Raw genomic sequence first — 72,089 nt, forward strand, 5'->3', positions numbered from 1 at the left:
GCTTTTAGTATGGCTGTAGACTTGTTAATTCTATGAATCCTATTATATGAACCTGCAACAGAATAATGCTTATAATGAATACTGGTGTGAATTATGCTGTTGCTTCAGAAGCTCTCCCAAATGCCATGACCTATTGCCTCTATCTATGTCGTACATTGTTGTGAGAACATTCCTGCTACCACCATTACTACATACAAGCTCATCCACGGCTGCCACTATCAGTCACCCTCGCTCATAGATCAACTTTGATTAACTTACATCAAATCAGATAAATCAACTACCCCCACTATGCTGAATTAAATCTGTTCCGATAAGAGAAATCAATCAGCTAATCAGAGCACCTATTAGTCTAACAAAGACTCTCTGTCTGATCAAAGTCAGACAGATGGAGACACAGAGCCACGCTATCATGACAATGAGGAGTTCCCTGTTCATTAACAAAATTGCTTTGGCCAATGGCATGAATTCAGTATCTTAACTTGATCACATTTATTCTGTTTGTGCTGAGCTTAGCATGAAGCCTGATCGGCCTATCAGGACAACTTAAGTAGGTGAGAGTTTTTAAGGGGAGACACTACAGGGGGTGAATAGGGTAAAAAATGTAACTAATAGATCTCACCATGAAACTTCCCCAGTTGATTACCTACATTAAGACAATTATTTTTTGTATTACAAGTTTTCTGATAATGTGTCTTTAAATATGCAAATGAGTCATTATCTTATCAAATATGTGCTAATTTGCATAAATTTCCAGAACAGAAATCTGAACATTGGATAAAGCCAGGTTCAAAATCCTTTTTTATTTTGTTGACATATTAGAGTCAAACATTTTTACTGAGGGAATTTTGGATAGCTCTTTTTATCACTCCATAAATCAGAAAATATAACTGCCATAAAAAAATCAGCAAGTTTTTAGGAATAAAATGGTCTATAAATCAGGCTACGAATGATATATGAACAAACCCCTCAGTCTTAAAGAAGACATGTTATGGAAGCAAACATTGACCAGTGCATAAAAAATTATTTTTTTGCCTGGAGTGTCTCCCCTTAAGTAAAATTACGCCTCTTGTAAGAGCAAAACTAGTCTGAAATTAGGCCTGCACGATATGAGGAAAATCGGCGATGTGCGATTGCTCAATATTGCAATGACGATATGACTTGCAATAAATAAATAAATATTGCAGTATGCATATTAGCTATATTTGTCAGCCTGGTTGTCTTTAGAATTGGATATTTTAAAAATAACTAGGCTAAATGTTGTTTTTAGAGCAGCAACAGTAATGTTTACAACAGCAAAGTCACTAGATTAACTCTATAATATCTCACTGGAAACAGCATGATAATGAATACTAACGTTATAGTCTTTAGCACCGGGGTTTTAATACCAAGTTTTTGGTAACCATCCCTAAATTATATACATTTCTTAATCATTGTGTTTCAGGCAGCCTTTTGCAATGTGTTTATCACGCATGTTCATATCGCGATGACGATGAAAATACGATTTATCAGTCAGCACTATCTGAAATACAGAAAAAGGTCTTCTATCCACTTTCTGAGCCCCGGCAGAGTCGTCCAGTTTCTCTGAGTTAATTGCAGATATGGTGGAAAACCCTTCCCTTCACGAAGTAAGTAAAGAATCAAAGCATAAAAGCAAAATACTTTCTCCTAAAAAGCACTGAGCACTTTGTGAGGACAGCTAAATCACCTCTGCCCATATCAGACACAAAGGAAAATAAATGTAGCTCAGAGGAATGTGCCGTTTAATGATAACACATTTCTTCCAGCTTAGACAAATAAAGCAGCTTTATCTCTCACTTATCTCGGCGATTCACTGCTAAAATGCAGAACTTCATACTAAAAACCCAACAAAGTCAGAGATTAGAACAAGAATATATTTTTTCCATCTTTTATTTTTCGCAAATGTGGCATGAACACTTGCAAAAAGAACATCTTAAAGTTGGTCCAGTAGAAAAAAGACAAAAAACACTTGAATGATTTAATACTTTGTTTTTTAGCTTTCAATTCTGTCAAGTAAATTTGGAGTCTATATTTTAAGTCTAAGTGAGGGAGCGGATTGCTAGTAGGCGTTTCCAAAATCTTTTTCCGTCAATCGTATATAAATATCCAGAAATCAATCTCGTTTCCTAAAGCAAAGCTAAGAAAAAGTAAAATGGCATCAACATCTACATAAGAAAGGGATTAGCTGACTATAAAATGTACAGTTTTTTTAAATTTAACTTAATATTCACATTCATATATATAAAACTTACAAAACCTGGATCTTTCAAACCCACTAAAAATAGCTTTTTTGTGTTACTGCTGAAAGATCATTTTAAATTACCATATATTTAATGGATTATTTATGTATTATCAGCATCATTAATGTCATCATTTCTGCCATTTTTGTTCTTTTTTTTCCAGACTTTTTTGATTCATTTCAAAAAAACACAAGTCAATAAATTAACATGCTACCTCAGTCCCTGAAAGCCAATACTCAACTGTGTTACTGAGTGAGAGTAAAACAGGTGTGTGTGTCTGTGTGTTTGTGTGTGCGTGTATCCGTGTCTGTAAGTGTGAGTTTGTGTGTGAAGAGAAATATAGGACACATAACCTGTTAGAAAACCTGCCTCAAACTCAAAGTAGGGTGGGGAAGGTCGGGGTTATTTCGGAGTCCATACAAAAAATAATTCATTGTAAATATATAATATATATTTATACATTTTTGAATATATTTACAAATATACCCAGCACTATACATTATACTGTGTATTTTCTCTCTCCAGAATAATTGGGAAGGTTTATCAAGAGAACTGAAAAAAGAAATGCATCAATATTACAAAATAAACAGGAGAGCAGCTTCTATATGTGCTCCTCCTTCTATTCCTCTGTTGTGTTAGTTGAAGCTCTGTCTCTCAGTCCGTTTCCTATTCGTCATCCTCTTCTAGTCCCTTGTTTTTGAAGTTCATATCGGTCCATACATTCCTCCAGGAGCAAATAATAGTCTTGGAATGCCAGCCACTGGAATGGGATCACCAAACGAGTAACGTCGTCGATTGTAAAAAAAGAAAACCTCTCCGTACCAACATGAGAACCAAACTGAAAAGTCTGTTTATATGAAGGGGAGAGGAGGAAGAGGAGGGTCCCCAGGGAACTCATTCAGTCAGTAAAAAACAGCTTATGTCCTCTCCTTTAAGACCTCATGTGAATATTGTGTGTGTGTATGGCAGTATGAGTGTGTGACAGCAGCGCTGCCACCAGCCCAGTCCCATCTGGGTCCATTAGTCCACCGGGAGCCAGAGGGGTGATGGGGGGGCAGGAGGATTTCAGAGAGGGTGTCTGTGCTACGTTTGTTTTGGGACGTCGAGGGGTAAGACTGGGGCGGGTCAAGCTGGGGGCTCATGTTTTGACGTTTCCATTGATGTGCTGGTACTTGGGGAGGCAGGGCTCGTCCGGTAAGGGATCGTGGGAAAACACGGAGTCGTCACCGGAGGAGCAGGAGCTGCGAGTGTCGGGGAAGCTGGGGGAATACTGCTCTGTCGGGGCGCAAAGGTCCAGATACTCCTGTAGACACAGAAAAGAGAGGGCCGGGTGAGATAATTTACACTCAGACACAAGCTCATATGTTACAAAGACCTGGAGCAAACGAGAACATAAATATAGTGCTGAAACCTAGTCAACAAGACCAGGGACTTTCCAGAGGAGGCTGAGAGAGAGTATCACCTTCATCATGATATTTATCTAAACCATGCCAAATCACCCTGGAAGGGTTTATGGAACAGAACAGAAAACATAATCTTAAACTGGATACTGTATGAAAATATTTGCAGGAACAATAGTAGTAAATTGAATGTTGGACTGCAGGCTGATCCAGCGGAGCTTGGAGATACTAGGGTTGGCTTGGCTGTGGTCTTGGTCCACTACAAAATGGTTTAATGTGGTTGGGAAGAGAGGATACGTTTCGACCAGAGCACTGGGGCACTCCAGCTTTTACAGCATCCCTTCACATCAGTTCAGTCCAAACAAATCTGACATCTGAAACACCCAACATAAACACTATAAGATGGCTAGAAAAAAATCAAGAAGCTGGCAGAGCACAATGCTCACGCCCTCCCCCCGAACAAATGAAGATGACGGAGAATAAAACCCCAAGAAATCCTGTTATTAATTTCTGACTCGGCCCAGTGTTTTGAAGCTGTTTTGGTCTTTTCATGTCTTTTCTTTTTTCCTCCTGCTTGTCTTTCATGGCTGTTATTGGGACTAGTTGTGAGGAGAAAGAGTTCTTGGGGTTTTCTAGAAAATGAGCGCTGGCTTCCATTTTCCCAGCTCAACACGAGAAGGCTCACATTACTAAAGACCTCCACATCTGCCAGCGGTTTGGGGCAGAGGGAGAGGAGGAGGGGGGAAAAAAGGCAAGAAAAGGGCGCTTTATTACATTTCAAAAGTTCAAACTCAAAGTTGGGCTTTTTTGGCATAAATTCATGACGTTCCAGCTCCAAGAGCAGACGAGTCTTGACAGCTTTCCATCGGCGGCCTCTTTTCAGGTCTGCACTCGGATATCACATGAGACAGGAAGGGGAATGGAAAGAAACGCAGGCCATTGTAGGGAGCGAGGCATGAATGTGATGATTGGGCAACTTCACTGGGCCGTAGCGGCCATGTTGGGCCTGGATCAAATCATCCGGCCATTTTTTCGGTCACCATTTAGTCCTTGTGTCAGCAACGTGGCTGCTAATGCTCCTAAAGCTTTCAGCAGCGTTCTGCTGAACCCTGCGTGTACTGGCAGGAGCGTCATTTAGTTTGGACTGAGAAACATGTAACTGTGTGTAGGAATTTATCATATTATTCTATTTTATTGTTATGAAATACCACACTCCTATCTGCCAGGAAACTTTAGGGTTTTTGTAGCATGATTTCTGACCACCCTGAATCCAGGAACTTTCTGTGAAGAGGAAGAGAAGAGAGCTGCTCTCACCTCGTTGGTGTTGAGGGTGAGGATGCGATCCAGATCCTCTACTAGCTGCTTGAAGGTGGGTCTGTGGGATGAGATGGCATGCCAGCAGTCTTTCATCATCATGTACCTGAGAGGGAAAAAATAAAAAGTGTTTACTCAAACAGAAGAGTGGATTAAGGGAAGGAGAACAGAGTAATTCAGGGAAGTGTTGTATGCTTTATTTAGCCTGTCAAAACTCAAGCTGTGCCACTCCTCATCTACCTCGTATTCAACTTTCAACATTTGTTGAATGATTTATGCCTCTGGACTCAAGCCTCCATGTCAAAGAATAAATCAAAACAGCAGGTTTTCTCTGGCACTATATTCATTTATGCCATCAGAAATAGAGATAATTCCGATGGCCTGCTGCTGATCACAAACATGCCTCACTATACTATAATGTGTGTATGTCATGCACTGCCATTGTATCTGTCTCCACTTTGTTCTCCATCAGCCCTCTCAGTGTGGCACAGAGCTGCGCCATTGTCCGCCGACTGCAGAGGACTAATTGTGAATGAGGACACTGATAGCAGCCAGTCCCAGCTGTGCAGAGGCCCGACAGAGTGGCCACAGAGCCCCGGAGTCATGGATCTGATGGAGACTGGGGTGGCATTAGAGTCTTGGGTGTAAGAGCTAGTGTGTATCTGGGTGACAGTGGGGTTAGGGTGGATGTAAATTTGGGAGAAAACTATGATTCTTACAGCTCGTTGGTGCAGTTGCCAGGCTTGTCCATGCGATGTCCCTCTTTGAGCAACTTGAAGAGCTCTTCAACAGGGATGCCGGGGTAGGGGGAGCCCCCGAGGGTGAAGATCTCCCACATCAGCACCCCAAATGACCAGCTGGTGAGACAGAAAAACACAGAAATACATTTAAAATACTATTAGGCCCCTTTAACCTACAGATCGTTTACATAGATTCGCTTGGCCAAAGTTTGGAAATAACTTGAACAGTGCGACCGCCGTGGTGTCAATGCCCTCTTTCTGCCGTCCGGTGGCTTGTGGCGCGAACCCGCTCCCAGTGCCACTCTGGCGCTGATCTCAATGCTGGCTTTTGTGCCCGGCTGGCCAGTCAAACAGGCTGGCATTGTCCAGTCACACCACACCAAAACAAACAGTGGACCACCCACAGCAGGGAAAAAAAAGAGGAGGGAGAGGCCCCGGAGATGGCTAGTGACTATTAACTACTTCCTCATTCTGGTCGTTAAATATCAGCGATTCCACGCCGCTGATTTCCATCACTGTCACGCTGCATGCTTATATTAGAGAGTGTGGATCCGCAGCGTTTCAGATGAATCACTCTTGCACTGACAGCATGCATGATTCATGTCAACACATAGGCTGTCTCACAACACATAGACGCGCTTATAAACGCTAATCTGCACGTGAGCAACCACAGGCCATGTTAGTGGTCCAACCAGGCCGAGAAGGCATGGACAGGCAGGTTGAGACGTTTATCAGTTCCTCCATCTGTTTACACAACCAGCCCTGGGTTTGTTCTCTCCTCTATCACTGCGTTGTATCTCTCCACTTGTTGACACACTCGTCTCTCCTTTCTGTGCTTCTTTGTAACCGTCTCTCAGCGCTTGTCAACATGTTGCTCCGTGCAGTCAACCAACCTTGACTCACCAAATAAACACACTAACCAACATGCCCCGGGTCACTTTAACTGACCCGGCGTTCGGCCTTACTAGAGGCCACTTGTGTATTCTGGCCAACTAGACGCATTAAAGTGAATCTGTATTAGCATGGTTCGTATTCTGGAGTCGTATTCAAATCTCATTACATTCATATCTCAAGTAGTTAGGTTGTACGTTCTCAATATCGACTGAAAGCAACGTGAATACAAATGTCAGAAAATCAGTCGATACATGATGTACATACATCAGTGGAACTGACCGTAATATTAAGATTCAAGGCTCTGAAACGTGATATAGAAGCTAAAGGAATGCATATATTTTATTTGGGGAGGTGGTGCCTTCGTGATATCGTCTCTCTGGGCTTGAACCGCAACTCTTCTTTACCCTAAGCCGGCTAGAGCCGAATCCCCCGGGCCCATTTGTCAAAACCGCAAGTTTCATTGCAATTCATGTATTCATTTAATCTGATGTCATGTATGGATCGCCTACGCTTCTGGTGATGTTTGAACCCACCAGCCTCCACCTCCCCAACGCCCCTCTCCTCATCTTCCCTCTCCCTACATGCGCCATGTGAAAAAGCCAATTACTAAAAGTGAGTGATGAAACGTAATTAGCAGCGAGCTGATAGAAAGGACTACAGTAGGCACTTCATGCCTGCACCCCCCCCGCTCGGCCCCTGTACTCCCCCAGCTTATTGATTGGTGCTGCGCCATGAAACATGAAGGGCATGATGTGTATGTACACATATTATTTATGTGCACACACAAACATGGACAGTAGAGAGATCCTCTATCCAAGTGCTTAACTGGATGAGCGCTATGTTTAGCGTGCTACTGGTGTATGACTCATAGACACACACAAAAATCTCCTTTCCCAGGGGTCAGCATGCGAGGCATTTATCTAATTGCCACATACGCTTTCTGCCGCCAGTGTCTGGAGCAGAAACTTCAAACAACGCTGTCAGGACGCATAAGACTCAAACACCAAAAAGAGAGGGACGCTCTTCCTTTGTTCTGTTTTTAGAATGAGTACTCTTGAACTTAAAAAAAGAAAAGAGAGAGAGCGAGAGACAGAGACGGGTCAGCAATTCACATACCAGATGAATGAAAATAAGAACGGCGGGGCGAAAAGAGGAGGAGGAGGAGGGGGAGATTATTTTGATGATGGAACGGCTCCAAAACGATGAGCCACATGTTCAAAGTGTTGCTGAATGAGGAGAGGAGAGTGAAGAGGGGATGGCAGGGGGTTAAAGGAGGAGGATGAGGCCCGCACTGCTGCAGCATTGTTGCGTTTGGACATGTGCGGAGGCCCAAAAGGAGGGGAGACTTCCGAGCCGGAGCCGGAGGAGCGAGGGGTGAGTCGGTGGGGGAGGAGGCGCTGGTGGGCTCCGGGCTCCTTCCAGGGCCCTTTGAAGCCGGTCAGATTAGTAACACGGCATTGGCTACAAGTCTAGCGTGAAATCCTCACTTTTGCCACAGACCGGCCAGCGCTGGCCCCCCAATAGGCAGCCACCCCCCACCTAACACTCACCAGTGCTGCACCAAAACACCTCACCCACTCCCAGAAAAACAACCCTCTGAATCTGACTGCAGGCTACAGCAAATCTTAAAAACAGCCGTGATGGTGTGTTTTACTGTTTGAAAAGGTTTATTTGCATCACTGATGTGTGTTAAACTATATTATATCACATAATTGTGTTTGTGGGACACATAAACAGTTTGTTATATACTTACACGTCACTCTGGTGTGTGTAGACCCGGTCAAACAGCGCCTCTGGGGCCATCCATTTCACCGGGAGGCGACCCTGAGGACACAAACAAGCGTGAGGTGAAAATAAATCTACACATAACCCATCTCTGTGTTTCTTAATTTCTGGCCTGATGAGCAGCTTTGAATCCATTCACTGCTGGGAGATCTCATTACTCCTCCTGGAAAGGCCGATACGTGAAAGCAGCCTGGGGAATATAAGGCACTAGAGCGACTGTCTGGGAGGAGGATTTCCCAGAGGAACGTTTACATTGTTACAGCAATAGAGCTGATAAACAGGGTCACAGATAAAGGAGAGAGTTTATCTCCATGTGCCATTAAAACACTGGCTGGGAAGCTAAGCATAGCTGACAAGGCGGCCTCGGTCAATATCTGTGTGGTGGGCTAACGGCAAGAATAATCTCATCAGACACTCTGAATTACTAATGGAGACCTTAATAAGTCCTTATAAAACAGATGTCAGCCGCTAAATACTAAGCTTACTACTACAAATATGTGCAGGAAAAATGGTAGGAAACAATAATATATATTAGGGCTGTCAAAGTTAATAATAATCATAATAATAATATAGTGATAATAACGCGTTAACACAAATTCATTTTAACGCCACTCATTTCTTTAACGCATTAATGCAACTTGTGGTTTTTAGGTTGTAGCGGACTCAGTAGCGGACTCAGCTGTTGTTGCCTGTTGGGCTTGAGTTTGCCATGTTATGATTTGAGCATATTTTTTATGCTAAATGCAGTACCTGTGAGGGTTTCTGGACAATATTTGTCATTGTTTTGCATTATTAATTGATTTCCAATAATAAATATATACATACATTTGCATAAAGCAGCATATTTGCCCACTCCCATGATGATAAGAGTATTAAATACTTGACAAATTTCCCTTTAAGGTACATTTTGAATAGATAAAAATGTGATTAATTTGCAATTAATCGCAATTAAATATTTTAATCTATTGGCAGCCTAATACATATATACAATATATATATATTGTAAAAAAAAGTGTAGGTATTGTATCACTTATTGTGCACCTACAATACATTTACAATGATGGCTCTGTCTACAGCAGTTTAACACAAGTAATCATCATTGTTGCTGCTGTCATTGTCGTAATCACCATTACCATCAACATCATCGCATATTGTTGTTGTTGTTGTCAGCTAGTTCTCTCTGCATGCAATGAAAAGCCATCCATGCATACTAAATGAGGATGTGCCGGCAATGCTGCTCTGCGGTGGGAAAGAAAGACACCACTGGGCCACTATGGAAATGTCAATTATGTTGAAGCCGCTCCCCTCTCCCTCTCACTCTGTCTCTCTTTCTGGCTAATTGTATAAATGTCTATGGAACTAAAGGAACAAGAGACTGAGGGATAAACAAGGCAGAGTCTCCAGAAGCACTACATTCACAGGCTTCCTGGGAACCTGCAGCTTCTGCCAAGACACCAGCCGAGGGGAAGAGTGGGATAGAAAGATGAGGGAAGGGAGGGAATTAGAGAGACGAGTGGACTGATCTCACACTGCGGCTCTTAAAAACATTCCACTCCCTCAGTGTGGATGTGTGGCACGCAGGTTGAGGACTCACGTTGGTCGTCTTTTTATAGTAGTCGATGTTATGGACGTCCCTGGCCAGGCCGAAGTCAGCGATCTTCATGACGTTGCTCTCTGTGACCAGGACGTTCCTGGCGGCCAGGTCTCTGTGTATACACTGGGATGGAGAGAGTGAGAAATGAGAGGGGAGTGGAAAAAGTGGGGAGGAAAAGAAGAATAAGACAGTTACCTCATTCCATAAATACATCAACTCTGAAACAGGTGTATACTTAATTTGAAATGGTACTAAGATGTTTGTAATCCTCCGGCACAGAGGTAGCGCTTGACTGAATAACATGACGCCACAGTGACTGCACCAACACGAACATGTCTGGATAAGTAGGGATTCCTCGCATACTTTAGCACATATATGGTCGAAGTTGTTTCTGTGCATCAGCACGCATGTGCAAGCGTGTGTGTGTTTGTGTGTGTGTGCGTGAGAGACAGTCCGCTCTGTCACATTCCAACAGTGAGAGGGAGCGTGAGGCTGCGTTTGGCCAACATGGCCGTATCCCCATTGTGAAAACCTCGCAGTTTGTCTACACAGAGGGGCTTTTGTGATGGAATGGGAGACAATGCAGGGATTGGGCAGGGGGTCAGAGATGTGTTTTTAGGAGACAATATTCCCACAGTGACGCACATGCAAGCCCCCTACGTAAAACCTCGCTGGATACATCAAATGCTATGTGTACTGAGATGTGTCTAGGAAGCCAGCAGGGGACTGATGTGAGAACGGGACATTTAGTGTGTTTGTGTGTGTGTCCTTACCTTCTGTGATGCCAGGTACTCCATGCCCCGTGCCACTTGATAAGTGCAAGAGACCAGATCTTTGAAAGTAAGCTGTTCATCGGAGACACGGGCGATGTCGTAGGAGTATTCCATGCCGGGCGGCCGGCGAGCTCGGAGGTACTCCCTAAGGTTGCCTTTAGAGGCGTACTCCACTATCACATAGAGGGGGCCTGCAGCGGAGAAAAGACCAACATTATTGAACATGAATGATTCCCTTTGAGAGAAAGTGACACTGAACCAAATTCAGAGAGAATTTTTAATACAATACGGTACATATTTGTCTCATTTGAATGTTAAGAAATTCAAAAACATGAGAAAGTCTGTATGGAAAACACCTTCCAAATGGCCAAAAGGTCCAGTGCTGCATCCCAATATTTATGTACATTTCAGAAACTCAAATTTAATTTGTGCCGCAACTAACGATTATTTTCATTGTTGATTAATCTGTCGATTATTTTCTCGATTAATCGATTAGTTGTTTGGTTTATAAAATGGCAGAAAATGGAGAAAATGTCGACGATGACGTCCTTAAATGTCCTGTTTTGTCCACAACTCAAAGATATTCAGTTTACTGTCATAGAGGAGTAAAGAAACCAGAAAATATTCACAATATTCATTTAAAAAATTACTCAAACCAATTAATATATTATCAAAATAGTTGGCGATAAATTTACGAGTTGACAACTAATCTATTAACCGTTGCAGCTCTAAACTTCATCCACCATTTTCTGCAGGGACTGAAAAGATGTGCTTAGGTGTGAAAAGGCCGGGGGCGTAGTTGCAAGTGGACTGCACATTATTTCTTTACGCGTTTCACACAATCTTGGCTCCACTGATCTTCATGAATAGCTTTGATAAAAAGAAAACTTTCTTAGAGTGCTGCTCAACTTTCTCCACTCCTCACATTCAATTAAAATCCAACCTCTCCTTATGACGTACAAATGTCTTCCAGCTACCTCCAGCTCGTCCTTCACTCCCTGTCTGATGTGGTCTGATGACACATTTCTATGAATTTGTTTGAAGTGTGCGGCAACCTTTAGTACAAAGTTAACCTGGCGGACGACTGAATGCTAATACTAACGGTTTGATATGTTGTAACCCGCCCTACTCACCTTCTTGTGTACAGGCCCCCAAAAGATTAATGATGTTCTTATGTTTGCCAATCATCTTCATCATTTCCATCTCCGACACCAGGTCAGACAGGTCTTTCTCAGTGGCGTCATCTAAAAACAGAAGAAGTTGGATTAAAGTTTGTCAGCAAAACAAACACACCCTAGTCCTGTCATCCCTTTAATCCCTTTGCTCAGTATCGGCAGTGTGAGACAACACCTTGTTTTGTAGGTAATTCTGATTAAGTGCGGCTGACAGACAATGTGGGCTAAAGTTACTGCAGTGAGGGAAGCTCCTCACGCAGACTACAGAGGCATCCTTTCAGTGCCAGGCGGAGGGAGGAGGAGGAATTAAAGACGTTCAATCTGGATTCATTATCTGCTGCACAGGCTCCTTTTTCATGGGCCTGATTGAACCAGCACAGGTATCCAGACGGTCCGAATGGCATTGCCTGCATTCCTCTGCACCATTACCTTCCTTATAAAGAGCAGATTCCCATTGTCAAGGTTGGCCCAATAGCCTGCTGCTGTACCTGATCTTAACCGCCCCCCCACTCCCACCCTTAACCCCAAACCCACCCAGTGCCCCCTCCTGCTGCTTTCATTAATCACAGCCGTGCTGCTAGTGTGACTTGCCTCTTTGTGTGGGTGCTGACTGAGCTCCAGCCAGCTGCTGCTCTGGGGTCAGGTATGTGACCGCCCCTAACCCATACCTACATAACCCGCCTCCCACTAGCCGTCACTCAGCAACCGCCAATAACGAATAATAATGACAGCCCCAGGCTCCGCCTTGTACCTTTGCTGAACCCTCACTGGAGCGTAAATCAAATATAAAATGTACTCAGGTTGCCCACCAGACATAATGAAGCAGTGTACGTGTTATCCCAGTGGTCTGATTTGAAGCACAAGTCAGACGTTTACCGTTACAACCTCGCTGTGATTGTGCAGCGGCAGGAGACCCACTTACCTTTCAGCATCTTGACAGCGACAGTTACGGCCTCCTTGGGTTTGTCCTTATCGATGCCCAGGGCCTCTGCCATTACAACCTGGCCAAAGCATCCTTCCCCGAGGGGCTTGCCCAGCGTCAACCTGCTGACAACAAACAGGGCAACAAGAAAAACAGACAGGGAGCTGTTTAGCTGCGGAAACCCAAACTGAAGCTCATCGACTTGACCTGACTGTGGCATCGATTCACTCCCAGTGCAGAAATACACAGGTTAGATAGAGCAAGAGAGGTAATGAAACCAGGCACCAGGCCAGTTTCTCAACCTCACCCTGTGCTTTTCTTCACTAGATCGCGCTCTCTGTTTCAATCAGATTGTGTCTGTGTGAGTGCTTTATTGGCGTGGTGACTGCAGCCCGTGCCAGGGCAGTAGGTAGGAAGGCAGACATGGCAACGATAATCACCTGATAAAGCCAGGGAGAGGCACTCTTTTCTAAACTGTTTACCCTGCCTTGGCATGTTCCAACATACACTCTTTACAAGTCATTACACAGGGCTTAGCTTGGCCCTGACACATTAGCTTGTGACTGATGGAGTGCTGGCTTCATGTTGCCATACAGGTGGGCCTGACTACAATACCAGATGGAAATTTAAGTACTATTTTATTGTAAGCCATGTCACAATCGCTGGTGTGTTTTAAACTTTATGTCCAAACTATATAAGACTGATTCATATAGTGAGGAAATTAAACTCACACCAAGGTTATAATTGGTCAATCACGGCATTCTACAGTCTGTTATTTCTTTATAACAGACCGTTGCTATGTATAACAGACCGTTGCTATGGGCTCAGTTCTGATGTCGGACTCTGGCGGAACTTTTATGTGTCAAATTATTGATTTCTTACGTAAGTAGCCGTGTAATAAGCGGGATAATGTACAGCTAGCGAGTCATTGTTGTGAAATAAACCCCTTCAGGGCGATGCCGCACCCCGACGCGAAGCGGGGTTTATTTCACAACAATGACTGGCTTGTTGTACATTATTTCTCACTTAGTTTAGTTTCAGTTTTTCAGATAGGTTTAGCTTTTATATATACTAGATGCCACTAGACTGCCACTAGATGTCGCATTCTCCCTCCCCCGTTCAATTACATTTACTTCACAACAAGTTGTTGCCAGACACTTAACATCAAGCTCAGCCATTTATCTGTTTTTTCCACGCTAACTGCCAACCCAGAGATACAACGTGATACCAAAGTTGTTTTACTATTGTCTCAGAAGCCTTGTTAGAAGTGGGAACCACACGTCCGATATGTTCCACAGAGATAAACAAAACATTAATTTTGGATCTGCCAAAATTTTTAAAATGATAAATTCACAATCATATTTTTTTTTTCAGGAAAAGCCATACTTTTATTCGGCACCTTTCTAAAAGCTCTGTGGATGTACTATTTTAAAAAAAAATATTCCTCTATATAAAAATGTTATTAATAAGCATATCATTTTTATTTAGTGTCAGTTTACTAAAATATTTTTCACTGCTTATTTTCGTTTTAGTTTAAGTTTTCGTTTACTATAATAACCATGACTCACATACTCACGCTCTTTCACAACTATCCATCAGAGCCTCAGCACCTATCTGACCCCTGAACTAGCAGTGTACCTTGGTGTTTTTCTCATTTGATTGACAGGTGTAGCCCCACCCCTAAGGCCCAGCGTCCTAACTATGTAAACACTCACACTGCCTGCCGCAAAGCCTAGAGCCCCGAGGCCGGCGCCCTGCTGTAGTAACACAATCCCCTATCTGTCCACACACTCGCCACGCTCAATGGCATCCATTCTGTCCATCCAGCCACACATAATCAATGTTATTTTTCCCTCCATGCAAACCGCAAACGCTAGCATTCCTCGACGTTCTGCGATCCCAACTTGATCCCTCAGGCGCTGGGATGACAGGCGAGGAATAAAGACCCAAACGGAGAGGCACACAGAGATTTATTCAGCCTAGATAAAGCATCCCATTTGGTGGGTTCATCAATTAAAGTCAAAACTTTACTCTTGTGTGCATGTCATTCTGCAGAGAGAGAGTCTAGCTTTACATCAGATTTGTTTTTATTTTTTACATTGATGAGTAATGGTAAAATTTATGATCCAAGCAATTTTTTTTTTACATGTTTTTACAACCATTTTAACAAAAGACAGGTGTTTATGGTTCGGGATTTTCCCTTTTCTTTCAAAACCAGAGGCCTCAAGTGGGTATTAAACTACTCTAACCTTTCTGTCCTGTTAAATCCACACTAAAGCTTATCAGCGGCCACTGCAACTGTGACCAATCCAAACCTCAGCGGTGCTAATTCCTCTGGTATGAAACCGAGCAAACACCCCTAGCCCAAACATGCAGATGAAAGCTGTGAGTGCTAACCAGTAATTAGCCCCGCTCCATTCCTTCCCATCAGAAGCATGTGTGTGTGTGTGACTATGTGTGAGTGAGAGTGTGACGCAGCAGCAGCGGTTGTAATGATGAGGTGAGGCAGGGTGCCAAGTTCAGGTCATTTTACTACAGCACCAACAGATGAATCAGTAGCCTTTATCTCAGACACCACAACCATTATTCAGCAGTTAGTCATTACTGCCTGCTGCCTATCAGTGTTAATGGCTCTCTTCACCTAGAACAATAGCTATCTGATCATTCAGCAGCCCAGATACAATCACACAGATGCTCATTATGGAGTAATCTTTGAGTTATCGGCTACTATAATGCGCCCCGTTAGCCAAAGATAGTTGTGTTTGCATTGAGGACAATCGCTAAGGGTGGAGTGCTGAAAGTTATCATGCATACTGTCAAACATGTACTCTATGCAGGCCTGAGTGTGTCATTATGAATAACACTTTTAGATAAAAGCGGCACTGCAAGGCAGATCCGCATTTTAAAGGCTATTTAATGCTTTATGTGAGAACTGAATCAGATTTACATAATTATGTATTTCTGCGTTTTTGTAAAACTTGCAATTAGGACTCGGTCATAATTACTGTTTTCAATGCAAAACATCAATCTTCATGAGCACTGAAACCAGCAGAGTCACACATTTTAAACTCTGCCATGTAGTTTCACTTGTTTCTGATGCAAAATAACTGTTCAGGGAGTGATGATGTGCACAGAAATCAAACAGTCCTCACCTGTCTCTGGAAAACTCCCAGCGTGGATCCTCGGGAAGGTCGTACTCAGGTATTGGATCGTCGTGCGCAGAGCTTCGCCGCGTTGTGATTCGTACCAGCGGCGTACTGGAGTTCATGGAAGAGCTTGAGTCTGCCGACACCTATAGGGGGGGAAAGATTGGCTGATCACCGGAGTCTGGGTTCATAGGTCAGATAGAGCTCCGAGGCATCACTAGAGGAGTAGGACTTAATGAGTATAATAAGCGTAATTGGCTGATTTTATTTAAATTACCAGGAATGTTGGTTAATTACGGCACATTAATATAAATGCATCCTTAATTTCCACAGTTTTATCATTACAGTAGAGTCTGTCTCGAGGCCAGAGATTACATTTCAGAGATCATTAAGAAGTGAGCAACAACAGTAATTTTGATGGATGTGTGTGGATCATTCAGCATCGCCGTCGTCCCCGGGGCTCTTCTCTCCAAACCTAACCTTACCTTGACACAGGAATCAGTCTCTCCGCAGATTGTAATCCAACACTTTTTGTACCTTTTGGAGCGTACCTTTTGGTTTCCCTTGAGGGAAAAGCGTAGCTCACACACAGAGAGAGAAAAAGCTTTGGCTGCAGTTTCAGGCAGCAGTGCTAACTTGCTCAGAAATGCCTTCTATGTGAGGCTGGAGGTGGATTGTTAAAAATACCACAACAGTATGTACTATGGAGGATTTTTTTTGTATACAAAATCCAAGTATTTTTAAAAATTTGTCAACCATGCAATTTTTATTCCTATATATATATTCCTTATATTCCTATATAACTTTATGTAAAGTTTGTTGGCCGTGTTTGTCTCCTCTAGGGGTGTTAAATGCCTTTAGAACTCTTTATCTACTTTCTGTTACCTGGCGGCGCAGAGGGATCTGCTTGCTCAGTTTGTGGACCGCTGGTTGGTTCCCAAAGTCAGGTTTCTTTGCAGTGTTCCTCATGCGGCACACCACCACGATGCCCACCATGCAGGCGATGAGGAAGACGCCCGCGCAGTATATCGCGATCTCCACATAGTCTGGGGAAAGGGGTCCTGGGGATTTCTCGACGGCTGAGGAAAGTAAAGGGTGAGCAGTGAGAGAGAGATCAGGGGAAGAAAGTTAGAGGAAGACTCTCAGTGAACACACGTATGGGTGACAGATAAGCACTTTTCTCCATTTGAACAGACACACATGGGTATCAGACAGGCAAACACACAGACAGATGCTCTGGAGATGACTCATGCGTAAATGTAATCACCATCGGCCGACTAACTAAACAGAAATGATTTTGTAGCATCCTTCTCTCGCTCTTCTTCCCACCGCAGCATGTCTACTTTTTTTTTACAGGCCTGTACAAGGCTTAACAGTCTCAACCAGGCCTGCATATGTCTACGTTCTGTGCTAATGTTGGAGACACGCGAGCACAAACACACGCCCACGGACGACGGAAAAATACGCGCTTCACTTCAGATCGCAAACAAGGGAAAGCGGTGTCCTTCGAGGTTGTATATGGCCTGAACTTCCTGTCGAGGAAATGGGCTGTGTGCGTCGGTGTGTGTGTGTGTGTGTGTGTGTGTGTGTGTGCTATAGATATGGGCTGTTCCATAATGCATAGCCCTCCAGACCACAAACAAGGCTCTTGTGCAGCACAGCCAGCTGGAGGTGAAGCTACATCTAGGAACCTTTCTCCTGTCTGGCTTTGTATCTGCTGGTCCAAAAACCACAGCGCACACACCGAAGCCACAGCCTCGAAGGCGCCATCAGTGCTGCAGATAGAGCACATCAAGGGCAATAAATATTACATATTACTCCCACAGGAAACGGCTCGCCTGTGATCATTACGCTGTATTGTTTACAGACAAAACAAAACGATCGTCTGCTTACGACATTAAGGGAGGGCTGATACCGGCTGTCTGTTGCGGGCTGCAGACTATTTTCATCGATCTCGTTTAATTCCCTGCTTTCGGCTAGAACTTGAGCAAAACATTTTGTTTGTTTAGCCTGGAGTGAACTTGTGCGGATACTGACACTGAGTTTTATGTATTTGATCCTTTGGTATGCATAATTACAGGCGAGACATACAGCAACGGACAAAAATAGGATAAGCTGATGAATGAGAACACACACATTCACATGCATTCACTGTGTCAAAGCAGAGAGGTTCGGCCCTGATAATTGAGAAAGTCAAGCCAACTTGAAGCGAGTGTTGAGCTTTAACTTTCGATCTTTATTTCAAGGAGAAATAAGGATCTTAAAAGAAGCCAATTATCAGAGCCAGGGAATGGCATAGAAAAACCCTGCTTTATTTGACATGCAGAACCAAAATGTGGCACTGAAAGACTTTTCCCAAGGTGCAGGAGAGAGATGCAACTGAAGGAAAAGCGAAGGCGGGCGACAAACCCTCCCCTCCTTTTGGAGTCCGGAGACACTCGAGCTGCTCTGGGAGCTCCACTTCCGTCTCAGAGTTACAATAAGTCGTCTGCAAACTACCCCGTTATCTGCTCGGAGCTTTCAACAGCTCTCCAATCCAGATAATATTATAGAATATATGCTCCCTGCTCTTATGTTACATTGTCTTGGATGTTGACCGTGCTGGTCCATCGCAGTAATCTAATATTTCAGCTGTGTGCCTCGGACTCCGGGGGGGAAGGACTTGCCTTCCACAGAGGTCGTTGTAATGACATAATCCAACTGTTTTTTAGAAAAGGTTGAGAGAGAAAGAAAAGAGAGGACAGTCTACGAGTGTATATACCTGGAAGCACCGTCAACCAAGCAGTGTGATAGGAGATCCCAATAGAATTACCCGCCAAGCACGTATACTCCCCAGCATCTTCAAATGTTACATTGGGCAAGTAGAGAACTTCTATCTCCTTATCTGTGGTGTTAACACCTGCCGTCTGGGGAGAAGAGGAGGAAGAGGAGGTGGAGGAGAAGAAAGAGAGGGACGAAGATAAGAGCAGAGGGGGAACGGAAAGCAGAAATGGGGAGGACAAGTCACAGAGAAAGACGGGGGAGAACAGAGAGAGAAAAAAAAATGAGACCCAAAACACCAAGAGAGGAATAAGAGGAGCTGGATGGCGTCCATTGTTGAGGTTCCATCTAGAGCAAAGGATGTTGGGAGGGTGAGGAAGAGGAGGATCCATAAACACAGATAGAGCCCTCACCAAAACATGAGAAAATAGAACCAATTCACCAAAAAAAAAAAAAAGGTTCCCGTCACCAACAGAACCTGCTATAGAAGCCAGTCAACACATTGAACCAGACACATGCACAAACTAACACAGAGAGCATGGAGAGCACTGCACCGCAACACCATACACCTTCTTGACACAGCTCGCAAAGAGAGAAAGGCAAAGTGAGATGCTAGCTGTGACAATGGCAGTGTCTTGGTATGCAGGTCCATGCAGTGCTTCCATGGCTGCACGAGTCTCAGTGGAGGGAGCAGCTGAAACACAAGGGTCGACCATTAGGGTGAGAGAAGGAAGGTCTGTGAGCACCAGGACCACCAAGAGACCACCAGCAGGACCACCACAGCACAGCAGGTCAGGGACAAAGCCCAGGAAACCACACCGGAGGGGGGGGAGGAAGGTAGGTAGGTGGGATCAGGTCTCGAGGGTTACCTGGCATGACAGTCAGCCAGCCCGACTGGCTGGCCTCGCCTATATAATTGGAGACTTTACAGATATACTCCCCAGCATCTTTCTCCGTCACGTTGGTGAGGGTGAGCATCTCCACGTCGGAGCTGTTAATGCCTGAACGCTGCAATCCACACATATATATATTAACATGTAAAATCAGACAATCAATCAGACAGGCATGCAAACATGGTGACTACAGCTAACTGTATTTGGAGAGAAGAGAAAGCAGGAAATCACCACCAAGAGATCTTCTAGGGAGGAAATGTAAATGATTAGTTCCTTATATGACTTTTCTAATTCATCCGAAACACCTGCAACAAGTTGGCAAAACAACAAGAAAAAAAGAGGGAAGGACTCTAATCAAGAGAATAAAATCTAAAAAGAGGAAGTGCAGGGACGTACCTTTAACACTCGGACGTAGGGGTGTCCGTCGGGGCCGTAGTGACTGCCGTTCTGAGTGATGTGTTTCAGCCACTGGATGTGAGGTTGGGCGTCGCTGTAGACCTTGCAGACGAAGCGGGCGTCCTCGCCAAGGTGTACAGTGGTGTTGGCTGGGAGGCCAGCCTGGAGAATGGGACGGTGAGGGGACCGTTCTGTTGAGAGGGAGGGGAAATGTTACACGTAGGTGTCTCAAAAAACGTGGCATTTCCCTTTAAGAATCATACAGTAGTTTATCTGTGCAAAAGCAGAACTTCACGTACTGTGAGTGTGAATGTTTCCCAGCAGCCTTGACAGGTAAAATCATGACCGCGCTGCCATGCTCTTATCTTAAAAGCCATTTAGAGGCTTCACACAAAACAAAGAGGCGGATGCATTTATCACTACAAGATAAAGAGCTCAGGTGGAGGAGGACTTCCATAGATATTGCATGTGAGTAGAGGGGGTTTAAGCAAAACGTATGTGCCAGTCTTGGCAAGTGAAACACCTTCGTAGCACCCCCACATCTCCAGCTATCTGCATTCTTTTACAAGCAAACATTTGGCCTGCGAATCCAAACAGAGCGAGACCTGTTGAACAATGCCCCCTTTCAAACACTACCCGGCCCTCACAACCACGCTGAGGAGCCCACCAACCCCCACACTGACAGCAACCACCCGCTGCCTCCACACACACACACACACACACACACGCACACACAAAATGACATCACTAAGCCTGGGGCGCTGCATTGCCTTTCCAAAACAAAGCCTCAAGGTAAGTGCAGTGAATTCATTTGTGTGTATGTGTGTGTCTGTAAGGTCGGGGGTGGGTCAGGGGGGGATGGTCGGAGGGTGAGGCTGTGTGATGAAGGGTAGAGGCTGGGCTTAAGGAGGAGAGAGAGAATTAGCAGGGAGAGTGAATGGAAGGGATCAACAGATGGAGAGTGCAGAGACTTCTTCCATATGTCTGCCTGCCTGTCTTCCTGCTCCATCTTTCTGAAATCTGTCAGATCAGATGCTTCCCACCCCTCCTTCCTCCCTCCCCATCTCCCTCCTCCTTCCTGCACATTCCTAGTCCTTGCCTTGTTTATTGTCTCTCTTTCTTTCCCACCGTTTTCTATCCACCATCCAAACACAGCCCACCTCGGATCGATCTTTCCCAAACAGAGAGAGGTGACTGACTTCAATCAGTCGCCAAAGTCTTTGTCACACCAATCAAACAGAATGCTTTCTGGCATGATATAATTTACTAAAGCAGCCAAAACCCCATGCAGAAGGAGACATTCATTGTTACCTTCATTATAGCTGATCCAAATGTGAGCTGGAGCATTTAGAGCCGCGTAGCCAACAACTCAGACCAAATGACAGAATGGGTGTGTTGTGCCATAAAATAGGCCACATCATGATTATGGAGAAACCCCAAAAACAATAAAAGTTTGTGGAGCAATTCTTGCTTAAATTAGATAAAGGAATATCGTGTGTGGGCAGAGACGCTGCTTTACGGCCCATCGACCTCACACAAGAAAGCGACACTTAAGGAGGGAAAGATGACGGGAAAAAGAAATTGTAAAGGAAGACATGTTGTCTTCTCCATCTGCAAGTTTTTAAAAAACATTGCATTTTATGTATTTAACCAGTGGTTCCCAGTATTTGGAGTTTGTGACCCCTTTAAACTTCCCATATGGTTTCAATAACTTCAGAGCTCAAAGAGGTCAATTTATCCAATTTCTCACCAAAAAGCAAATATTAGAGAAAACTCCAAAAACTGGAAACAGATTTATGTGTCAGAACTTTGTTTTTACTTCTTCTCTCTCCCATTAATCATCTCACGACGCCTCAGACATATCTTGTGACCCTTAGGAGGGCCCGACCCCTAGGTTGGAAACTGCTAGAATAAACTAGCTAACTTCATATTAAGTTGTTAAATCTAGCTCGAGCAGCTACACAATGCTGCTCACACATTGATGTATCGATATTGAAAATCTAATAATTTTATGTATAATAATAATCAGTCACAGGGGACATTTTACTGCAGAACGAGTACTTTTATTTTGACACTTTAAGTATATCTTTCTGATGATACCTGTGTACTTTTACTTTAGACTGAATGAAGGTATTTTAACGAACTTGAAATTGAATGAAAGAGCCGACCCTGCGGTGCTTTTTTATGTTTTGCTGTGACCAATATGTAGTGACCCGTTTCAAAACTGAATCCATTTATCAATTAAGTCATTAGTGGAGAAATTTGATGGCAGCGGCGGTGGGATCGAGGCGGAAAAGAAGTGTGAGGAGACGGACCAGGGGCATTCCATGGCGTCCCATGCGAGACCGGTGAACTCTGGGTAACCTGGTGGCTTGGCACACAGGGCCCTAAGGGTCAGGGAGGGGTAGAGGCACAGGAAGAGAGCGCGGCATGGCACAGGATGGCATGGGGCTACCAACAAAGTGCCGCATGGCCGCTGGGTGCCACACTGATTGAAAGAGCCGTCATTTGTTTCTACTTGTCATGTGGACGTCCCACTGCGGCCCTTTCTACAGAGGCCAGTTTGAACCAGAAAGGGCTGGTTCCTCTTGGATTTAATAGCTGATCCTGCAGGTCATCTGGGCAAAAAAAACCTGATAAGAACAGTCTTTTTCTGTCTCTGTTTCTCCTCCTTTTCTCTTTCTCCCCCTCTCCTCCCTCTGTACACCCCACTATAATGGAGGAAAATGAAGCAAGAGGTTGCAGGGGGCAGTGGCTGCGGAGCCAGACGTAGAGGGGGTTTACTGCTCTGCAATAAAACAGAACAAAAAACAGAAATATGCGGTCTGAAGGAGAGCTTTAGCGAACTCCAGAGGGGAGCAGAGCAGGGGGCCGGAGTTGGGGAGCATGTGTGTGCTTGTGTTTGTGTGCATGTGCCTATTGTGCAAAAACCCTCAGGTATTCAATCTCCATCTGATATAATGAAAATAATACTCCTGTTTTGATTAGCGTCTCCATGGGAATAAGAAGTGTGTAATTACAGTAGGTCTGCTCAGGACAATGGGGACAGTAGGAGAATAATTCTACATACAGACGCAGACATGGACTGACCAGCGGCCCCTAAATGCTCTTCTGTGAATCAAACTGCTGCAGCTGCATGTCTGTCCGGGTTATCTGCGTATTACTGAGCAACCTTTAGAAGAATAACTGTATCGGATGAACTTTGATGTTTGCGTGCATTGTGGTCCAAGTGAGACCAAAGGAGAGCGGCTCCGCATCAATTTAAGGACAACGTTGCCGTCCACTCTCACACATTGATCTATCTTTATCCCTCTCCCCTTGTTGTTCCAGCCGTCTATCGATTCTGCAAACTGAGCAGAAAAAACACTCTTTGCTTTCTGCGCTCCAAAGGTCACAGCGAGGGGTTGACTGAGTTGGGGCTGAAATCGTTTTAATACGGTAGTGCTGAGGTCAGCACTCTGTGTCCTTAGAGAGGGACGCTAAACGATCACCGGTTTAAGTCCCCATCATACCTTAGCCGACCTTAAAGGAATACAGGCCATCCAAACCACACAAAAAGCACATCTTTCCACTTACCGCTTATGATTTTGAGCCATGCGGATCGTTTCTGTTTTATTAGCCAAAGCTGTGGTGCTTAAATCATGGAAAACTGTATTTGAAAAACTGGACAACAAAGTGTTGTTTTTTTCCCAGAAACAGATATTCCACAGACTTCACTGTCAGCAGTTTTGGTAGGAAATATTTCTTCAATAAAAAGTAGTTCCAGTGATTTTTTTTGGTGTATAATTTGGGTGAACTGAATCCTTTAATTGACCTTTTAGAAATAATTATTTGAGTATGTTTTAGCCTGCCTGGAGTTAGATTAGCACAAAGGACAAAACAACCACCAAGTTGGGGCTTCAAATAGATTAAAACAACTACACTTTGTTATAAGACTACCTCATACCATCATGTAGGATTTGCCTAAATATAATATATAATATATAATAACCCAAATTATATCAGTTAATGGAAACTACGTTAAAACTGTTGACACATGCGTCTTTAGCTTCCACACATTTGGCAGCACTTCTTGACCTGCACCTGCATCCAGAGTGCACCTGGGCCATCAAACAGCTCTCACTGTGAGAACTCTTTCCTCTTGCCTCCCCTTCCTCCACCTCTCACTCCCTCCATCTCCCCTTCCTCCACCTCTCACTCCCTCCATCCCTCCACTCACAGGTGTTCTCTGAGTCTGAGTTTGCGTTTTGTGCAACGGTACTGACCCACTACGTCCAGGGTGTAGGTGTGGTTGATGCCTCCAAACTCGTTCTCCACCAGACAGGTGTAGTTGCCCTTGTCCGACGGCACCACGCTTTCCATGATCAGGGTCCAGTGCTGGCTTCGCACCTGGGTACGAGAGGCAGGGGGGTTCTCGTTACAAAGACACAGTCAATAAAGACACACATGCAGAGAAACGCAGGTGACAGTAAATGAGAAAGATGAAAAAAAAGAAAATGACAGAGGGGATTTGGTTGGAAGAGTGAAGCTGGAAAACAATATTGAGGCGGATGACAGGCTGCTAAACCCCACCCTTCTAGTCTAAGCCGTTTCACACACAGTTATTCATAATTTATTTGCAAAAATAGCTTCACGGCTGTATGGAATCCACAGGTGTGAGCTAACAATAGTGTTTCCGTCTGCACACTGAAGACAGACTATAGCTGCTGCTTGTTCAGGCCTACATTTCACACAATGGAGAGATTATGCCACAGGGCTGGGCTCAGGTACGGCTTTTGTCCAACATTTGTTGACTAAAAGCGAGAAACGAGCTGCCCACAGTGTATCTGACAGCCTGACTGTATCGTTTCCGTCACGTCGCGGCTGTTTTTTTGTCTGCGCTGTAATGAGTCTGCTGAAAGCCAAAGGGAAGCAACATTAGCAGCTACATCAACATAATCTGGCCCTAAACCTTCCTGGCAGGGAGATGTGTTTCCTCATAAACCGTCAGTCATTAACCAGGAACCTCAGACTCGTTCAGCATCACTGGAGCTTCTGATAAATTAAATCTGATTTAACTGTTATTCCACTCGATCAGCACGACTCTAGCATATACAGTAAATGCTGCTTGTTTAGAGAGACAAAGAGGAATTTAGGAGAAAAATAACTAAACTGCAATCCAAATAGACTCCCTCACAGGGGAGGAATTCTTCATATAAAGGCTAGTTGTAGCTGATTTCAGGCTTTTTTATACAAAGAGGAAATAAAACACAAGCTTTACTTTCCCATGACATAGAGATTCAGGTATTTTCAGCACATATAAATCAACTCGGAGTGTTTATTTCCCAAAATGGGACTAGAGCGAGAGACAAATTTACAAGGAAAGTCGTACATACATCTACAGTATATCATTATCCAGGTCCTCCTTCCAAGAATTAGGGAATGCATTTATAGTTTTAATTTGAAGTCAGTTTGGTTTTCTTTATGCAGAACGTTATAACCAAAGAGTTAGCACATCAAGCTCCTCCAGTTTAAACGTTAACCAGCTCAGCAACAGTGTTTGTAAATCACATTTCATAACAATAGAATCAAATGCTAGAATCACATACTAGTCTCCGACCAAAGCCGGTGGGACCTGTTCTCCCTGATTGAGTTACCTCAGCATTCTCATCTCAGTTCAACCCTGACGCGACTTACCTTCTCTATACGTTACTGTCTGGGGGCATTTAACCCTTAAGTCCCGGGCTTGAGTTTCTAATTGTTGGGGGTAAAGAACCATTTCCAGTTACAGTGAGAGGCTCTGCAAAGTATCCTGGTGAGAGGAGGCACACGGATGAGCAATTCCAATTTCACACCAGAAACCCTGCCCTCGTTTCCTCTGTCTGCTGTCCTCCCGTCTCTCCAGTGAAGGGTGGAAAAGGGGTGAAAGGACATACAGGGAAAGATTGGAAGAAGGAGGCTTGGCGTCCCTTGTAAATACATTCAGCCCAGAAGTACTGCAGCACAGAAAGCAGTAAAAAGCCAGTGGAGGCAGCGAGTTGACACTTGTAATAAAAAGTATGATGTATTGCTGTTTATCCTACCTTATACCCTCCCATGCGGTCCTCTTGGCGGAAAGGCCTGCTGTTTTTGAGCCAGCGCAGCTTAGGCCGGGGGTTGCCTCCCGCAGCACAGCGGAACTTGACTGTGTTGGCAGCTGGCACCGCATGCAGCTTCTTCTCCATCTTCGCTGACGAGGTCCAATACGGAGCGCCTGCAACCAGAGAACAGTTGGTGTTCAGTCAGGGTGAGATTTCCTAATCATGTCCTCAGCATTAACTGTTTGGCTTCAGGGCCTTGGACTGGCCAAGGCTGATATACATGGAAGCGTGACTGCAGAGGAGCCAAACCTGAACCGTTCCTAACACTCCCAGAGACCCCCCCCCACCCACCCACCCCCCACCTTTCCTTGGCAACACTCACTGCTCCGCTGTCTGCGTAACACAACGCAGAGCGCCACACTCACACAGTTAAATAAAAACACACACTTTCCCTGTAGGCTCGGCGGCGGTGTTGCAGAGGGGGGAAAAACATCAGCTCTGAGGGGAGAATGTGCCTGGGCGTTGCCAAGAGGGTAACTAGACCATCACATTCAATTTCATCTCATTCCACTTACCAGCTTTTTTTCTCTCCCTCCACTTCCTCCAATTACCATAGCTCCCCTGTTTATCTGCCACTTGGCTAGATATGGATGCTTATCACCGTTGGAAAATCATTATGCGCCATCAGGGGAGAAAATGAATGTCACGTTTAACGAAGGATTTCTCAACGCACACTTTTTGTCCAGATTATATCGACGGCAAACTCTCCTACTGGAAATCTGTCACCTTCCTTGTGTTTTGTCCATTCTCTGGTTCCCTCTTTTCTCCCAATTTCTGACTCTCAGTCAGCTGGATTTTCCTCGGAGCCCCCCACCCGCCCTTTCGCTCTGCACCTGGGAGTGTGATTGCCTAAGCAGATGGGGCTCAGAGGGGAAGAAAGTCAAACAACAACCCAAACGGTCTTCCACACCATCACTTCCTCTCCATATAAGCAACAGAGGGAATACCCACAGATAAGCCCACTACTGACTTTAGCATGACTCCAAACATGAGTTTACATCCCAGGAGAATATTCCCTCCACTCTCTATCCCGCCTGTCCAATCTGCATACTATCGGACACCTCCCATCATTTTCTCTGGCACGCACCACCGGACAAGTCGCACATACTTGGATAGTAAAGTCAGTAAACAGCGCTCTTCCTTCCTGCATACGGCGAGTGCTCAAACTATAATTAGTCATCCCCCTTTCTTCTTCTGTGCTTCTCTTCCTGTATCTTCACCTCTCAGTCCCCCCTCCATTTCTCTTCGTCCACTCTCCCTGTCATCACTCCGTCCGTTCAGACAGAGACAGATTAGGTGGTAGACTGGCCCATTGCGAGGCAGTCTCTCCGAAATGACCTCTGACCCCAAACTGGCAGCCGGGTCGGAGGATGAGGTTGGGACATGAAAGGTGAGCGGTGCTGTTTCCCATGCTCTCCGTCCGGAGGGGCAGCACTTCAAACAAGACGACCCCCAGACCTCTCTCCAGATGAAGCCAAGCTCTCGCTGGCCCGACTGCTGCGGACGCCAGGAACCCCCGCCTCCCCCAAAGCCCCGTGCATCCGGATCCCCGCTCACGGCTGTTTATCCTAAGCTGGCCTGGGGTGAGCTGAGGTTATCGAACTCCTGCGCAATGAGTCAAGATTCTTTCTCTCCAAGTTCCTCCGGAGAGCTAAATCCATCAGTGACCCAAAGTAGTTTTTCAACGTTGAAATGTTTTCTCCATGTCTTTACCATGCATCTGATCTATGCAAGCTGTACAAGGCAGTTTAGGGCCAACAATGCGAGATTTCAATAGTATTGGTCCTGCATGTGGAAACCATGTATCTCCAAAATGTCAGCTTTATAAGGAGCTAATAGAAACACCCATGTTTCAAGATTTGTGCCGATGCATTTTTTAGCTGATCCAAAGAGTTTTTAAAGAGTTTAAGAAGCAGGAGAATTTTCTCCACCGACAGTAGTCTTTTCTGAAAAAATTCTAAATCAAGTATCGCTAAATCCTGATCGTGACATCAACTTCTTCCAATTGAGGCCCACCCACTTCAAAACAAATGAGTTGAGCTCGGACAAAATAATAATACTGAAATCACTGTTGTGAAAAAGCCAAAACTGTTTTGGCAGAAAATTGCGTGTTCACGAAGGACCCCATTACCCGCTGTTACCCAGCTTTTAAGAGCCTTTCATATGTTATTGTCAAAACTTTTTTCTTGTAACCTTCCAACTTTATTTCCACAAAACATTGACTTTTTTCTAGAAATTATGACTTCATCGTCATAATATAATATTCTTCTCAACAACTTTTTTCCCTTAATATGAATTTCTTTTCAAAATACTATGACTTTCTTTTAGAAACCTCTAATTTGTTTTGCACATAATCTTCAACTTAAAGTTGCTCACTGGAGGCCTGAAATACAGTTTATTTTTTTAATTTTTAATAGATTATTTTTTTAAGATCATCTATGAAGATATAATATTTATTCATGAACAATATAAAACCTGTTCTCTCTAGCCTGTGCACGAGTGCTTTAGCTGCATGCTGTATGTCTCAGGCTTAACTTTAATAATGCAGGTGAGATAGATCTATTCTTCCGTGGACATCCTGCCGTGCAGCTTCAGCTAAAGAAGAGGCACAATGACAATGAGTGAGGATGTAAACAGTAAGTCGTCAACAAGGACAGACACTTTGCAACAACAACAGGACTGAACGCAGAAAGCAAAGCTCCACGTGGCTCTTTAACTCCATCATGACATCAGTGCTACCCTCCTCCGCCCCCCTCCCCACTCTCACCCTTCCCCTAAACACAGTTCCCCTCATCCTGTAGAGGCTCTTCCACGTCTCCTCCAATAACACCACCCACGGCTGACGATGGACAAACACACTTTTGTGGTTCAATCTTCTATACAAAGTCAAATCAAAATGCTCTGTTTTGCAGTGGCCTGATGCCCAGCCCCTTCTCAGAGCTCCAGAAAAAGAAAAAAAAAGCCACGATTATAAAGCTACACCCCGCACTCTCCGCTCTCATTCCCTCCCACGCCTACATGCACCCTCCTCCCTCGCTCCAATCCTCGGCGCCTCGGCCAAGGCTCCACGCCATGCTCAGAGAAGTGCTGGTACCGATCCAACAACACCCCCCACCACCTCCTCTCCCCTGCTTCTTTTCCTTCTCCTCTTCTTCCCCCTTTCTTTTAATAACAATCTCGGTTTTGAATTTTCAGAAACGCACACGGCGAGAAAATGCGACTGTAATGCCAGAACAGCTTTCTCTTTGTTTTCTAACAGCTTATTACCACCAGAATGGCTGGATCTTTTCCCTCTCCCCCATTTTTCCTCTTGCTGAGTTCCTCTCTCTCCCCCATATTTAATGGATTTCAGGCAATTACAGTCAGCCCAAAAGTGGAGGAGGAGGTGGACTCACGGTGAGACGTGATGCGTGTGGAGAATTTTAACAAGATGTGGAAGCCCTCGTCTTTACTGCAGTGTGTATGTGGACGCATGCATGTGTGCACGTGGCTACATAACCACATTACTACCCCAGATACTCACCAACGCATAGACAAACTTGGGTAAAAACTTTCTCTTTCTCTCTCACACACACACACACACACACACACACACACACACACACATACACACACACACAGGCCCATCAGGTGGGTAACTGGGTCCAGATGGGTTGTTTTTCATAATGGATGAGCCCAGCTGACTGGCTGGCTGGCTGGCTCCATGAGGCCTGACTACCTGAGAGACACTGGCTAAAGGAATGTCAGGAATCTCCGTATTCCCTGGAGACACACACACACACTCACTATGCAACACGCACTCCAAAATCTCCCAGTTTAGGCCTCGACAGGAATGCTAAGGTATAGAATAGCAGAGATGCGAGTGCAGGGCAGAGTTCACATGAGTTTTGGCGTTGCTAACAGCTGCTGTCTCCTCCCGATCACAAAAGAATAGAGAACCATCCGCTTTCTCTCCTGCCTTAATCATAATCGCACAGTCGCAACTGTGCTAATAAACACTGACAAAGCTAAGTAGATTATTTCGCTTAGGGATTAAGTCTTTGTAAGTGTTTGGCTATCACAATCAGCATTCCAGACTTAAGTTTTGACATGCTGTTAGGGAAAGCTCGTTACTGTTTTAGACAATTACAGATAGATTGCAGCTTTAGATATGGGGAGATATGCCACTTTAAAATGTTGGATGTTTATTTTTTTGTCATGTCCAAAATGTGCATCTTCAGTGTGACATCTCTGCTGGTTTCACTGAACTCTCACCCATGAGAAGTACTGTTTGATGTTGCATCATTGAATCATACATGGAACAACATGCTGACCATTTACACTGTGCGACTGCACATTTCTCTGCATTTATTCTCCCTATATATCCCTTTATTTCCCAAAATGCTACTGTAGGAAGTAGGGCTGTCTATCGATTAAAATATTTAATTGCGATTAATCGCATGATTGTCCATAGTTAATCGCGATTAATCGCAAATTAATCCATCATTTTTTATCTGTTCAAAATGTACCTTAAAGGGAGATTTGTCAAGTTTTTGATACTTATATATGTTAAAAAAATATGCTCAAATCATAACGTTTACTTTGACAGCCCTAGTTGGAAGTAATTTGTGCTACTATGAGAGTGAGGGTTGAGTTCACGATAGAAACAACATTTCACAGACAGAGAGAGGGATTGTGGAGAGAGATCAGTGCACCCACAGGCTTCTACTGTCGCTTAATGTGCGTTTGCTGTAGTGCGCCTAAGTAGTGTGAGAGTTGGTGAGGAAGGGTAGCGCATCATTAACTCTTTCATCCCTCTTTTTTCGTTTCTTCCCATACTCACTTATTTGCTCTCCGTCCGCCCCCGTGTCCTCCGATCGCTCTGTATCGTCCTCATCATCCCCCGACGAGATGGCATCTGCACAGAGTAACCACGGTTACTGCCGTCCTTTTCGCAATCCGCATACACAGACGTACAGCATCGCATGCAAAAATTTCATGCAGTCACTTTCTCGCAAATTTGCACGCACAAATTTGTAAAGGAAATGCTACTCTAGCGGTACACACACACACACACACACACTGGAGCCCAGAGTCGTGCAGGAAGAACAAAATTCAGGCTCTTCATCCCCGGCTATGTCTCCTCCATGGCCACTTCCTGGATTCAACCGAGCTCTGCAGTCCGACCCTAAATCTCCAAACTCCCTGTCCCATCCTGACCTGTCTGATCCCTGACTCACCTGTGACATTCACTATGAAGCAGACCGTGTCTTTGCCCACGCTGGTGCAGGTGTACAGGCCCGAGTCCTTGGCCGTGGCATCACGGATCTGCAGCACCTCGTGCTCTATCACCGTGCGATTGTTGGTGCCCAGAGAGCTGCCGTCTTTGGTCCAGGTGATGGTCCCCGTCGGCGGCAGAGGGCAGCTCAGCTTCAGCAACTCCCCCGGGTGCACTGAGCACACCGTGGGCTTAGAAATTTGGTATTTGTTCGATGCCTCTGCAGAGCGAATGGGGGGGAGGAGGTTGAAGGGGGCAAAGGACAGATTGGAGGAGGAAGAGGGTGCACAAGAAGGAGGAAAAAGAGAGGTGGGAGAGGAAGAAACAAGCCATAGTGTAAGAAACAAAAACACCATATCACCCCCAATGGATGCACTTCAATCAACTTATGCAGGAGGAGCAATACAGAGAAGAGGAGGCCCATTTCTGTTAAACCGTCACACCAACATATCGTTACCACAAATCCCCAGTCAGTCATTTGAAATGGAGCCCTTTAGAAAATACCACTGTTGTGTTATAAGTGTGCAGAGTGATTGGCGTTTATAGATTCAGAGCATGCAGTTACGGCCAGCAGCGTGTGTAGAGGAAAACAATCGATGCTTTGAGAGCAGGTGAGAATTGGACATCGCAACCCCCCCACCACCACCACCACCACCACCACCCCATCACCCATCCCTTTTAGCAGAGATGCCAAGCAGCCAGTGTGTATGGATGAATAGGAGCAGTACAGACAGACCTCTGCAGCCTAAATAAAGGTAATAAAAGTCCAGCACGTCTGCCCATCAGAAAGGAAAGCAGCCAGAAAGGTCTGGGACGGAAGCGGTTGTCAGGCAGGGGAAGGGAGAAGGGGTGGGGGGGATGGAGGGGGGCGGGTCTCTCCTTTTTGGCGTTCCTTCGGTTTTGACTCTGCGCCTAAGCTTCGAAAACCTTGACCTGGCTGTAGCCTGACTCTTGTGTCTGACTCCTGTTTTCCATCTCTCTCTCTCTCTTCTTGGTTCTCTTTCACAACACGGCCATGGAGGATCTACAACCGCTGCCCAGGACCTGCCGGCCAAGGCACAGAGCAAGAAACTCCTGTCGACTCCAAAGTGCATAAAACCTTCACTTCTGGGACAAAATCCAAATCCGTCTGTGAGTGCATGTGTGTACACCGTGTCCTCTAACTTGTACAACAGCACGGAGAGAACGAGGTGAATGTCCAATATATCAAAGAGAGTCCGTAGCTGAGACTGCACTTCTACATCACGACAGATTTCATACGTTAACTCTAAAAAACTGTGACTGAATGTTGAGCAAAAGGGGGGAAAACCTGTCTGAAATGCAAGCTGGGCTTCTGCCACATACTGTATACCGAAGCCAATCCAAGTCACACTGAGGCTCTTGCAGACTTTAACACACACACATTCATGCACAAATGTGTACATTCACTACGCCCAAACGTAGTGCAACCATCCACAGTGAGAAAAGACTGGAAGAAATTCCAAGCTCTTTTTATTGCAGTACAAAAATGTCCAAAACTGTTTGTGTTTTTTTTTCCAGAGGGAACTGAAGGAGAGCGGCTAAAAAGAAAGGGATTACAAAGATTGGAGAGGGGAAAGTAGCAACAATGGAAAAGCATAGGAAAAAGCCAGCGATGAAGGTATATGTGTTTGACTGAAGGCTGATAGGTGTAATTATAGAGGCGTGCCACTGCCTCTCCCAGCCTTTCCTGTACCTCAATACACCTTTTCAACAACATTCCTCCCCCTTTATTGTGCCCTGCATGTGTGTTAAATGTAAAGTATACACACACACACACACACTCTAGCCTCGACAGGAAGGGAAAGTCATTCCGCCACAAGCCAGCGGTCGAGGCATGTGTGCGAGCCTCCAAACATTCCCCCCGGGCAAGTAGACGCACACAGGTACAGTTCCTGTATTGTGTTTTTTTTCTCTCCCTCTTTCCTTCGATCCGGAAATAATTAACCCCTCCTTCTCCGTCCGGGACTGAGTGTGTGGTCTGATAAGAGGTGGAGCTCCTGTGCTGATTGATGGGAGCTGTCTCCGCTACCTTTTACGACATGGTTTTCCACACCGGGGGCCTCTGCGTTTTTGCTTTGACATTATTACTGGCTTCAGCTTTTCCTTTGCTGTTTTAATTTGAGAGATTGTAGAGATGTCGTAACTACCAGGAAACAAAGCGGTGTAGGTATCTGCTGCGGGGAAGTTATAGCAGGTATGGACAATAGTAAGATGGTTGAGGCTGACGTAGCAACGCAACACCTGGAACGTACTACATACACACACAATACTGTCTGTCAGCACATTGAAGAGAAAGGGAGGTGCTTCATAGAAAGATGATACTCATACAGACACATGGATGTGTGTGTGAGTGTGTTACACTTCAAGGAGAAGAGGAAGAAGGAGACAGGGAAGGAGGGAGGTATATGGAAAGGAGAGGAATCTCTCCAAATGGTGCATCTGATTTAAGAAAGCATGCACGTGTTAGTTCTACCTTCATTTTCTTATCACTGCTGTGTCCATCTGTCCCCCTCCATCAACTCCTCCTCCTCCTCCTCCTCCTCTGCCTGCTGCTGCTGCTCCTTCATTTCCCTCTTTCACCTTCCCTTCAGCTTCCCCCTTCCCACACATCTCCATCCCCCTCCGGCTCCCACCCCGCAGACCCAGCAGACCCAACCCTGACCCGGCCCAAACCTGTTGACACCTCCAGCATGCCCGATTGTTCATGGGAACCGGTGTCACGTAAGCACACTCACACACACACACACAGTGAATGCAGCAAGAACCTAAAGAAAAAATAATGATACAGAATTTGCACTTTAATAAATGCATGTATCAGACACGTGCACACCAGGAGATACAGGCCTACACACAAACTCACACACACCTTGCTCCACTTGTAGAGAGTTTACAAGGGTCCGGGGATGCATGCTGAGTTGAAGAGTTGAAACACTTCACTGCAGATTTTTCATCTCTGCAAAGTTTCATCCCCCTCTGCAGCACAGGAGGGGGCGGCAGCCTCTCCATCTCACGCACGATTTCTATCAAACAGCTTTCTCCTCTCCCCTCCCTCCATCATCACTATCATTTTGCCTCTCTTCTCCTGAAGCACACCTTCATTTCAAAAACCCATCTCTCTCTCGTTCTCTGACAGCTATTACAAGTGTCTATCAGGTGTGATAGATCCAGGCTGTCCTCTCCTCGCCATCTCTTCGTCCTCATTCGCATCGTCTTGGCTGACAATAATTAGTCTCGCAGCCCGAGTGTCTGCGGCAAAAAGCAGCAAGCAATTTCCCACCAATGTCTCCTCCTCGGCCGTCTGTCTTCCTGTCTGTCTGTTAAGGGTGGAGTTTAAGACAGATTTTCTTACGTCTATGATCTTATGAGTTCACTTCTGCAGAGAGGCTGCAAATCTATTCTCCCATCTCCTCCCCGTAGTGTTCTGCACAATGGGATAGGTGGACTAAATGTAATGACTGCCATCTCGGAGGCACACACTCAGCATGCATGCAGACCAACAAGCACACACACACACACACACTACCAAATCACATTATCTCTGCTGCCCTTCTTATCCCTCCTTTTTCCCTCTCCTCTTTCCTCTACATCCTCCTCACATAGTCAAATCCCAGGACTTTTCTCCCCCTTTTTGTCTCTCCCTCTTTTCTGATGTCAGTGTCTTTTCACATTCAAATCCCTCCTTAGCTTTTTTTTTTTTATTATGACAAAGGAGCAGCTCCATGAACTGGCTCCTGCTGGCGTCCATGGCAACAGCCCCTCCGCTTTCGCCCACCCCTTCACCCCTCATCAAGGCATTCCCTGAACCCCACCCGACCCCTTTAACCCACTGGCTACTACTCCCTTATCTCCAGAAATCTTCTTAAAGGTTGGCACTGTAGTGACCCTCAGAGCAGTGCTTTCCTCTATTTTCAATATCGATGAATCTACCAATTCTTTTTTTCCCATCGTAACTTCCCAGAGCCAAGGGTGACATCTGCAAATGTCTTGTTTAGTTCAAGCCAGCAGTCCAAAACCCAAAGATATTAAGTTTACAATGATATAAAACAGAGAAAAGGAGAAGGTGTAACCAGAGAACCAGAAAACATTTGGCATGTTTCATTACTTCTTACTTGAAAAATGACTGACATGATTGATTGATTATCAAAACAGTTGTTGATTATCTTTCTGTCGATAAACTAATATATTAATCGACTAATTGTTTCAGCACTTTTTTCCAGAAAAGTGAGCATGCAGGAGGCTCAGTGCCTTGCACAAAAACAAGTCGAAAGATCATACTCTAAAAATATTTTGAGTAGGTGCAGCATCATCTAATTAAAATGCATACTTTTTTTTAGGAAATTGCATCTTCATTTTTGTATCAGAGTCTAGTTTCTTAATCTATATATTTTTTTAAAATTGTATTCATCACCTCCGCCAAGTTCTGTTTTCAGTTCTGTTTGTTTGTTTGTTTGTCAGCAGGATTACAGAAAACTACTGGCTCCATTTTCATGAAACTTAGTGGAAGAGTGCAGCATGGACCAAAGAAGAAACCATAACATTTTGGAGCGGATTGGCCTTGGCTCAGATTCCCCTCTGCCTCCTGCCGTACACCGGACAGTCCTCTGAGACCTGAGAGGCACAAGCTGGCGCAGGTAGCAGCTCTTCCCAGCCTCTTATCAGACAGGTGTGAGATCGAGCGCTGGAGTGACAAGGTACTTTCTGGCACATCAGCCAAGGCAAATAACACACACTCACAACCACCAACACACTCAACCCTCAAGATTAACACCGGCCAACGGCAGGCTAATAAAAGTCATTGTGTGAGGGCCATATATTCAGCCCCACCGCCCCCCCCCCCCCCCCAGTCACACCACCGGCCGACACACTGCGTTTGTTTAGAGTTCAGTTCCATTGCCATCGCCACGGTCACACACACACAGACACACACTCTGTGTCATTAACCGGCCAGCTGAGTCTTTTATTCTTTTACCACCGCACTCCTACTGTGTAGATAGTACTGTGTTACAGATGGGTACTAAGCCTGCAACTCCGTCACATTCCCACCTTCACATACAACTGCCAACAGTCTACTGAAAACTATGATGTTAATTAGCAGTCTATAATCATCATGGTTGTGAAAGAAATAAAGAAAATTGTGTTTAACACAAGCTGACTATATTAAATAAGGTAAAACCTACTGGTGGAAACCTGATTAAGAGTAGAAATCATGCAGCAAATAAACACAGAAATGTGCCAAGAGAGAGAGAGAGAGAGAGAGAGACCAGAAACTCAAGAAATAAAACTTGTCTTTTGTTGACAAGCCTCCATCCGTTTCTTGCGTCTGTCTGAGCATGAGAGACTCATCCTTGAGACATAATGTACCCGTTATTTATTTAACCACTCAACTCTTTTGAAGTATTTGCCTCCATGCAGATCAGAGCATTTTCTAAGGAACAGAGTTTGGCAGCGATTGCACCAAAGTACAGCCAGACCATGAGCTGACTTTTGTCAGCTGCACTCACATTCAGCCTTCAATGTTCCTGTCTGGTGCCACATTCATTCTGCGTTATATGCAAAGAGAACAGACCAGAGAGCAGAGAATGTTAAAGACACATACCTGCTGTCTTTGGTACCATTGTTATTCAGCTCACTCAGAGTATTTTAATCACAGAGAGTGCCTGGTACAAGGTAAACACTGTAGATACTGAAGTGGCTACAGGGACAACAATAGGTCTGTTGTGGAGGCCTTAACCAGGGCGCTAGCTCTACTTCTACTGTTACAGCAGCCACAGGTAAACAAACTAGCAGGGCCACCAGGGGTGCAGGCGTGGGCTCTACAGAGACAACATTGATATTCAATCTGATGAATCTACAGCAATTACTGCTCCCACACATAAGCAGCGGTGTGACCCAGGCTGCAGGGCAGAGAGGGGTGGAGGTGGGGGGGGGTCGGATATCCTTAACGTCTCTGAAGAAGGCGGGACCAGCCAATCTGTCTCCCTAACATCTAAGCCCTACAGGTGACACCAGCGCAGCCCATCGGGAGCAGTGAACGGAAGGAGACACACTGATTCAATCACACACAGCTGCAGTTAAAAATAAAAAATCTATGTTTGCCATGTGCGGCAGGGAAACTGACTCGGGATCAGATAAGCGGGTTCTCTGTGCCCCGTTGATCCCTCATCATGTGACCCCCAGGTCTAGCCACTTAATCTCCAGTCACATGACTTCACCGCAGCTCTGTAATCTCTCCATCTAAAGGAGAAGTCAAATATGCACAAATCCTCTTAGACCTTTCCTGGAGGATTGTATAACTCTGGAAAACTCTCCCTGTCCTCTCTGTGGCCATGTAGCGTAGCGTCCGGGCCATGTGGGGGCTCTGAACCCGCTGGCTCGGAGCCAAACAGTCTGCGACAGGACAGAACAACAAAAACATCAACAGGAGAGGAGAGCTCCAGTGGCCTCTCATCATGGTAGGTAAGAACGATACCTGACCTCGAGGGCAAAGGGCAGGACATGCTACAGAGTGGATGTGTGTGTAGAGGGAGAGGTGGGGGAGGTGGCTTAAAAAAAAAAAGTGATGCTCTGTTGTTGGCCCAACTTACAATTAGCATGCTGATTAAAGCCCAGGAACAAAAGGCTTTGGAATGTGAGTTACCATCCATCACAACAACTCTAATTAGCTGGTTTCTGACCAGACTGGAGACAGAAAATGGAGAAGCCTCAAAAGAAAAGGAAAAAAAGCTCTCACAAAAGGTTTCTCAGATGTTTTTGCCATTAAAAAATGACTTAACAATATTAAAATTCCTCAACTTTGCAGGAAACGGAGTGCAGGCAATCGTGACGCAAAGAAACAAAGCAAAGCTCTGAACTCTGTACCCTAATTTCTCCCTTTCCCTCCCTCTTTGTGCTTCTTTCCAGGCAAGCAGGGCATGAGAGAAATGCCAGCATAAACACTGTCCCACCCTCCTTCACAGCTCTCCCTTGTCCTCCCACGCCGGGTCACAAACCTGCCTTCAACACTCAAGTATACCCTGAACTACCACAGACATCGGCGGCAGAAGTACAACAAAAAAGTGTGACGCCTCACGGTGAGGAAAACAAGAGGCTTGCCATGCTGAGGTTAGTTGTTTTCCTTCAGTTTATTTATTTTAATCCCCCCAAAGTCTTACATAGACTCAATTCATTCTACTTGTTAGACTTTTAGTGAAGTTTAAACGGAGAGAAGAGCTAAAAAAACATTTTATCTGCAAGAAATTTCAGAAAGACTAACTTGTGAGTGTATAAGTGACGGAGAAACCATGTTGTTTTGTTATTGTTCTATCTTCAAATGGATAAAACTGTAGACATTTAAATATCCCTCATTTTGCTGGAGGTCAATAGTGGATTTTCATCCATTGACGTTTAAAGTTAGATAAGGACAGGAATTCTAAGGAAAGGATGCATATCAAACTTGACACACCTACACCTGCTCTCTGAAAACAAACCAAACAAATGGTCGCTCCACCTCCCACCCACACTCTTCTTTTCTGTCCCTTCCCGTCCCCCGCTGCTTACCTTCAGGTTCCAGAGTTGCCTCCTCCTCCTTGGTGGCGGTGAGTGGTGGCCGGGCCACGCTGACGGTCAGCAGGGACAGCAGGACAGCGGCCAGCAGCCAGGCCCACGAGGCCATCCCGTTAGTGGGGGCAAGCGCTCCCCATATCCCCCTTCTCCACCTCCCCCTGGACACTGATCCCATCGGAGGGGGTCCGCCCAACCATCAACTGCTGCCGGGTCGGCCTGTCACTCAGTGGAATTCACCCAATCACCTGGGCTGAGAGTTGAGAGAGGGAAAAAGAGGAAGGGAAGGTGGTGGCGGAGGGATGAGCAGCAAGAAGGGGGGGAATAGAACATTTGTTAGTGTGGAATAATAATTTCAAATAACTTATTTCTGCACCATTAAGCCTCCTTAACTCTATTTTGACAAAGTGAGACGGACAACTGAAACGAGAGAAAGCAACAGACAACAGTGTTTCAAAATGCTGTCAAACAAGCCATGCCACAGACATACCGAAGCTGTGAGGCACACACACACACACACACACACACACACACACACACAACCTACATCTCTCTTTGCTTTTCATTTATAATTATACGCATTTAAATATGTTTTAGAGAAACCAATTAAGAGCTCTGTAAAGTCTTTGTGTTCACAGTCTAACCAGTTCGATGAGTCACACCACTACAATACAGCTCAAGGATCAGACTTTTTCGAAGTCTATCAAATTTCACACAAATCTGATGTTTATTAAGATAAGATAAGATAAGATAAGATGAACCTTTATTAATCCCCGGAGGGAAATTCAGGTGTCAAAGCAGCAACATCAGCAAACAGAGTGAAACACAGGAGAGGTAAAGGTATACAAAAATTATAAAAACAATAATAGAGATATAAAAGATACAGAGTGAATGGGTGAACATAGTGTGTGCAGTCCGTCAATAAAAAAAAGTGCAGTATGTGCAAAAAAAAATGTAATATGTACATATATGCAGTCTATAAAGTGGTATATAGGATGTATAGTGTAAAGTAAGTGTGGTTAGAGTCCAAGATCATCCTCTCATTTTACCACACCGCCTCTGTTTTTTTTCTTCCTCCAAATAAAAAATAAAATGTATTCTTAACAGATGAGGCATAATATGTTATGAAAATATCACTGGCACTGTTATGGACATCATATCAGCCAATGTGGCACCAGTATGGTTGAGTTGGATGTCGTTTATTCTAACAGATGCTCCAAACCTGTTGCCCATCACGCTGCTGCACCAGTGTTAATTGTATTCTCTTACGAGGCTCTTATTGCATTTGCGTGACTCGATTATGAAACCAGTAAGGCTTTAATTGAAATGCAATATTGCAATATTGGCTACACACACACACACACCAATCTGTTTAGCCAGACATCTGCCTGGTTGAACGGTGCTCCTCCAGTGTCTCAGGAGGTTTGGTGAAAGTCACGCTTCTCTGAGCTCCTTCTGCTCCAGCTGGATGGATCGATTGGTTTTCACCCGCAAAAGAACACATGTAGTTTGACTTTTAGAGAGGCTGATGTATCTTTAATTCACCCCCTCAGGGATTGCACATGACGTCAGGGGTGAATCCCTGAATTCTGACTTTATTAAGAGAGATATGCACCGGTTTGATTTTGCAATTAAGGCGAATAATTCTGCATAGTTCCAGCTCAAGATGTATGAATTATTAATGGATTGTAAACCAATCAGTGCATCATTAAGTTTACTGCAGTCTGAAAACTTTACAGCAGGACGAATAGAGACCAGAATCACCCAGAAACCATTGACTTTACATCAGTTCAAAGTGTGTATAGCACACTTTGAACTGAAAAAAAAAGTTAAATAATTTGTACAATTACACTCCAACATTTGCATGGGATGATAGTGTTGTTTTTGATTTGATACCACAGACAATAAAACAAAATCTAGATTATTCTGCAGCTATAAAATACAACCAAACTTAAAGAACTGTAAAAAGAAAAAGATAAATAAAAAGACATAAAACTAAAGAGAAAGGTGTTTAAAGAGTTGATATAATGTGCTTCTCATTTTAAAAAAAAAGCTCCTTTAAGCATGTTGCTGACGACATGACATTTGGACACATTTGCTCCATACATGACCACAGCCTTCATTTAAAACTGGGCTCTGAATGAAATTTTCTTGGCACTGATTGAATTTCCTATTGAAATTCAAATCAGTTGGCTTTTTCCTACAATGGGGGCTCATTTGGAGCTGCTCAGTGATTTAGGGCTCCGGCACCAAGCAGTGAAAAAACAAACCGCGGTCACAGGGATAATTGGCACCATAAATGCAATGTAGAAAATGAAGCAAAGTAATAAATAACCAGGACACTTTGTTAGTTAATGGGCCCTAAAGTGATGATGCAAGGTGCTGGATAGTTCCCTCCAGCACCTTTCTAGAATAAACAAGGGGAGATTTCACTTTTAATGAAGGATGGTAGATAATAACATATGAATAAAGCACATTTGCATTCATTTTTTTTATGTAAATTTAGAAAAATGTGAAATAAACTTTATAGAAAACTTTGCAGAAAAGTCTCAAAAAGGGAAGTATTGGTTAGAAAACTCTGTAAGTGCAACTAGAAGTAGTAAAATAGTTTGTCATGCAGCCATAAGAAAAAAAACACAAAATGCGATATGAATAAAGCACATTCATTTTTTTAATGTAAATTTAGGAAAATCTGAAATAAACTTTATAGAAAACTTTGCATATTTTATAGTCTCAAAAGGAGGAAGTATTAGTTAGAAAGCTGTGTAAATGCAACTAGAAGTTGTAAATAGTTTGAAAAAAACATAGCCCAAAATGCGCAAAGCATTTCTACAACCACCTATTTGTCATGACAGCCAAAAACCTCGACAGATGAGATTGTGAGGAAGCTTTAGACGTTTTTTGTTTTTTTTTCATTCTTATTTTATTCTAACGTTTTTATCTATTCTTTTGTCATTATACTGTTTAACTTGCACCAACACAACCAAAGCAAATTCCTAGTGTAAACCTCTTACACCTGGGAATAAACACAACATTCTGATTCTGATTCTGATTCTGATTCTGATTCTGATTCTGAATTCTGATTCTGATTCCAAACAGAAAATACTTACCAGGGAGGAATAAAATCGTGGAGATCTGTGTTTTGGCATGCACAGATAAGGGAGGAGAGAGAGCATGAGCTGAATCCAGAGAAAAAAGGAGGAATGTCTCCAAAACTCCACAATGCACCAAAAAAAAAAAAAAATCTTGCGCGGCTCTGCCTGTTTTCACTTTACTATTCCACAATCAGCCGGCATCAAGAGGATATAATCCAACCACGACTCCGACTGGCAGCGTAGTCCAATGCCATGCAAAGAAAATCCGAGTTTACGCACGTTATCCTTCATAAACAGCTCAAAGAGGAAGAAGAAAAAAAAAAAACACACACCACAACTTTCCACCACCGTCACCAAGTGTCTTCTTCTTGGGCGCAAAACATACCCAGTGTTTCTCCAGCAAAGCAGCGCACTTGTCAACTAAGTAAGTAAAGTTTGCAGCTACTAAAGGAGGAGTTTAAAAGGTAGGAGAGGATAGTTGTCCGATGCAAAATGTCCTAAAATCCATCAGTGTGCGTTCCTCAGCTGAAAAGTCTTTCGCGTCTCTTTCTCGTCTTCCAGCGAGCCGTCCTCTCTGTGTTTCTCAGACGCTTTGTCAGGTTTTACTCGGGTTTTTTCTCCTCCTTACGTCTCCACACACTGCCCTCCTCCTCCTCCTCCTCCTCCTTCACTCCAGTGGGTGTCATCCTCCCCCCCCCTCCACCCAGTGTAATTGGAGCTGCTTCCTGGCCGCAGTGCCTTTGGGCCCAGCCTTCCTTCCTCCGCCCATCAGACTGCAGCGCTGCCTCTCTGCCTCTCTGCCTGAGATCAACGAGCTCAAACTGGGTCCAGTGAGGCCCCTGATCCGCTGCTCTGGAGCTCCGGAGCTCTGGAGCTTCAGACCGCAGTAACAACGCCCCTCAGTGGCCAAGACATGACATCTGCTGAGGAGACGCACATTAAACACACAAACATACCCAAACACACATAGACGCACAGCATCCATACAGTATACAGTATTTCATTTAGATGCTGCAGTGGTGGAAGAAGTATTCACATCATTCCCTCAGTAAATTGCTGTAGGAAAGCATCTGAAAGTTCATCCTAATTACTACTTTATATTCTATAATATCATAGAGCTTTGCGCTTGACCCCTGTTGTCCCTAACATCCGTCAATCCAACCAGACCTCCCACTCAGCTACTGCACTTTTTATGTTTTAGTGACACCACTATCTGAAGTATACAGATTCTAACATATTAACATTTAGCATACCTGTTGTAACCATGTCGGCTATAGGCCTACAGAAGGGAATCCAAATTAAGCCAAAAGTTTTATTTTTCAAGTGTGATGCATTAGTTATATAACATGTTTATATAACTAATGCACTAACTATGTTTTATAACTAATGCATCATACTTGAAAAATAAACTTTAAGAAGAAGTCCTGTAAAAGTACTGAAGTATTAGCAGCTTAATGAACTTTAAGATTTTGCTTAGAAAATACATCACCAGCTTCTAAAATACGATGCATTATAGAGCAAACTACCCAACAAATCAGAATCAGAAATACTTTGTCTGAAATTTGGACGTTACAGTTGCTCTTATTTAAAAGCAGTAAGAAATATTAGAAAAATAGAAATAAAGGAGTGTGTAACAGGTAAATTATGTACATAATGCCGCAATATATGTAGAGAAATATGAATAATTAAAAAATAAGAAATGACAAATATAAGAAATATGTACCAATATGTGCATCAAACACATACAATATTTAACCACAATGTAAATACTGTAATCTGGCAAAACTGTCATCTCATCAATATACATATTGTATTTTTATATTTTATATTGTATTATCTTTTATATTTTTTATATTTATATTGCACTCTCTCTTTTTTTATTGTATTATCTTTTCATTAGCACCTATGGGATTGTCACAATCTAATTCCGTTGTACTACACAATGACAATAAAGGGCTTGAATCTTGAATCTTGAAATACGTAAATACAAAATAAAAAATGCTGAGAAGTGGGATACCTTAAGTAATTAAAAGGCATCAGTAGTAAATACAACAATATTTAAATATACATAAAATATAACAGTTTGAAAGTCGTCATACTGCATAAGAAGTTTATAAGACGACAACAAGCCTAACGGTTGAGATGTCAATCAATACAATCAGGCATCTTGTGTAGCACCCTTACAGCAGGTTCGGCTTGTGTTTTGCTCAAGGACACTATGATATATAATAATAATAATATAATTTATAACCACTTGGCTGTAACGTCATCGGCAACTCACTTTTACAAGAAGGGCAGATGGTGAGTGAAATCTGTCTCATAGCAACATATGCACAAGGAAATGCATCAGCAGCATATTAATAAAATGTAATGAAGATCAACTATCTGATTTATTGACCGGATTTTTGGGGCACAGTGGAAATACAAGGCCAACACAGTCTTTTATTGTTTGTATTTAATGTGGAATAATGCCTTTGCATACATGTTTTGATAAAGAGTGACTTACACACAGTAGTGGAATGTACTGTGGTTGTACTTTACTTGAGTCTTTACGTGTGATGCTATTTTACTTCTACAGGTTATAAAAGGTCCTCTGCAGGTTTATTTTTACTGCACATGAAAGCAAAGAGGAAAAAGAAGTACGGTGAAAGAGAGAGATGTTATGGCGCAGGTTGTTAGGAATAAGTGAAGTTTGTAACTTTCCTCCAGATGAACAGATCTGTCCTCAGCTACCCAGAGAGAGACTGAAGGCTGGCCCCCTGCAGCTCTACCCCCACTGCTTCAAACTGTCTCCTGCATTGGTTCAGGCGTTCAAGTGCTCTGAAAGAGACACAGGGGAGGGTGGAAGACTCTAATCTCCACAGACTTTTTTTTATTTTTGTCTCACTTCCACTGCTGAAGCCCTCTTTTTTTTTTAAACAAGGGAGGGAAACTCTTCTATTCATTTTGAAAAGAGGCACTAACAAGGCTTTTTCTTTCTGAGGTAAAGGTTTGGCCACTGAATGGAGAGTCCTACGTCTGTTTTTCTCTCCTCTCCCACTCCTCTGCCTCCACCATCGGTAAAGCCATCAGATAACAGTGGAGCTGACAGGTTGGCCAGAAATAAAGAGCGAGCGAGAGGTGAGGAAGGAGAGTTTGACTCATTTTTCAAGAGTGGCACCAAATACCCCCCGCGGTTTCTCCCTCTCTGTGTGTCTCTTTCCTCCTACCACACAAGTCTATTTACAATCGCCCAATTTATTCTCCGCTGCTCGGGCATCCCACATTTGAAAGAAAACCTCATCAAGCAGAGTCTCATGGGCCTTTGACTGAGAACTAGATGGACTCAATGCCCTTGCGCTGTGGTATCCGTCAACCTGTCATTGTCCCTCTTCATCTCCCATCTTTTCTCCAGTCCTCTTTCTTCCTTAATCCCTCCTGCGCCAGTGTTTGGAATTAGGAAGCAGAGTGAGAGGAAAAGAAAGTGACAAGCTAATAGCTTGCCATCCTCATCTTAGATGAACATATTGATTCCTTGTCATTGTTGATAGGAATCATCAGGAGGGCAGCTTGTTGGAGAGGATCTCCAATAACCACGTGTTAATGGTGGGAATGCCTCTTATTGCTGTGGCGATCGGAGCTGTGAGTGATGTTTGAGGCTGAGCCACTCACCAGTCATTAAGCATGCCTCCTGCTGCTATACAAATCCAAGATGCTGTTGAAGAGAGCGAATCAACAACTAGCCGTTACCTCCCTTTGTCCATGGAACGGCTAATTGGTTCACATTAAAGGCCCTACACTTCAAAATGCGTTTCGCTTATTGTTACTTCACTTGGATGTTTGGCCTTCAACGTTCAGTTTGAAGTACGCAGAGTCTGACATTAGAAGGCTGTTTTCAAATTCATCTGGAGTGGAGAATAAGTTTCTGTGTGTTCACCTTTAAGTACGTACGAACACAATTCTGTGATATCAACATTAGTTTGGACGCCAACCATGCTCCAATATTATACAAGTGTGATGTGGAAACTTGATAAACATACACTGAGAATGGACTTTTCAGTGAATATGGAGATATTTAGCATCCAGAAGTTAAACCTTTGAAACAAAAAAAATATTTTTTTAGTAATTATTTAAATTTTTTTTTTTGTGAAAACACAAAAAAGACACAACATATTTTTCAAAGAAGAGTATTTTCATGTATGTCTAAAGGGGATCCACCCAACTCGTCACATACTCACGCTTTGTCAGACCCCTTGCTGTCACTTTTCGGTCGCAGTAAACGCATGCTTAACATTGTGAATTAAACTAAAACACTTGCTTAGGTTTATGCAAAAAAAAAAAACGCTTAGTTAGGTTTAGGAAAAAAACACATCATGGTTGGGCTTAAAATTACTACGTTTGTAAAGTGAAAATGAGACTTAATTTTGTGAATACAGGACATGAAGAAACAGCTGATTGTAAAGTTAAAGTGACACTTGCCCAGTGCGTTTCATACAAATGCTAAAGGGTGGCGTGTGCATTGGTAATCGCACACCAATGGGTGTGACAAAGCGTCAGTAGTTTACGTCCTGGGAATGAGAACGAGCTGCAAGCCTCATCACTTTATAGTGATAATATTTCCCCAGGTGCCAGTAACTTCTACCTTTTCAGCCATGCTAGCGGCATAGCTCTATGTCTGTTAGTCAGTATGACAACCACTTTAGTCCAGACTGAAATATCTCAACAATTATTGGAGGAATTGCAATGAAGTTTTGTACAGACATTCAAGGTCCCCTAGAAGATGAATCTTAAAGAGATAGTTCAGGTGTTTTGAAATGGTGTTATATGAGTTAGTTATCCATAGTCAGTGTATTACCTATAGTAGACGGCGGTCGGGTACCGGCACAGGAGCAAAGCAATGTACTGCTGTGGACGGGGCCGGCAGCCAAACATATTTTAACCCCTTAAAATAAAGGCACACCTAAAAAAAAAGATGTTTAAGTGTACGCTATATTTAGAATATTTTCACTGCTTTATCTTGCCGTCAGACAGCCCTTTCCGACGGGGAACTGGACTGAAAGTTAAATCTATTAATACTCTCTTCAAAGCCACAAGACTCCATTGACAAAAACAGTCGGGTTGTCCTCGACCAAAGAAATTCTTAGTCGACTAGCCGGCCCCGTCCACAGCAGTACATTGCTTTGCTCCCGTGCTGGTACTCCTGTCTGTTTCTACAAGCTGGGTACGTGCCGACCGTCATCTACTATAGGTAATTCACTGACTATGGATAAGTACCTCATGCAACTTCACTTCAAAACACCCAAACTATCCCTTTAATGGCTTTGTCGATCCTCCTCCTCACAGAGCAACAAGCTTGACTCTTAGTCCTGTTTCTTATTCCGGTGTTATGAAGGTGTTTCTAACATTTCTATTGCAGCTACTTTTCTATTGAGGGTCATGTCTCAGACATTCTATTTTAAGCAGTCGCAGTCATCACAACACGTCTTCTCAAATCCCAACAGCGCTGTATTCGTGATAACACAGGCTGTGGTGTACGCCTCCATTGGAGGCAATCAACCATTATACAGTGTTTTCTTTTTTACTGCAGTGGCACATAGACAACCCTTACAGTAAGCAAAACCCCTCCCAGTGTCTCTCTGAATGCTATTGAAGGACTAGCAGAGATATTCACGGTTGTGAAGTACAAAACAGACTTGTTCTCCTCTGGAAGATCCTTCTTTCTTCTTCCTTGAGGGTGCTGCTGTTAATCATGAATGGCAGTGATATGTTATTGTAGCTTCACTATGCCAAATCCTAGCGAGAACCCTCCTTTTTCTCCCAATATATCACTGACACTATATAATTAAAACAACAAACGTGGGTGAGTCATATCCTGTGCAAAATATGAAACAAATGCCTAGAGCTGTGTGCGGTGGGGGGATGGGGAGAGATTGGAAAGAGAAGTAAGAAGTAGACGACGCACGCCTCGGGGTCTAATTTGAACCATATACTGTAGCTTCTCTGCAGCCATGTGGCGATGTAAGAGGAGCCTGACAGAAAGCGCGAGAGGAAAGTTTAGGTGTTCAGTTAGAGAGGGGGGCAGGAGTCGGGACTAGCAGTACAAGAAATGTGTTTGAAAATGGCTTCTGATAGAAACCTCTTGTTCTTATCATGTGGGCACTCAGCTCCATAGAAGGCGAGCTCTTACTGCTCTGCCCGACACCTCACACAGCGGAGACCCTCTGCTTTTAGCTCAGGAGGCATCACCCCATAAGTCAGCAGGTCTTCCTCTTTATTGTCACTGATATGCCGTAATAACCTCATCCAGAGAGCCAGGCCTCCGCGGTCCTCTCCTCCCCCTCAGCAGGTAACAGAGAGCAGGGATAGAGGGAGTGGATGGAGGGGGAGTGGAGGGTCAATCATCCAGATTCCTCACATGTTTCCACCTCAGTACTCCAGAGTGTTTGAAATAGCTGGGATGCCTGCAGATCGAGCTCGCAGTGGAGCTCAGCTGAAAGGGGAGCACAAGGAGAAGGGGGAAAAGTTGATGTTTCCAGCTTGTGACGGGAAGTTTGGTAGATTCAACTCCCTCAAGCTGCAATGGGAAACAGCAAACAGCAGCAGCAGAAACATGGGGCATGCTGCAGTGTTGCAGAATAACTCCTGATTAAAATGTCTGCTCTCCCTCCCACCTGACTGGCACCATAACTCCTAATAAAAACAACTTTTTCCAGGGAAAAAATGCTGAGTAGAACTGACGACTTTATACCTCTATATAAAATGAAGAATGGAGCTTTTTCCTGGAATTTCAACAGTGACAATAATTTCTCTCCCCACTCCTTCACTCTCTCTTTCTCTATCTCTTTATTTCACCATTCCTTTCTCCTTTTTTCCACAGTTCAACGGCCACACAACACATAAGCATTATGCTCTCACACACACACAAACACATTACACAGCTCATTTGGTTCAGAGAACAGGTCACTTCAGTCATTCTGGGTATGACTCATACTTTGCAAGTCAGGACTTCAGCCTGTGCTGACACTGTTGAAGTTTGGTTTGTTTTTCTCCCCAACCTAACAGTCATTTAGGAGTTAACCAGAACAGCGAAACATTCCTCTTAGTGAACGTACACGTCGTGACTTTGAGTTGTGACTGATGTCATTGCAAAGCCAGAGATTCATTAGTTCAGTGACTCAGGGCTTAATGTTACTACCAGTTGTGCAGAAAAGATATTAAGTTATTCCGTGTGTCACGATCAAAAGTCTTTAGTAGTGGAAAATACCTTAATGTTGTTTTTTTCTTTTCTATCTTACAAAAAGTGAACAAATAGCCATATACTTGTTCTAGCTGTTTCAATTTATTTCTTAAAACAAGTGACAATAACCATGAAATGTCTTTAAGTGGACCTTTTGCTGAGCAAACACAATAATCTCACGTGACAATTATGTAAAGATTAATGCTAAAACCTAGCATAAGAGTAGTCAGTAAACTATCTATAAACATGAGTAAGTCTTTTTAAATACAGCATGATGTTCATTTAGTAAATTATGGTCCCATTTAGAGTCAAATAGACCATAAAGCAGGGGATGCTTTAGGGAGGGGCTACCTTGTGATTGACAGGTCGCTACCACGACGTTGTCCGGTCTGGGAGTTGTCCGTGCGTTCGTCTTACAACTTTAATCTTTTCATAGTGTGTTTTCAGTTGATGAAAGTTAATTGTAATATTTTGGTGAAAATGTCTTATTCAGCGTTCGGTTGAACTTCACCTTCTCGTGTCACTACTGGTTGCAAAAAAACAACATGGCTATGGCCCAATACCAAGATGGCGATGGCCAAAATGCCGAACTCGAGGCTTCAAAACAGCAGTCCACAAACCAATGGGTGACATCACAGTGGGTACGTCCGCTTCTTATATACAGTCTATGGTAAACAGCTAGCCTAGATCTGTCTGAAGGGAACAAAATATGTCTAGCTGCACCTCTAAAGCTCATTAATTCTTGGCTAGGAAAAGCAACTTCCTGGAGTCTGGTGGTGGAAACTGCTTAGAGCCAAGAAATAGTCTGGCATATAACCCACGGTAAATTGGCAAATTGTCATTTTCACATCTCAATTTTAGTTAATGATCTTTAGAGGTGCTGGTAGGCATATATTATTACCATTGGACAGAGCCAGGCTAGCTGTTTGTGGCTGTAGCTTCACACTGAACGTCCAAATAGGAGAGTTGTATCAGTCTTCTCACTTAACTCTCTGCCAGGAAGCTTCTTTCTAACTATTAAAAAGTTTTAAAGAAGTGAGACTTACTCTCCCCATTGAAATACTTTTTTTTCACTTGTTTTACAGTGTGAAAAATAAGACTTAAATACTCAGCATTATTACTGTACATAATTTGCAACCTGGTCCTGCTTCCCAGTTAGTTAGACATTAGCGCTGACTGCAGTTCCTCTGCCCGGAGCAGCAGGAAGTCAGGTTAAACATTACATAGTGTACAGGGCCGAGCTGTTCCCCAGAACTAGCAGCAGCTCTGAGTGACAACTCACAGGATTTGTGCTTTGTAGTACCTATAATCTACCGCTCATACCAGCAGCACTATCCGCTGCTATGAAGAGAACTGATGCTATCTTTGAGGATGTCCTCATGGACTCTCTTTAAAGGCAGTGGGGTTTCTCAAATACTTTCACTGCATTTTGTAAGCAGGTGTTTTCTATTGAGAGTCTTAACGCCATTTGAAGATGAGCGCTGCCTGTCATCTGGCGGATCTTTAGAGAGAGTTCGTTGTCACAGACGGTGATAAAGCGAGGACTAAAGAGGGCTGAAGAAACAAACCGAAAGCATTTAGGGCTCTCTCTGGAGTGCCCACCTCAGAGAGAGTCATGCATTCCCAGCATACACATAGCTTTCATTGTGATTATAGATCGAGGGAGGCCCAGGGAATAAATCACAAGGTCAGTGAATGGGCTGTCTGACCTTTAACCCAGAGCAAAGAAAAGACTCTGCTCTATGTCGTGATGTCATCAGCAAGTCATTACCACAACGGCTCTCAACACCTCTACCATCCCACCCTAACTCACCCTGCTCAGCTGCTATTGGACAAGCCCCCCCGGCCACAGCACCTAAATCACTCTGCCGGGCGGCAGTTATAGACTTGACCTTGGCTTGGTGCTGTTTTCCATTCCCCGCTCCCATATTTAACTCTGTTTATTGTTTCTCTGCGTCCATACTTACTGCTCTGTCCAGTGGCAGGAGCAAGAAATAGTAGGTGCAATAAACAATATTGCTCCAACATGTTTCATTTGGTCATGTTAGTAACATCTAACAAGTCCTATAGAGTTCCTAATTATCCTTGTTCTACTCTGTGCTAATTTGAAAGAAGCTGTTCATCCAGGAGATATTAGGTATGTGTCAGTGGGCATGTTTGCCCTTCTGTGGTTGACAGTTTGTTGAAACGCGACTAAGGCATTGAGGCAAAGCATATGTTTTCTTAAGAGACGATGAGGTGATCTGAGGTTAACTATTTTGACCGTGAACGCCAATCTGAGGCCTAATTTGAGCTGAGCGGTCTCCTGAGGAGTCACCTCTTTACCAGGGCTCTGACCTTTGACCCCCTCAAGCTGCTTCTGCACTACATCCAGAGAGATAAATAGAGGAAGAGAAGAAAAGTGACAGAGATACATGTCTTATTAAACATCTCAACGCCCTGCATTCTGACAAATAACTCTTGTGCACACATTTCAGTACCACAACTCTCAAAATACAAGTTTAAAAACTTAGATTTTCTCTTTTTTTTCTCTCTCCTGTTTACACAGTTTCCCGTACTCAGTAACAGAGGAGCGACTGTGAGCAAGCTGGCTTGAATCAAGGCTTCAGGTTGCAGCATGCCCACCTCCGCAGCAGACTGACAGATTTACATTGTTGTCTACCACATTGTTTTGCACTTGCAAGTCCTAATCACGCTGTTGAGCAATGGCATCCCCTGAAAAACCCATCTCTCAGCATCTATCCGTTACTATTTCTCCCGCCCTCTTGCCCACGGCAGTGGCAGAAACCCTGAGCTCTGCAAGGCAGCGCAGATTAAAAACTCCTACTAGGCCTATAAAATAACCAAGTACTTATGAAAGCACCTGGCTCCCCTGCAGAACTGAATGCCCCTCAAGACAAAAGACCTATTGACTAATTCATTTATATAAAAGATTATACCTACACCATCCTTGGAGACTTGCCGGGAAAAGTCTTTACAATTCTCTCTTCATGTAAACAGACGTGCATGCCTGAACATGCGTAGACTAATGTACACTTCACTCGTTGGAAAACTGCACCGTACAAATAAATTAATCAAGCTGAATGCTACACTTCCTTTCAAAGCACTTAGCAGTTTGGGTGCCCCGTTAGTGCATATTCCATCAATCATGATCAAATCACTCTGGAAAAATGGGTCGAGGCCAACGGGCAGAACTGTTCCAACAGAGCAGCGTCTTAGCAAAGAATGGTGGAATTGTAAATGTGGTTTGTGTTGAAAAGTACAGACAGCAGCAAAGAAATACATCTGTGAGTTGAGATGTCATAAAAGTTTTCTCTGTAAAGGATTTAGTGCAAAAATGTACTAATTCCTTATAGACTAGTAAAAGCCATTTGAAATAACTTTTGGGTTGCCAGACAAACAAACAAATAAAAATACAGCAGTTGTATATCCTCTTTCATCATAATTTCCTTTGTCTTTTTAGCTTTCATTAATCAGGAAGACCCCTCCGATGGACCGCTTCACCACTTGGCCTCTGGAAAATAATTTCTAACTGTAAGTAATAATCTACTATGAACTTCAGTTATAGCTTACAACTGCAGACTTGGTTGACTATAGTTGTGGAAGAACCCGTTATTAATGACTACCTCGCTTTCCAATAAGCCATCAGTTCTGCAGTTTTGTTGTTAATAAATTAAATTGCAGATGTTTTCCAGAAAGTAAGTGAATTAATGCAGCTTTACAGAGCTGGCTTTAAAAAGCAAGTTGTGCAGGACGAGGACATACACAAGCCAAATAGATTTTATACACCTTAGGGCAACATAATGGCTTATTATTGATCTGTAAACCATTATTAAAATATTTATGACTCATTAAGGAAGCCATTAATTACAGCTTATAAATCTTCTAGATAACACACTGTAAATAAAGTATGTCTCATTAGGAAGTGATAACATTTTAGTCCCTTTAATAGCACACACATACTGTAATACTGTATACACACATGGTTATACATAGTACATGTATAACCACACCATACATTGATTTGATCCCACAAAATAGGATCTAAATCAAGGGTTTTACCAAAATCTCCTTGTGCATTTATAATGTATTGGTTGCTATTATATACTGCATGTTTAAAGGTAAACAAGCTGTAATATATTCTTGTAACTAGCTGATATATGAGCCTGGAGTAGTGAGTGTTTGCTGTAATTAAATGTACAACCAGTGCAGCGCAGCAGTGTGGGAAAACCTCAGCTCGTAATTACTGTAACAGTGAAAGTCAAGGAGACACACCTTGTAAACTGATCCCTGAGAATCCTGATGTTCACACCAAACACCACTCCCCTGTCTCTTCCCCCGGCTGCTCGGTTTAAGCTTGGGTAAAGCTGCAGGAGTAAAGCTCCCCCACTCCAAAACACACACAAACACCCATCTCAACCCCGGCCCGGCCCCTTCCCTGTGCTACCCAGCACGAGCTGTCACTCCTTTAGTATGTCACCGTAATTCACAGTGACAACAAACAACTGGCCATGCTACACACTACCCATGATCCCTCACAGAAAACTGAGGGGGGGGGGTTGGAGAGTTGGAAGAAGAGAGGGGGCAGACGGGGACATTTAGGAGGGGACAAAGAGAAGAGAAAGAGGGCAAAGGGTAGAAAGACTAGAAGGAAAGGGCCAAAGGGAGGGGAAGCTATTGTCATGTATATAAACCTATTATCTGTCATATTTGTTCAAAACCATTTTAATATTTCCTTCCACATTATGGCGTCCTGCTGCGTTGCTGCAGCGAGAAAAAAACAACAATTATTTTTTCCTACACGGTTGTTGTTGTTCCAAAGGGCCACAATGAGGCTGACAATCAATATGATCCCGTCAGAGGGGCTGATAGGTTGAGAAATAGTAGGCTGGTGACCTCTGACCCCGAAGCATAGAAAAAAGACAGAGGTGGTTTGAGGAGGGGGGCAGTTTAAGTTTCACACCCTTTCTCAAATGCAGCGCTTAGTTCAAGGTTTTGTACAAGTGTGAGGAGCATTTTCTTTCCCTGAGAGACCTTAAGTACTTCAAAAGTAGACAAAAAAGCCAGGGAGGGAAATAGGAGCAAAGGGAAGAATACCAATAAGTAGAGAAATAGGAATGAAATGGAAATAGGAGGGAGGAGGGAAGGCTGGGAGCAAAGAGGGAAAGAGAGAGAGAGAGAAAGGAACATGACCCAAGGTTCGGCCGAAGACAAGGTATAAATCAAAGATGGCGTGAAAACACGGCACCTTTGGGCTCTCTGTTTTGCTTTCCAACCGAGGAGCCAAATTGTTTTCTAGCAGAGCACAGCCACTTCTGAGGCTTGATGTGCTAATAGTACTGATCAGTTGTTGTTTATCTAGCATTACTCCGAAGAGCCAAATCAATCACTGGGTAAACATTAGCCAGGGTACATAGAGCTGGAGGGCGGGAAACTCTTTCAGGGAAAAAGAATGAATTCACTCACACACGGCATGACAAACAGGGCAAATTCTCAACCAGGCTAGGCTTAAACAGTGGGTCTCAACCTTTAGATATAGAAACATGTTTTTTAAGATGAAATTTGAGACTGAGATTTTCTTTTTTAATTGGATTTTTTTGGTAAATTTAATTTTTTTATTCACCAACAATGTGACTGTGCAGAAATGATGTTTAGTAGAGATAACTCATTCAGTGGTAAATGTCCTCCTGTGGTGGCATTTGTGCCATGTGTATTTCATTGAATGTCCTCTGTGTTCGACCATCGCAGCTTCCAGCCAGTCTAGACGGCTGAACTTGTTTACTCCACCGCAACAGCACAGAAATGCACACGAGCAAATTCTCCTCTCTGGAACATTTCCCCTGTGGTCAGTAGTGACTGTCAGCTGTCCACGATGATATCGAACGGAGGATGTTTAGCTCTGCGGTTATTGTAATTGTTATGTGGAACATCACATATACTTTTCAACCAGCATCTGTGTGCCAGTTTGTATGTGTGCACAGTGTACATGTGCACAACTGACATTGTAAAGTATGTATGCTACACAGTAGAGTTCTGTTGAAACTGAAGAGATTGCATGGTAGGGAAGTAATATAAAACACAGTAGAGTAAAGTAAAGTATATTTGAGTGGAACATAATAGGGTAGAGTACAGTAGAATACAGTACAGACAAGTAAATCAGAAATTAGCAGCGTAAATGCTATAGAGTAGTCAGTAGAGCGTACAAGACAATACAGAATGGAGGATTAGAGTAAAGTAGAGTGGAAGAAAGTACAGTACAGCATAGGATAATGTGTGAGAGGGTGGTTTGAGTGAAGACATAGAGTAGAGTAGAATAGAATAAAGCACAGTACAGTTGTAAATAATAAAGTGTGAGAGGGTGGAGTGAGTAAAGAGGTCAGTGAAGTAGAGTCGAGTAGAGTAGATTAAAGCACAGTAAGGAATAAAGTATGCAAGGGTGGTGTGAGTAAAGAGGGCAGTAGAGTAGAGTAGAATAAATTACGGTACAGTTGTAGAGAATAAAGTGTGAGAGGGTGGTGTGAGTAAATAAGGCAGTAAAGTAGAGTAGAATAAAGTACAGTACAGTTGTAGAGAATAACGTATGAGAGGGTGGTGTGAGTAAAGAGGGCAGTAGAGTTGAGTAGAGTAGAGTGCAGTAGAATGGACCATATCTATATTAATATCTTTATTATTCCCAGAGGTCTTCAGAGAAAACAAACAGAGAACACACTGATGACAGATGAGTTGATAGATTTCATCTCTTCTGCCTCACGCTAGAAGATGGAGCCGCCATCTGGGCGTCAGGCTGCTTGGCTGGTGGCTGAACCGCCTGCCTACGGTGTGGGGGTCTGTCGGGGGGTGTCGGGCCATGTGTCCCCTCTGATGGGGGGTGCACAGGGGTCCTGGTGGGCCTTGTAGCCTGTGACCATGATGCCTGTTCCCCCTGACCCAGAGCACCACCCCTCACCCCAAACAAGACGCACGCATCCAAACACACATATGCACAATACCAGGTCAATGGCCACTTGCTCGATCCATTAACACTCTGTTAGCTTTTATATGAGCTTACAATGTTATGAAAAGCACATGTCCAAAGGTTGCGATACAATGGAAAAGCTGGCGAACAGATTCACACGCGGGGTCTGGTAAAAGTTAGTAATACCAATGTACTGTTCAGGACAACAGGACGAATTTAGCCATTCTCTGTCTATTCATTGATTTTTGTACTTACTTTCTTAGATTTACTGAACTTTCTTAGTTGGAGGTTTTCAGCTTTTAGAATCCTATAAATCTGTGTTAAAACATAATCTTCCCTACCTGCGTATGAAGGTCCCAACTTCAAACATAGAACAACCCCATCTCATGGTAAGGCGTATAAATAGCACGACATTACACAGAAACTTTGCGTGTCATTTTTACACCGATTTTCGCATCCGCAGTTAGGTTTAGGCAACAAAACCACTAATTTAGGTTCAGGCAACAAAACCACTTAGTTAGGTTTAGGAAAAACATCATGGTTGGGCTTAAAAATAAGTATGTAACGAAGTCAAATACTTAAAGAAACAACGTCACACAACTACGGAAAACACGTCACAGACATCACTAAAAAACACGTGACAAACGTCACTAACGTAACTTACAAAACAAAACACCGGCATCTGGATGGGATGGAGAATTACCCCAAAACACACCACAGACCTCCCATCCAAAACACACATACAAGGCAAACAGTAGCCATTAAGACATGTAGAAAAAAGATGATGTGGCTACAATGTAATTGGACATCAAACTATATTTTAAATCCACTTTTTTACAACAGAATCACATTAGAATACAGTCTGAATCAATCTTTTTGTTTTTACTGTAAATTTTCATGAAATTGATGGCAGACAGACACAGAGTTACCCTGTGTCTTTTTGTGTTTTAGTCAGACTGTACGATGTAATGCAGCAGTAGAGTCTGACACTAGAAAGTGAAGCTTAATGAGTATCTGAAGTTACTAAAGAAAGCTGAAAAACTTTCCACTTCTGAATATTAAGTGATAATGCCAACAGCATGCTGCACCACTCCAAGACATACAGTATATGAAGTAAACAACATGCACGTAACTCCAAGTGAATATAATTAAGTACACACACACACACAGAGTTGTAATCGGGCTTTGAGAGTATGAGAGCGGGTGTGGGCCCATCTGCCCCTGGTATCCGGGCTCTGTGTTTGGGGGGCCGTGGGCAGACTGCTGCTGGCGTGGAGTCTGAATAGGCCGGCGGCAGAGCTAAGAGAGCTGTGTGCACATGGCCTCCATGGCTAATCTGCTAATGTATTCCAGAGGTCAGGAGGGTTTCGCACCAAATCAATGGAGGGATTTACACAGCTTTCCCCTGGAATGTGCGCCATCCACACTCTGCTTCGGGGAAAACATCCACCTCTGCTTTGCCAGGCCGTCCAATTTTCCGCGGCATTTAACCACAAAAAAGGAAGGGCGAAGTTGAAAAAAACAAGAGAGGTGCAGTGAAGCACTCCCTTTAGCCATCCCTTCTCTTTAACATGTCCACCACAGAGAGTCAGCGGCGACAGCCTCAGCTTTGCTGCTGAGATGTTTTGGTGCCCCTGGCTCTATACAGTATGTCCAACCACATGCATTCCTCTGACACAGAGATTACTGAGCAGTGATGTAAGATAGGGCTGAGCTTTTACATATGGGGGGAAAAGGTGAAAAAACAGCAGGGAGGGAAGAAATAAAGAATGCATAAGAGCAGCGGGGCCTTCATGTGGATCCACGGTTTTTGAACTGTATCCTCTCTAATCCAAACGGACTATAGAGAGGCTCAAGTACAGAAGTAGGACTTGAAACCCCAGTCCAACTGAGAAAATCTGTGCACCATCAGTATGTACTGTCATCTGTTCTGCAAGCACATCTCAAAGGTCAACTGAATTGGCGTAGAAAATGGAAGCAATGTGGAGCATTGTGCCAGTCGAACCAGACGTCCAGACCGGAGCTGCTGATATATTCTTGATCAGCCCTGAACCTGCATCACTGTGTTGGACTTGCACTCCAACCAGAGGGTGAAATGAGCGCTTTCTCCCATCAATTATTAAAGCATCTAGAAGAATTGGGATATAGATATTGTGCAACACTTTGAATCAAGTGTGACTGTAAATAGAAATGTGTTTGCAGTCAGTTGGCCTGCTTATGTTAAAAAAAACTCAATGCCCAGGTATGCTTGAAACGATCTAGTATAAACGTTTTGTATAAAAGCTTTATATTGTTTTTGAGATTAGATGATTACCTCAAATATCAAATATCAAATATGTAGATGACGGGTTGAGAGAAATAATAAAAAAAAATGGCATTCAGTTTCAGTTTCAGTCAGTTATTACAGATAAATCCTGGGCCGTGACCCTGAAACAGATGCCTATAGTGATTACTGGACAAAGAGAAAGGGGGGTGAGAACAAATATTAGGGAGGGAAAGTGGCCCACTCTACAACCTAGCACTCAACGTTTCTGATATGAGATCATGGGAGATATTTCCATCTCCTTATCTGTAGTGTTTCTGTGTGTGTTTTATGCGAATGTGTGTCAGTAAGGTCTTGTGTGCGTAGGAATGCACCGGGGTTATGCGCCTCCTCTCTGTCTCTGGCTGTTGGACCGGGTCCGGCTCAGGTCATAAATAAGCCAGCCTGGAGAGAGGAGGACACCCGAACCCAGACACACAGACGCAGAGTACAGGGGCCCTGGCCTTAAATCCAGACAGCCCAGCTTGGATCAAACCAACCCAGACACACACACACACACACACAGAGAGCCAGGGCAGCTCACTTTCACTGCCCTTAAACTCAGTTATAGAGGTCACAGGTCAGATTCATATAAATGTGTTCAGCTCCACACGCTTTGAACAGGAGATTGATGTCTATCTCCACTTCTTGTTATTCTTTCGCATATCTGTCTCGGGGTGAGATATGTTTTGTATAACTCCCATATGGAAGCTTGATAAAAAGCAGAGTTTATGTAAATAGTGGATTTTCAGTTTATAGATCTTTGTAAGAACTATAAAGCCAGATTCAGATTAAGATCTTTGCTTGATATTGCAGATGTTTTAATCTGACAAGCACAGGCCCCACGCTTGAGGTTACATGTGATGTTTGTATACTGAAGCGCAGCAAAATGCTTGTATTCTCTCCCCTTGTCATAACTCCCCCTCCCTCTTGCTAACTTTGGCCATCCTTCTCTATCATCCAGCTGATCCGTCTGCGACTGCTCGCTTCACTGCTGCAATGCTACATGATCTGTTTACCAATAGTGTACTCGGCTGCTGGGCAGAGGGAGAGAAACGACAAAAGACTGTTTTAAGGGGATCAGAATCGACTCACAGTTAGCCTCAAGCTCAGTATCTGACAGACTACAGCACGAAGGTGACTTGATGCTCTCAGGAGAAGTAACATTTAAACACTTTTTTTTTTTGTCATTTAATCTACAAGAGTGGTTTGAAAGAATAATTTGACATTTCTGGGAAATACACTTATTTGCTTTCTTGCCGAGAGCTAGATGAGAAGACTTTGTTACCTTTGGACAGAGGCGGGCTAGCTGTTTCCTCCTGTTTCCAGTCTTTGTGCTAAGCTAAGATAACAAGCTACTGGTTGTGGCTTCATATTTATCGTACAGACACGAGAGTGGTATTGATCTCCTCATCTAAATCGGCAAGATAGCAAATAAGCATATGTCAAACTATTCCTTTAAAGGGACTATTTGTAACTTTCAGAATTGCTTGTTAACAGCAACACCTGTGGCCGTTAAGTCAACGAAAGTCAGCGTCGGGTTCGCGCTTGCTCGCTCTAAATAGACATGAACGAGCATCGCTCAAAACAGTGAGGCGACAGACGTCAGCTAAAACTACAATATCACTCTATATTTCACCTGCTTGGCAGTAATGTTATAGCTGACCAGACGAAGGTCTCCATGAATCAATGCTGATCCTAGTGTTAGAAAAGCGGGTCGGTGCCGGGGCTGAAGCAGGAACAGAAATGTTATCATCTCCCGACTGCGCCCGCAGGGAGACACCGGCACCCGGTCAGAGACGATAACGTTTCTCGTTGCGGAGCCCCGTCACTTCACAAGACACGGGAAACCTCTGTTGGTCTGAAGGAGCTGAAGCAGTTAATTCCGCACAAACGTCCACTGTACATTCACTAGATATTCTCAGAGCTAGAAGTCTCCTGCAGTGTGTAGTGAGCGCGCATGAACGTGAGGTGGAGCGAGACCGCGCGCGTTGTGCGAGTGAAGACAAGCAGTCAGCGGAGCGGTCTGAACAGCGATAAATATCTCTATTTTAGAGGTTAAAATGAGAGAGGGAGGACCTTTATCCTCCTCTCTGCATCTCCATCCCAACCCATCAAGTTCACCCTCAATTCTCCCTTGCTCATCTTCCCCACTCCACATGACTCCCCCCCACCCAGCCTCTTGTCCCAGGCCCCATCCTCCTCATTGACATGATCTCTCCATTCATCTGCCAGAACGTTTCCTGTGCACGGGGTGATGGGGGGTCAGCAGTTTGATAAACCCATGAAAGGCCCCCAAGTTAGCCCATGAAGGCCTCGGATGGCCTCTGTCACCCGTTCCCACAGCCCGCCTGTCTGTCAGCCCCTCTGACTGACAAGCCCTGTCACCCCGCACCCTGAAGCTCACGCCCACACCAACTACATCCTCCCCCTGAAAACACACACACACACACACATTAAAAATCATTCGGTCTGGGCCTGCCACTCACTAATATGACCGACAAAAGCTTCAGCCTCACACTCTTGCCCCTTGTCAGTCCACCAGTGGGGGAGGAGAGGAGGAGAGAGAGTGGGCACGGTGCCCAGTGACTCCACCTCGTCCAGTCATGAACAGGGTCTCTTTCTGTCTTTTCCTCTGGCCCTCCAGACACTTTGAAAAGGAAGAATGCACCATGCTAAATCTGCCCACAAGGGATGGTGAGCGGTGTGAAAAGACTGACACTGATGCCACCCTCCCCCTGGCACAATGACACAGATGCTTCTGGCAGGAGGCTCGGAGCACAGCCTTGTGTCCTACAACATCACAAGATATTTAGTGTTTGGTACCAATTTGGCTACTGAGTATCAGGCTCTGATGTGTGTTTTTATACTTTTCAGTTCTTATTAACCAACACAAGATGGATAAAAAAGGGTTCTCTTTTTCCATAATGACCCAAGGGAAACATTCATTCCCATTCATAACCCTCAAAGGGCATAATTTATGTCGTAATTTATGCAATCCATAGGCTACAACTATTGTCAACATATCTGTTATTTAAAAAAACTATATATTTTTTAAATTTATAACAATTTGCCACAAAGTGTGACTGTCATTCATCATTTTCTAAAACACACTTAATTTAAAAAAAAATATTTATTAATTAAGGACAAAATATATGGAGGTTAAATTAAATAAAAGATCATTTATCAATGTAAATATCCACTTTTTATTTTTTACACACCAAGGTTGGTTTGAATGTGTGTAACATGGTGGTATGTCAGAAAAAAAGTCATAAAATGTCATATCAAAGTATGACATGACAAAATTGATAATATGGTATGGCATAAAAATGTCATATTATAGTATACCATGAAAATAATATTATAGCATGTCATAAAAAATGTCATAGTGTAGTATGTCATAAGAAGGTCATAGAATATTAGAGCCATAAAAATGATGTAGTATGTCATAGTATAGTATGCCAAAAAAGTAATAACAAATATAATTCCATGAAAAAATGAAAAATTATGGTTTGTCATGAAAATGTCATGGTATAGTATGTTACAAAAATATCGTAAAAAATGTCATAGTGTAGTATGTCATACAAAATGTTGTATTAAAGTATGTCATAAAAGTGTGCTTATACTAGTATACTATACTATGACTTTTTTATTTTTTGACATCGTATGACTTTTTAATTTTTTGACATACCATACTATGACTTTGTTTCAACATTTTGCAACATACTATACTATGACTGTTTTCATTATATTTTTAGACATAATATGCTATGACTTTTTATGACATTTTTCGACATACTGTACTTTGACTTTTTCATGACATTCTTCCGACATACTATATACTGACTTTTTTTCGACGTACTATACTATGACTTTTTTATTTTTTCGACATACTATACTATGATTATTTTTTACTTTTTCCGAAATACTATACTATGACTTCTTTTGGACATACAATACTATGACTTTTTTTTGACATACAATATTATGACTTTTTTTTTGACATACTATACTATGACTTTTAAATTTGTTTCGACATACTATACTATGACATTTTTTTTACTTTTTACGACGTACTATACTTTAATTTTTCAACATACTGTACTGTGACTTTATTTCTGCATACAATAATATCATTTTTTTTTGCGACATAAGGTAAGATAAGATAAGATTCGATATTCCTTTATTAGTCCCACAGTGGGAAAATTTGCAGTGTACAGCATCAAAGTGGATAGTGCAAAAAACAAGAAGCATCAGCTAACACAGTAAAAAAAAAAGACCTAAACAAAGTGACACAAAATATGAACCATTTAAATAGAAGGAAGTATAAAAATAGGAGCAGTATATACAGTATTGACAATAAACAGACTATTAAAAAATTGCACAAGTGGAAAAATTGTATTGCACAGTGAGAATGAAATGAAATTCCACCTGAAAATATTGCACAGTATGAATTACACCTGAGTAGTAATGATATTGCAAAGTGAGTATACAGTATAGTGCAGTTATTGACAGTATTTGGTGTGTATGTGGTCTACTGAGAGCAGTGCTGGTTGTGGAGTCTGACAGCTGCAGGAAGGAAGGACCTGCGATAGCACTCCTTCACACACTTCGGGTGGAGCAGCCTGTCACTGAAGGAGCTCTCTAGTGCTGTGATGGTCTCCTGCATTAGGTTGGAGTCATTCTCCATCATGGATGACAGCTTAGCCATCATCCTCTTCTCTCCCAACACCTCCACTGGGTCGAGGGGGCATCCCAGGACAGAGCTGGCCTTCCTGATCACTCTGTCGAGTCTCTTCCTGTCCGCAGCCAACATTAGATACTATGACTTTTTTTTACTTTTTTCGACATACTGCACTATGTTTGTTTTTTTTGACAGACTATGTCACTTTTTTATTTTTTCGATATACTATACTATCACTTTTTTTCCAACATACGACTTTTTTCATGACATTTTTCAACATACTGCACTTTGGCTTTTTATGACAAAGTATACTATGATATTCTAATCATATTTTATGGTATAGTATACTATAACTTTTTACTCCATTTTTCAACTTACGTTACTTTGACTTTTTTGACATTTGTGACATTTTTATGGCATATTATAATAATTTTCTTATATTTTAATGGCATAGTATATAATGACTTTTTTATGACAATTTTATGACATACTATACTATGATTTTTTCTGACTATTTTATGGCTTATTATACTATGATATTTTCATGACATTTTATGGCATACTATACTTTGACTTTTTTTATGGCATACGATATGAGATTTTTCATGACATTTTTATATTATACTATACCATGTCTTTTTTCGTGACTTTTTTTATCACATACTATATCACAAAGCTGTATTATATTTAAAAAATATATATTTTTACTAAACAATAGTCAAAGTATCAAGACAATATCTTGCTTTACTGGCATTTCCTTGCATTGAGTTTTTCCAGTATTGATCTTGTCTCGGAGGCGGCTGAGCTGCTTCTGATTAGCCTCCCTGTGGTTCTCCAGCTGCTCCTCCAGTGATTTCTGAGGGACGAAGACACACAATCATGCAAATATAAAAATCATTCTTATGACTGTTGCAGTTTCCAGCTGTGTACAGACAGTTGTGTTTTTCAGGTCAACCTCTCTCCACCACCATGATGTCCTCCTCTCCATCCAGTCTGCTGCTCCCCCCCCCCCCCCAACACCTTGTGTCTTTTCAATCCGTCATTAATCTATAATTAATAAGTGAAGAAATATGTTGTCCCACCAGTGGTAGAACATGTTATTGGAGAGGAGTGGATGTGACTTTGTTTTGATAGTTTTAGTTTGTTTGTCTCTTTGGCATTGGCACAAACTCAGCCCTCTCCATTATGCGTAATTTGAGCACAGCTGGCACAGCATGGGTCCCCTGACTTATTATTTATGTCTACCAACATGGCATGTTGTCATGTAATATAGACCAGAATCATTCCAGTAATCACAATGCTATGATGAAACAGGGGTTAATTAGCCAATGTAGAAACTATCAATAGATATCCACAAATCTTTAAATCACTGAGTAAACTGATATGCCATTGTTAGCATATTTCTGCCTCCTATAATTAGATAATTCTACCCAACAAGAGCAACGTTACAGTATTTAAGCAGTTGGTAATATGAGGTAATGACAGAAATAGGAGCATCATGTGCTGTAAATTAAAACTGTGCGGTAGGTAACAGGTAAAAAGGACTGGGTGGGCTGTAATTTGACAAATATAACTATCATGAATGACATCAAGTCATTTCGACACATAAATCTTTTCAGTGACACAGTAGGAGCTGTAATCACTTTTTGGCAAGTGGAAAACTGTATGTGTTGTAGGCCTATTACAGCTTTAAAGATATTTAAACTGGTAAAAAAAAAAGAAAGTACTGGCTTAGTTATAATCTATGGCATAGAGCAGGTTAAAATAATGCAGAGTCAAAATGCAAAAGACATCATTTCTATAACCCATTCTTAAATCATCATAAAGCTATGTGTATTTGCACGTTATGACTGTTTGATCCAGATAACTGGATTACAGTTTCTTAATTAATGTGAAGGCCTGAACTGTGCCAACATACCATCATATATTCAATTATGAATTAGATTATTAAAAGTTACTGTGTGAAATTTCCACTTTTTCTGCATCTAGGCTAGTTTTATAATAATGTTTTTTAAATAGATACATATTTTGATATATAACTAATATTGCTTTGAGGTGTAGGGCAGATATCATGGCACTATTAGTGCAAATTTGAACAAAATAGGTGAAAAATACATATTATTAAGTAGGTAATAGTGAAGGCAAAAAAGCCTTGTGACAGCTGCATTTATAGTTTCACTGTAAAATGCCAACCTTTTTATTCTGTAAATTAAGTTTTGTTTTTGTTTATATTATGGTTAGGTTACCTTAGTATAATTCCCAGGTCTAGGGAAGAGTGTGTCCACTGTTTTATTAAGAACTGCGTGACTGCTGATATTTCAATCTAACCTTGTTCCCAAAAGGATACAGTTATTAGAAATGTTCTACATCTCTCCATCTGTCCAGGTTTGCACCCATCACCATGCAGGTACCTGACCACATCCCCATATCTCACCCCTGCATAGAGAGCTGGGGGTGGGAATCCCAGCCAGCAGAGGCCTGGTCCTGTCTCCAGACACACATCAGTGTGATGGAAAGTCACCTCAGTAAGCCAGGAACTCAGCTCACCCTGTATGAAGCCAGCTTAAAGAACCAAAAGAGAATCAAGAAGGAAACTTATGGGAGGGAGAGAGGAGGCTTTCTGTCAGAAGATGAGATAATCTGAAGAGGCAGCCTCAGATACACACACGCACAGGTTAATGCAGTGGAAAAACCATGGCAAGAAAAATGTACTTTGGAAGAGCCACATGGGGTGTTATCTTAAAGGGATAATGAATATGTTTTTCCCTGCCAATGAGAGCGAGTTTCAGCGTCTAGTTTGTGATGGTAATTTCCACACAGACGTCAACCTGGTTCCAGTTTGGTGACCAGGGATAATGCAAGTCACGCATGACCGTTTCTGTCTTTGTCTCTGTGTATCTCACTCCATCTGTCTGTATATCCAATGACACCAATTACTATTATCATTATTATTTTTTGTATTAAAAAACAGGACTGCATAAATACAAATTTAAAATACAAAATCTTTACTCTGATTTGCATTTTGCTGCTGTTTTTTTTAAATATTTTTCATGAGTCCTGGAGGCACAAAAGGTTTCTTTCACCCACTCCTCAACTTTTTACCCCACCATGACGCTCCTTTCCTCCCTCCTCACTTCTATAGCCGCTATATCCTGTGTGGTGAAGCTGGCACTAGGCTTCCAGAGCTTTCCTGCACAGACGTTTTTGATTCAAGCGCTGAAGTTTCTCGGTTTCTCTACATGTGTGGCGTAGACCATCTTCTTCCCCACTCTGTTTACTGAACAGTAAAACCCGGAGGCCACAGACCGACGTGGGCTCACACTGAGCCTCTTCATTCCCACCAGAAAGGAGCCCATTTCATGAAAAATTATTCTAATAACGTGACCAGAGCCCAAAACACTTCCTTTCCCGCAGCTCTGCAGATCAGGTTTTTGTTATATTATTCTTCAGATTACAGTATTGGCCGCCAGAGTGCCTCGTAAATACTAACCCCAAATTATCTAGTGCTTTTTCAAAGTAGTGCACTTGAGTCTTTCTCAGTTCAAGCTCACACCAACACTTATTCTAAACCCCAAACAGGCTGAAATAGTCTGATATGTTGGGGCTTTTAGGGGCTTGTAAGTGAATTAGAACTGCCTTGAAAATGCCCCAGGGGGAACAGACGATAGAGGGAACAAACCAGAGAAAGACGAGTAAAATAACAAGGAAAGGAGACGATGAGAGACAGGAAAAGAGCAAAGAGAAGTATAGGATGTAGAGGGTGAGAGAAGTTGAGTGAAAGAGAGGAAGAAAAAGAGGAAGGAAAGGCCTGGTTTTCCTTTCCCTAACTCTGGATTCCTGGGTAATGACCGGGCTGTAATGGTACTGAGCCTCATTTCGCCAAATGAAACAAGAGGCCCAGCCAGCCCGATGATGTTTATTTCTCTCCATTTTTCATCTTTTCCTTTTTTTCATTTTTGACATAAAAATCATACATACAGAATCTGCGTTTCATTTTCAATGGCAGCCCACTGTTTTCTTCCCCTTTTCTCATCTGCTACCCCCTATTTTTTTTCTTGCACATTCAGCAGAGTCCTCTGGCCAAAGCAGGGATTTGTGGCTTGCTAACCAGCGGAGGGGATATTTTCTGAGAAATCCCCTCTGCCAACAACTTTCTTCGTTGCGGCCTCATATGCTGACCCGAGCAAGCGTCCTTTGAATCACTGCTGAGAGAGACTTTTGGTCCATGCTGTCTTTGTCAAGCAGTGACCCAGAGTTGAACATGGGCGCCTTTAAGTTGGTAGAACAACGTCAAAGAAAAGAGTATTTCTACTGTTTTTGACTTGGATGAGTGCTGGTATGAAGGAATAGTCAGTGAAACCCCGTTCATGCATCAGCAAAGTCAGCAATAAACCTGCAGAGAGCACTTTAAGCCTGCACACTCACGCACATTCAACAACCCCAGTAGTGTGGAACAGTTTGCAGTTCTGTGAAGCTGATCAGCTCCGCGAGCCACTGATGGGCCCCGATCCAGCGGCCACAGCGGCTGAATGAGAGCAGGCCAGACTGCATGCCACAGGGGATTTCTGGGATCAGTGAATCTCTCCTTCTATCTCCGTATGGCTCAGAGGCTCCGGCTTTTGCAGCGAGCATGATATCTGGCCACGGTCCTTATTTGGTTCGATTTACGGGCGCCATGCAGCGACCGCAAAGTCAAAAACCCAGACATAAATTCTCTCTCTGCGTACACTGTCAAAGCAAACCACATCAACCAAAATATTTAGTACAATCGTGGTTTATATTGATGCATTTGGCTGTTACCTGAAACTCACAGTACTTGACATTTTAAATAGATGGTCATCAAACTGTAGCTATATGCAATCCATGAAAAATGGTGCTACACTTTTTACCCCATCCGTCCCCCTTTTCCTCATCCGTCCACACATGGCAGCTCCACCAGCATCCGCACCCTCTCCCACTGTTGTCCCGAGCCAGGCAGTTTGACGGCCAGTGCCCACTTTTTGCCAGAAATAAAATATTTGTTCAGTTAAGTGTTTCTGCAAATGGCTTAACGGTCTCATGGGCTGTCGGGCAACTGGAGTTCAGGTGGTCTGGCTGGTCCTCGCTGATGGACTGATTTCAGTCCACTCATCTGATTTCTCAGAGAAAGACATCAGCCTCACACATGATTCCTGGAAACATGGAGGGCAGCAGAAGCTGGCTCAGGGTTCATCCTCTAAACCAAATAGTGGCCCCTTGGCACGCAGCGCCTCCCGTCTGATTCCCCTTAACTCCCCGGCCTATAGCCTTTATCAGTCCTGCTTGGACGTCTGACTGCACCAGTTGAGCTGAGACAAGGCCCATGAAACATTTCTGACATTGCTCAAATGTGTAGCTAATCAGGAATGGCTGCTCATGTGTGGAGGATTCTCTAACTGGGGGGACACGGGGAGAAAAAGGGGGGGAGGTGATGCTGTACAGCTGTATAACACTTTGGGGGTAGAACAAACAGTTCTGCAAATGATGCCAGTGATTTATATATTTTTATAGGTTTATAGGCTGTTCACGTCTATATAACTTTATGAAAATATTAGTGTATGGGTCAACCGTGCTGTGAGCACATAAATGTAAAGACTATTTCTAATGATATGGTGTAACAAAACCCTTTTTTTGCCACCTTACCAATTAAGAACCTACACTGTAAGTACTAATCATAAAAAAACAATTGTTACTGGTGGAAAAAATGGCCAATTAAGATATTATAGGCTATTAGGGATAAAGATTATACTCTTTATTGGTCAAAATGTGAGGGCCAACTGCATTTAGAGCATTAAACGAGGTGTGAGGGGGGAAAGTGTGCAGGACATTTAGATAGTGTGAATACTTGCTTTTTGCTTTTAATAATCACAGATATTTCATAGAAATGTGCTTTTGATTTCCACAGCGAAATGCATGGTATACTGTCTACTACGACACCTCCATCAAGAAAATCACCATAAACGACACAGTGAGGAAAAACAGTGTCAAAAGGAATCGTTTTTTCTGCTACGACTTCACTCGCTGAGAGAGTTGTGTAGCCTGCGTAGGTAATAAATATCGGCGTTTTTTTTTTTATCATCTTAATTATACAGACATTTTTCTGTTCTCCTCCACAGGCCAGCTCCCCCTCAGACCCAGCAGGTTGCCGTGACGATGCCAAGCACTCCCCTCGACAAGCAACAACAGCAGCATTCAACGGGCGAAGATTTAGAGCTCTGCAAATATTGGCCGCGCCGGCTTTCATGTGCCAAGAATTGGGAGGCATAGAAGAAGTTTAGGAGGCGGTTTGGTGTTGGTTGTGACTTTCACCTCTACCTGTTCCAAACTTCTGGAAATATATTTTCCCATATTCAGTATAAACTAGAGGAGGCAGGCGACGGGGAGAGGGGAGTTTCCGTAGTGGAGCTAAATGAGATTGAGGTAGAAAAAGCAGCAGGGAGAGAGCAATCAAAAGAAGATTTAGATTCCCCAGAAGAGACAGCGCACATATTGAGAGGTGGGTCGACTCCCACCGCCGCCCGAAAGCTCTACTCTATTCACCCTGACACATTAGTATTCTAATGCCAGTGGGAATATGTATGACTGCCTCCGAGAGAAAGAGATGCACAAGCCTGTGCCAGAGGAGCAGGAGAAAAGACAATGGAGGGGTAAACAGAAGAGAGATATTAATGTGGTAGAGACCTGTAGGGAGAGAGGCATTAACACCATAGAGGGGGTTTTATATGATGACAACATTTATCTCCCTGCAGTCATTGTCTCCATGCCGACACAGCAGCGCTTTAAGACCAGAGGGGCTCTCTTCTCATGCCTGTGCACCCTGGTTCACCTTTATAGTCACACAATGAATTCATAATGATGAATTACTTTTGATCTACAAAGCTTGTTTTCGGTTATAGTTTAACCTCATGTGCTCACAGTACTCATCAGTAAAATGAGCTTAAAGTATCAAAAGTGAAAGTACTCTATAGCGCATTGGCTCCTGTGAGTATTATATGTATATGGCATTATCAAACTTTATATACAGTTAGTTTGGTCCAGGGGTCAGGCTCCTCCAATTAGTCACAAGATAAATCAGGGGGGTCATGAGATGATTAATGAGATTCAAAAGAAGAAAAACAAAGTTCTGCACCACTAATTTGTATTAATCTTTTGGAATATTCCCTTAAAGAAACAGTGTGTAGGATCTGGCAGTATCTAGCCGTGAGGTTGCAGACTTTTCGGCGTATTGGATTGCTACGGTGGCCGACACAAAAACGCAAATGGCCCTCTCTAGAGCCAGTTGTTGTAAGAGTAGAGTACTTAGACTGTGTGTGTGTACTTGGGAAGTGAGTGGTGAAGCAACGTTTTTGGTTACAGTAACGTTATCGACTCCGGCCCATGCAGGAAAACTTAACAGTGTTTGGTTTGTCCGTTCCGGGCTACTGTAGAAACATGGCGGTGCAACATGGCAGACTCTGTGGAGATGACCTGCTCCCTATGTTGATATAAACAGCTCATTCTAAAGTAACGAAAACACAATGATTCTTATTTTCATGTGATTATACACTAAAGAAAACATACTTATTAATATTGTATTCAATTTCTGATCCCCCTAATTGTTACCCACTGGTCATTTAATGTTTGCTCTTTTTTAAATCTATTTTTTCTCTTTGAGCCTTTAAACAATTATTTCAATGAAACCATCTGAGAGGGTTAGAAGGGAAAGGTGTCATTGGTAGAACCGCTGACAACTCATACACATCTGAAACGTGACAATGGGCCCTAACCAGACATTGTTTTGTTTTTTTTTCAAATCAAGTCTTTTTGTAAGTCCAACCTACACAAGAGAGGTTTAGTCTTTACAATGCATTGTATTCTATAAACGTAACTTAATCTGAAAACTAGCTAGTAATTACACCTGTCAAATAACAACAACAACATTTCCCTCTGAATTATAAGTAGCATAAAATGGAAATGCTCAAGTAAAGAAAAGGTACCTTAAAATTGCACTATGCAAAGTACTTGATTAAATGTACTTAGTAAGCCACCACTGGTGAACACGTAGAAATTCCCAATGGAAAGACAATGCAAATTACATTTTAGGATTAAGAAAATAAGTGTGTAAACTTCAGTATTTGTTCATCACAAAGCAACCAACATTAATATGAATCAAATCTAATAAGAAGATTTAATTTATGCTTCTGTTCTCTTTAAAGTCCCTTTTATTAATTTATGAACTGTACACCACTTTAACAGCAGCCTAGTATAACATGCAATGAATTTAAACTATTTTGCTAATAAATCAACTGGGCTTAAATAGTTTACTCTGGACTCCACGCCTGCATCAGACTGACTAAACATACACAACAACCTGATGCTTGTGAATATTTTCACCATGTCCGACAGCGAGTTGGATCAACTTGAAGCCCCATGTCAAAATGCATTTTCTATGGTCCCTTAATAACTCAGGCTAATCACTTTAGCATTGTCTCTGGGGGCACAATGCCTCCCCTCATGTGCTGTATCCTAGCGAGGGGGCTAGGGAGCGGTCTGGTGACGGTGTGTTGAATTTGGGTGACAGGGCCCCAGTGGGAGTGGGCGCCCCCCTGTCCCTCAGATAATCCCCAGGAGAAAGGGCCTGCATTTAGGGTGCGATACGCTTAATCCGGGGGGGCCCCGTTCACAAAGCAGCCCGGCACTTCCTCTGGCCTGGGAGCTTCCGCTGGTCTGGGGGGCCTGGCGTGGGTGCCAGTACAAACATCAGCGCCAATAATACACGTCCGCATCACAATGGCGCAAACAACAGACATGTAGACACACACACACACACACACACACAGACGTGGAACGGTGG

The 72,089-nt window shown here is 43.2% G+C and overlaps 1 protein-coding gene across 9 annotated transcripts; it reads right to left on the bottom strand.

Moving 5' to 3' along the window:
- Positions 1–1,890: 1,890 nt before the first annotated feature.
- fgfr2 (fibroblast growth factor receptor 2) lies at positions 1,891–42,946 on the bottom strand. 9 transcript variants are annotated; one of them, XM_037781829.1, is made up of 18 exons: positions 42,097–42,946; positions 38,984–39,239; positions 31,389–31,646; positions 30,992–31,066; positions 26,113–26,282; positions 24,316–24,439; positions 20,051–20,241; positions 19,631–19,769; positions 16,881–17,080; positions 16,008–16,147; positions 12,856–12,977; positions 11,892–12,002; positions 10,759–10,949; positions 9,986–10,108; positions 8,360–8,430; positions 5,692–5,829; positions 4,973–5,078; positions 1,891–3,561 (listed from the first exon to the last, which is right to left on the bottom strand). In XM_037781829.1, exons 2-18 carry the CDS (start codon positions 39,162–39,164, stop codon positions 3,397–3,399), a joined length of 2,505 nt encoding a protein of 834 aa, XP_037637757.1. In that variant the 5' UTR covers positions 39,165–39,239; positions 42,097–42,946; the 3' UTR covers positions 1,891–3,396. The 9 variants fall into 9 exon arrangements, with proteins under 9 accessions (XP_037637757.1, XP_037637753.1, XP_037637750.1 ...); XM_037781825.1 differs by lacking the exon at positions 19,631–19,769 and adding an exon at positions 18,763–18,907 and having other exon boundaries at positions 16,887–17,080; positions 42,097–42,944; XM_037781822.1 differs by lacking the exon at positions 19,631–19,769 and adding an exon at positions 18,763–18,907 and having other exon boundaries at positions 42,097–42,941.
- Between the last annotated feature and the right edge of the window lie 29,143 nt (positions 42,947–72,089).

The sequence above is a fragment of the Sebastes umbrosus genome, chromosome 10 (assembly GCF_015220745.1).
Source record: "Sebastes umbrosus isolate fSebUmb1 chromosome 10, fSebUmb1.pri, whole genome shotgun sequence".
Lineage (NCBI taxonomy): Eukaryota > Metazoa > Chordata > Actinopteri > Perciformes > Sebastidae > Sebastes > Sebastes umbrosus.

What these genes read in the sequence shown, in the direction of transcription:
- fgfr2 (XM_037781820.1), bottom strand. Translation starts at nt 39,164, where the DNA reads ATGGGATCAGTGTCCAGGGGGAGGTGGAGAAGGGGGATATGGGGAGCG. An exon ending in CTTCATAGTGAATGTCACAG is followed by an intron (nt 31,067 to 31,388) that starts GTGAGTCAGGGA and finishes TACTCTGTGCAG; the next exon opens with ATGCCATCTCGTCGGGGGAT. An exon ending in ACTATAAAAAGACGACCAAC is followed by an intron (nt 8,431 to 9,985) that starts GTGAGTCCTCAA and finishes TTGTGTCCTCAG; the next exon opens with GGTCGCCTCCCGGTGAAATG.